Source organism: Elaeis guineensis, chromosome 6 (genome assembly GCF_000442705.2).
Source record: "Elaeis guineensis isolate ETL-2024a chromosome 6, EG11, whole genome shotgun sequence".
Lineage (NCBI taxonomy): Eukaryota > Viridiplantae > Streptophyta > Magnoliopsida > Arecales > Arecaceae > Elaeis > Elaeis guineensis.
The window spans coordinates 132045282-132099230 of NC_025998.2; the positions used below are offsets into that span (position 1 = coordinate 132045282).

Sequence of the window (53949 nt, forward strand, 5' to 3'; positions counted from 1 at the left end):
TTGACCAGATTAGGTGAGAGTGATAGTAGGCTTCTAGGAGCCCTATCTATATCATACTTGAAAGAGTACACTTTATATTTGAAACATTCATCTATAAATTACATCTAACAATTTTTTGGACAAAAATATACTTCACTAATTGATTGAATACCTACTACATCTTCATTATTCAAGCATCAAATATGAATCAAATACAACTAAAACTCTCCCATACTCATATATTTTAGCTGGCATCATTGTATGGGCAAATCAACTATTTGTTTAAAACAATCTGATCCTTATCCTAGTGTATTAAAGCCCTCTCAACTTAGAGAACCTGGAAAGGGAGCATCTTTGTGTCTCTATGGTACTGTAAGTCTAACCTTTTTCTTTAGAGAAAAAAAGCATAAACCTAACCTTTATTTCCTTTCTTTTTTTATGATTTCACTTTTTTTAGTAAACTTTTTTAATAAGAAAATTAATAGAATAAAAGTTGATATCTTGCTCTATTTAGAGGATGCTGATTTCTTTGGCTAGTAAAATTAGTGTCGATACATATGACTTGGGTTTGGTCCCAGTCTTCACCCAATTTAGGCTGAGCTTCCTCTCATCCTAGTTCTCCAAGAAAAAGAAGTTTAAAAACAAAAACTCTTCTTAGTATAAACCATCATCATAGATATGCTAGTTACTTACCATTCATCTCCACCATAGACTAATAATGTTTATTTACAATTTAATTGAGAGATATATCTAAATAAGAAAATAATTTGATCATATAATAATTAAATATTTATATATGATTCATGATCATGATATTTAGTTGATGTATATTTGGACATGCATTACACATGCTTGGTTTCTAGTTTTATGACATCTGTTTCCTAGACCACATCCCTTCAAGTCAAACCTTTCTCCTTCCAATGATATTGCAAAATTTTAAACCCCCCCCCCACAAAAAAAAATAATGATTGCAAAACATTCTAAAGAATCTTGTGATATAAGGATTATGACAAAAATGATAGACTTTAATTCTCCATAAAAAATAACTGATTTTTTTTTTCAGATTGATCACATCTGATTTTTTGTTTAGCCTTTTTTCTTGGATTAGATCAATCTCCTAAACCTTTTTAATGATCTCTTACAAAAGGTCTCAACTAAATTCTTTCCTCTTGCAGTAACATGATGTTGCTCCATGAATTGATTTTGATGATTACAAAATATTTGAGGGAGTTACTAATGATTTTGGTTTGAAAAAAGATTTATTGTATTTTAGGGACAAAATCATAATTTTATCAAGTTCTGATTCGAAAGTCTCAAGAGCAAGAACAGAAGATTTGTGATCTATTGAAGGTAATTTCATATTTTTTGGATATATATTTTGAGAGAAAATCAAGTTTAAAGAAAAGGATCGACCCCTATGGTCGATCCCTGTCAAAAAGGATTGAACGGTATACTATTTTTGGCTGGCACACCCGAAAGGGATGACTCTAAAGGTCGACTTCTATTGTCTGTACAAGTCAAAAATACAGAACAGTCACTTTCTGTTTTGCATCATAGAGGTCGACCCCTGGGGGCGATCCCTGTGCAGGGGACGACCCTATGAGTCCACCCCTGCGACGGAAAATCTATGTAACGACTAGTTTTTTAGCTCATTTTGATCATATTTAATACTCATTTAATGCTCTCCAACGGCTCCGAACTTGTTCAGATTTCTCTCTACCATCTATTGAAGATATAAAGGTACTTAAAGGAGGGAAAAAGAGAAGAGATTCAAGCATTCATTTCAGCCATAAGCAAAAAGCCCTCTTCAAGCAAAAGAAGCTTTAATTTCAAGTTCACCAACCCCTCAAGAGCTCATTCAAGTCTTCAACAATCTTGAAAAAAATTAGAAAAGTTTTTTCCTTGTTGTGTAAAGTGTACTTAAAGTTTTATTTGCTCATTAAAGGAGTTAAATTTGTATTTCTTTGTCATTAACTCTTATACTCTATTTTTATCTTGATCTTTAGTTTTAGAAGGGTTTCAAAACTTGGATAGGTTAATCCGAATCTTGAATCGGATTGCATTGGGTTGGCTTGTACCTGAAAAATAAGTGTTCTAGCTTGAAAAAGCTAGAGTCGGAGGTACCGACGTTGTATTCTTGTTGAATACGTTTTAGTGGATTTAACTTCTCAAGTAGGAGCTTGAAGAGTAGATGTAGGTGCAAGGTTAGCACCGAACCACTATAAATCTTGATTATTTGTGTTGTGCTTACTTGCTCTCTTTATAAATTTCTTTATCTTCTTGCATCTCATTTCTACACCTTGCTTAAATCACTTACTATATATAACTTATTTTTTATTACTTAATCCTTGTGGCTCTAAATTAACTTTAAAATTTTAAAAACCCAATTCACCCTCCCCTCTTGGGTTGCATAGCTGGACAACAAGTGGTATCAGAGCTCGATGCTCTAATTCTACTTTGATTTAACCATCAAAGAACCAAAGATCTATGGCAACTCAAGTTGGTACTTTACTAGCCGAAGGACAATCCACAAACCGACCTTCACTTTTTAATGGATTAAACTACATCGATTGGAAAGCTCGGATGAAAATTTTTATTCAAGCACTTGACTATGATATGTAGAGTATCATAGTTAATGGACTACACACACCCACTAACATAATTGATGGTGTAGAATTAACCAAATCCGAAATAGAATGGGATGAGGTTGACAAAAAAATGGCTTAACTCAATACTAAAGCCATAAATATTTTATATTATGCTTTAGATGCTGATGAATTTAATCGTATTTCAACATGCATGTTGGCTAAGAAAATATGGGATAGGTTAGAAGTAACAAATGAAGACACCAATCAAGTTAAAGAATCAAAAATTAACATGCTTGTGCACAAATATAAACTTTTTAAAATGGAGCATGATGAATCAATAACTAAAATATTTACTCATTTTATGGATATTATTAATGATCTAAAAAATCTTGGTAAGTCTTATTCTAACAGCGATCTTGTGAGAAAGATTCTTAGGTCTTTACTAAGGACTTGAGAGGCCAAAGTGACCGCAATCCAAGAAGCCAAAGATCTGAATGTTTTATCTTTGGAGGAGCTTCTTGGATCGCTAATAACACACAAGCTAAGCATGAAACAACATCAAGAATAAGATGTCAAGAAGAAGAGGATAATCGCTCTCAAATTTACTGCTCAACTCAATGAGGAATCCCATAAAACAAAAAATGAAGAGCAAAACGAAGAAATAGTTCTCATCACTAGAAACTTTAAAAGATTTTTGAAGAAAAGAAAGCAAGAGATGAGAAAGAGGCCACCTACAAAAGGAGAGCATAGCAAGGAGAAGGATAAGGAGCAGCCCCTTATTTGTTATGAATGTAAGAAGTTGGAGTACTTTAGGTCCGAATATCCATAACTTAAGAAGGATCCCAAGAAGTATAAGAAAAAGACTGTGGTGGCTACATGGAGTGATAGTGATGAGTCAAGCTCTGAAGAAGAAGATTCATATAAATAAGCTAACTTGTACCTTATGGCATATGAAAATGAGATAAACGCTGAAACTCCTAATGACTTTACTTTTGAAGAACTTCAAGAAGTATTTTATGATCTAGTTGATGGTCTAAAGAAGTTAGGGGTAAAGAACAAAGAATTGAAATCAAAGAATCAATCTTTACTAAAAGAAAATGAGATTATTTCAAATGAAAAATTGATCTTGATATAAGAAAATCTGAACTTGAAAAATGAAATTGCTAAGTTAAAACCTATGGTAGAAAAGTTCACTCTAAGTTCAAATAAACTTCAAATGATACTTGATAATCAAAAGGTTGTTTATGATAAAGCCGGTCTTAGCTACAACCCTTTAAAGAAATAAAAATTTTTGAAAAATATCTTTGTGAACTCATCAAGCAACAAGTTTTCAAATATTACTTACTTTAAATATAGTAAAGTAGGACACAAATTTTATATATATTTCTCTAGCAAATCTGAAAATTCTAATGTGAGAAAAATATGGGTTCCAAAAGGAACCATTGTGATTAACCAAAAAAGATCCAAAAAAACTTGGGTACCTAAAGTCAAAACTTGATTTCTGTATGTAGGTGTGTCTTACATCCCAAGGAACAAATCGAAAATGGTATCTTGATAGCGGATGCTCAAGACACATGACCGATGATGAATCTCAATTCATCACACTTGATGCAAAAGATGAAGGGATGATTATCTTTGGAGACAATAGCAAAGGAAAGATCATTAGTATAAGTAATATTGATATCACTCCCTCCAAGTATATTGAAAATATTTTATTAGTAGATTATTTGAAACATAATCTATTAAGCATTAGTCAATTTTGTGACAAAAGGTATAAAGTTATTTTTGAATCTTCATTATGCCTAGTAACTAGTCCCAATGATCAAGGCATTAAATTTGTTAGGCATAGATATGATAATATTTATATGGTAGATTTGAATGATCTTTTCAAGATAAACATGCAATACCTAGTAGCCTTGAATGCCAAAATTAATGAAACTAGTTGGCTTTGGCACCATAGGCTTGCACATATTAGCATGCATTTACTTTCAAAACTTATTAAAAAGAAATTGGTTACCGGTTTATCTAAATTAAATTTTAAAAAAGATTGAATTTATGATGCATGCCAACTAGGTAAACAAACAAAAGTCTCATTCAAATCTAAAAATATTATTTCAACTTCTAGGCCATTAGAATTATTGCACATAGATTTATTTAGATCCACTAGAACTACTAGTTTAGGTGGAAAATGATATGGATTTGTAATTATTGATGATTTCTCTCGTTTTACATGAGTTTTTTTTTGGCACATAAGGATGAAAATTTTAATGTGTTCTCAAAATTTTATCGAAGAGTTACTAATGAAAAAGAATTTTCAATTCAAAATATTCTATCATGGAACCAAATTTGAAAATCAAGATTTTGAAAAGTTTTATGATGAAAAAGGTATTGACCACAACTTTACAGCACCTAAGACACCGCAACAAAATGGGATAGTAGAAAGAAAAAATAGAACCCTTGAAGAAATGACCCGTACCATGCTATGTGAAAGCAACCTCCCAAGATACTTTTGGGCGGAAGCAATTAACATGGTATGTTACATTTTAAACCGTGCTTTAATTAGATCAATTCTAAAGAAAATACCCTATGAGCTTTGGAAAGGAAGAAATCAAACATTGCATTCTTTCATGTTTTTGGTTATCGATGTTTTATTTTGAACAATGGTAAAGAGAAATTAAAAAAATTTGATGCAAAATTCGATGAAGTTATTTTTCTTGGTTACTCTTCTTCTAGCAAAACTTTTAGAGTTTTCAACAAAAGAACTGTAGTAGTAGAGGAGTCAATACATATTATTTTTGACGAGACTAATGATCTTCCTTCAAGGAAGAGTGAAGGTATTGATGATGCAGATCCTCTTATAGAAGGGATGAAGGAGCTCACTCTAAAAGACTCAACAATTCAAAATGAAGAAGAACATGAAAACAAACAAGAAGATGAAGGTAAAGAACAATAAGAACAATCTCAAGATACAAATGATCTACCCAAAGAATGGAGGTATGATCACAATCACCCTAAAAAAATTAATCATTGGTGATCCTACACATGGAGTAAGAACTCGTTTTTCACTTACAGATGCATACAATCATTTTGTATTTGTTTCTCATTTTGAACCTAAAATCATAGATTAAGCTGAAAAAGATTATAATTGGATAAATGCAATGTAAGAGGAACTTAATCAATTCGAAAGAAACAATATATGATCTTTAGTATCAAGACCTAAAAATTATCCAGTAATTGACACAAAATGGGTATATAAGAATAAATTGAATGAATATGGAAATGTAATTAGGAATAAAGCAAGATTGGTTGCAAAGGGTTATAATCAAGAAGAGAGAATTGATTTTGATGAGATCTTTGCACCTGTTGCTAGATTAGAAGCAATTAGGCTTTTACTTGCATATGCATGCTTTATGAATTTTAAGTTATTCCAAATGGATGTCAAAAGTACTTTTCTAAATGGTTATATTGCTGAAGAAATATATGTAGAACAACTCTTCAATTTTGAAAATCATACTTTTTTTAATCATATTTTTAAATTAAATAAAGCATTATATGGTTTAAAACAAGCACCTAGGACTTGGTATGAAAGGTTAAGAAAATTCTTATTTAATAATAATTTTTCAAGTAAAAATGTAGATACAACCCTTTTCATTAAAAGAAATCATGATGACATCTTAGTTATACAAATATACGTTGATGACATTATATTTGGATCTATTAATGAAACTCTTTGTAAAGATTTTGCTAAGCTCATGTAGGGAGAGTTCGAGATGAGCATGATGAGAGAACTTACATTCTTTCTCAGACTTCAAATCAAACAAACAATGAAAGGGATCTCCATCATCCAAAGCAAGTACACAAGAGAACTACTCAAAAAATTTGGAATGGAGGGTTTCAAAGCAATTGGTACCCCATGAGCCCATCATGTAAGCTTGACAAAGATAAAGGAGGTAAAAATGTAGACTCAAAATTTTATAGAGGCATGATTGGTTCTTTATTGTATTTAACTGCTAGTAGACCAGATATTATGTTTAGTATTTGTCTATGTGTACGCTTTCAATCAAATCTAAAAGAATCACATTTAAATACAGTTAAAAAAATTCTTAAATATTTAAAAGATACACAAACTCTAGGATTATGATATTCTAAGGACTCATCAATTGACTTAATAGAATATTCAGATGTCGATTTTGCTGGATGTAGATTAGATAAAAAAAGTACTAATGAAACTTATCAATTTCTAGGAGTTAACTTAATCTCTTGGTTTAGCAAGAAGTAAATTTTGATGGTACTGTTTATGGCCGAGACCGAATACATTGCAGTCGAAAGTTGCTGTACTCAAATCTTGTGGATTAAGTAACAACTTGAGGACTTTGGCATCAAACTCAATAAAACTCCCATAAGATGTGATAACACTAGTGCTATTAATCTAACTAAAAATTTAATTCAGCATTCTAGATCAAAACATATTGAAATTAGATATCATTTCATAAGAGAACATATCCAAAATAATAATATAATTTTTGATTATATTTGTACTGAAAAATAATTGGCTGACATCTTTACCAAAGCCTTAAGTGAAGATAGATTTTAAAATTAGGAGAGAACTAGGAATACTTAATCCATCAGCTAAAGTATCTTTCTGATTCTAAGTTCTTTTACTAAAAATTTATTGAACCAAAATTTGAGCTTAGTTCTCATCTCTCCTTTCTTAAAAGCTCAAAACTATCCTTCATATGATCAATCTTTTAAATAGACACCCTTCCCTCAAGTTTTAAATTTTTTCAAAATTTTTTCATCATTTTTTTGAATTTTTCTAGCCATGAGTCGACCCCTAGGGTCGATCCTAGGATAAACTTGTAATTTTTATTAAAACCCATCGGGCACTCTGTTTTATTGAAAAATTACCGTTTGTAAAGGAGCCGACCCTTTGCCTTTCATCTTTCTCATCCCATCGAATAAAAATCTCCTCTCTCTCCACTCTTTCAACCGCAAAAAATTTCTTAAAATCTCTCTTCCCACCGTGCTTCCCCCTTCAAATCGCTCTTTTAGGAATTGAATCTCCTTTTTTTTTCTTCTTCGTTGGGGCAGATCAAGCTTACTCTAGCTTCAAACTCTCTTCTCCAAATCGACGGTCTATCTCCCCCAAATCTTTATTTTTTCCTCTAAAATCTTTTCCACTCTCCTCTCATTAGGTCTCCTAAGCTGTTTGCAAGTCTCTCTTATTCGAAATGGCTCCCAAATTGAAGCATCGCAGAGAAGAAAGTCTGTTCATGAGTTAGAGGAGGAAGTGCACAGAAAAAGAATGGCAACCGAGTCCTCTTTTGCTCCAACCCCAGTTTCAGGTCTTGCTCCAGCTTCTTCACAGTCCCCACTCAGTCCAAGCAAGGTATCATTCTTCAATCAAAAAGTAGAACCTGAGAAAAATATAGATTTTAAGTTTTTTGAAAAAGAAGGGTTCTCAATTGGATCAAAAATTAAAAGTCAAGGATGAAAGTTTTACTGTCTATTGAAAGAAAATACATATGTTGATTTGATCAGAGAATTTTATTTGAATTTAAGTTACTGCAATGGAACAGTAAAGTCTTTAGTGAAAGGTGTTAACATTGTTTTTGATCCATTGCATTTGGGATAAATCCTGCACTTGTCTTGTGAAGGTTATACTCATATGGAGCTCCCAATCAAAGAAGAGGGACTAAGTGTTATTTTAGGGAGAGTATTTACTGAAAATTTAAATAAATTAGAAGCAATGATACTTTCAGTAGAGATGAGACTTTTGCATCACATGGTGACCAAACTTTTTGTCCCTAGGAGTGGCAGGTATAACCTCTTATCTGGTAGGGATATATGCATCATGTACCATGTGATCATTGAGACCCCCTTGAATCTTCCTACTCTAATGTTTGAGGCCATAAGAGAGACCCTAAATAGGTCTAAGGCTCACCTGCCTTATGGTATGGCACTCACTCTGATTTTTAAGAGGTTCGAAGTTTATTTTGAGGAGAAGACAGTCGCCAGATTATCGCATTCTGACACCATCAACCACCACATACTGCATCGCATGGGTTTTTTCAAAGACTGATGGCAGTTGGTCGAAGGATGTTGAGGAGATAGCAGAGGAGAGAGCAGATGAGGAGGGACCGTCTTCACCTCTTCGTGATCACAGAGCATCTCCTGATATTCAGTTCGTGTCTGATCATGAGGCTGGTCCCTCAGAGTCAGTGAGGAGGGATGCTTCTGTACCACAGTCAGGGAGTAGAGTAGATCCTTCAGAGATCAGACTTGCAGACGATCAGATTGAGTTGATTTTTCAGCATGTTGCTTCCATTTTATTCCAGCAGTTTGCCACCTCAAGTTTTACTCAGAGGATGACATCTTAGGCTAATCCTGACCAGAGTATTATCCCTCATATCTCTACTGTCTTTCAGATGCTTACTGCTCAGTCCACATGCCTTGAGCAGCTTGAGGGATATATTCTGAGACTGACGAACAGAGTTTTATATTTGCAGAGGTAGGTATTAGCCTTAGCCCATCCCCAGCTACAAGAGGACATCACGGAGGTCTTCAACCTGTCTGCAGAGGTGGCTAGGCTTCGAGATATTTTAGAGAGTGACTTTGATTTTTTGAGGAGAGATATCAAGGACTCCAGTGAGGCTGTCTCTACTCAGATTGGTATCCTGATGCAGTCCATGTCGAGAGCTTTGGCACAGTTGGATACTATCAAACTTGCTCTCCTAGCACAGCCCATATCTTCCCAAGCTCCAGGATCTTCTCGTCCTTCTGCTCGTGCCGGTACTTCTACCCGTGGCCGAGGCAGACGTAGTCGAGGACGTGCCTGTAGCTTTGATTATGAGTCTCCTCATCATATCTTTGACTCTTCTGATTCTGATGCCTCTAGCCATGATATTTATTAGATTTAGCATAGTTAGTCTTTTATATCTAGGATCTAACTTATAGCCTTTGTAATTGTTGGCTGATTGACTCATGGATAATTGTATTTTTAGTCTTTTATTTCATAGCCATGACTTTTGTATGGCCTATGTATTTTGACTTGACTCTTATGTATTGTGACACTTATGTATCTGATAACTCTTCAGTTATATTTTGGATATATATATATATATATATATGTTTTTAACTTCTATGAATGTTATTTGGATTGATTTTTATGAATGACATCAATTGAAATGTCTTAATTATGTGATATGAAAAATGCCTCATATATGTGCTATGAAATATTATGAATGGCAATATCTTCTATATGAGCAAATTGAATGTCCTTTATGATTGCTATAGCGAGGGGGAGTCTTTTTTATTTTTCTTTAAAAATCTCTTGAGATCTTAATTGATGTTGTCAAAAAGAGGGAGTAGAGAAATAAAATCGAACAATAAGCAAATTTGTCAAAGAAAATAATTTTATAAATAATTTTCAAACTAATTTTCAAACTACTCATAATGTATTTTATTCAAATAATTGGCTATAATGTTTAAGTAATGCATCTTCATAAATTTGAAAATTCTTAATCAATGCTTTATATATGTTATATTTGCTTTTGCTCAAGTATTTTGTCATCATCAAAAAGGAGGAGATTGTTGCTCCATGAATTGATTTTGATGATTACAAAATATTTGAGGAGGTTATTAATGATTTTGGCTTGGAAAAAGATTTATTGTATTTCAGGGGCAAAATCGTAATTTTATCAAGTTTTGATTCGAAAGCCTTAATAGCAAGAACAGAAGATTTGTGATCTATTGGAGGTAATTTTATATTTTTTGGATATATATTTTGAGAGAAATCAAGTTTAAAGAAAAAGATCGACCCCTAGGGTCGATCCCTATCAAAAGGAGCTGAACAGCACGCTATTTTTGACTGGCACATTCAAAGAGGACGATCCTAGAGGTCGACCTCTATTATCTGTGCAAGTCAAAGATACAGAACAGTCACTTTCTGTTCTGTGCCACAGAGATCGACCCCTGTGCAGGAGACGATCCTATGAGTCGACCCCTGCGACAGAAAATCTCCGTAATGATTAATTTTTCAGCTCGTTTTGGCCGCATTTAATGCTCATTTAATGCTCTCCAATGGCTCCAAACTTGTCCAGATTTCTCTCCACCATCTATTGAAGATATAAAGGTACTTAAAGGAGGGAAAAAGAGAAGAGATTCAAACATTTATTTCAGTCCTAAGCAAAAAGTCCTCTTCAAGCAAAAGAAACTTTCATTTCAAGTTCACCAACCCTTCAAGAGCTCATTCAAGTCTTCAACAATCTTGAGAAAAATCAGAAAAGATTTTTCTTTATTGTGTAAAATGTACTTAAAATTTTATTTGCTTATTAAAGGAGCTAAACTTGTATTTTTTTGTCATTAACTCTTATACTTTGTTTTGTCTTGATCTTTAGTTTTGGAAGGATTCTAAAACTTGGATAGGTTGATCCGAACCTTGAATCGGATTGTATTGGATTAGCTTGTACCCAGAAAACAAGTGTTCTAGCTTGGAATAGGTAGAGTCGGAGGTACCGACATTGTATTCTTGTTGAATACATTTTAGTGGATTTAAATTCTCAAGTAGGAGCTTAAAGAGTGGATATAGGTGTAAAATTGGTACCGAACCACTATAAATTTTGATTGTTTGTGTTGTGTTTACTTACTCTTTCTAAATTTCTTTATCTTCTTGCATTCTTGCATCTCATTTCTACATCTTTTTTAAATCACTTACTACATATAACTTGCTTTTGATTACTTAATTCTTGTGGTTCTAAATTAATTTTAAAATTTCAAAAATCTAATTCACCCCCTCTCCCTTTTTTTTGGGTTGCATAGCTGGGCAACACATGATTTCCGTGCAAATCTTAGAAATTGCAGTGCATAGCATCCAACTTCCCCGGAACAAGAGTTTCTTTTAACCAGAGAGAGAGAGTTTCTTTTATGTGATTGACCAAACCCAAGAACTCCAATTCGAAAATAACAGCAATACTAGACTGCCAGTGAACCATTTCACTATCGTGAAGCATAAGATTCTACAGCAGAAATAGTCTCTTCGGATCATCTGGGAGTCTGGTATGTGCTAAGAGGCTAAGGTTGATTTACCTTGAAGATTCGAACAATATTTGACCATCATTTACTTGCATCAATATATATATATATATATATATATACACACACACACACACACATACATACATACATATATTTGACCATCATTTACAACCTGCTTCCATATTGTTCCCCAAATGCATTTCTTGTCATTGAAAGTATGCATCAAATATCATAAAGAATTCTACAAAAGAATATCATAAAGAATTACAAAACAAAGAAGATGGATGGATTTTCTAAGCCTCCAATACCACAACCTCATTCATGAAACCTTTGCTGCAGCCACATTAGTTGATTGTGAGCTTGCATTCTTCAGCAACAGATGTGGCGGGAAGAAAGATGGAATAATCAATGCCAGCACCAAACAGAGGAGACCCGCAATTCCTACCCACCAAGCATCACGCGGAATCCCCAGCATTAACTCATCACATACTGTGAAAAGAAGAGAATATTATAATAAGAATAAAAGCAAGAAAATACATGACGTATAAAAAAAAGATAGAGAACAATTCCGCACTCATTACAGAGTCATTAAGAGAGGTGATCTTATAAGTAAAAAACAGTTAACTTCATATTTCCTATATTTTGCATTCGGTCAGGAAATAATACACGAGTCAATATCCAGCACAGACTTAACACCCCACCTAAATTGGCATTGCATAACTGGCGGCTATGTTTATGGTGAGTTAGTGACTAATATTTTACACTAAAAAATATTTGGAAAGAGTTGTCTGCTGGAACTGTGTGTTTTCACCCCCAACTGTAGAAAGACCTGTTCCAATATCAAGAAAAGAAGACCACTCCACCAGATGATAGCAATAAAATACCTATTTTGCAGGACTTAGTGAATAAATGGTATAGAAACAAGTGATAGATTGTTGTACCGTTTTAACAACAGAAACAACTTATTGAGCCAGCTATATCATCTGATTGCATCGACAATCATCAGCATCTTATTTGTCCCATGCTTTCTGGAGATGCGCACACACTAGTGCACATTCTCCTTTCTTCCAAAAGCACATAATTTATAACCAGAATTTGATATGCATCCCGTTGGATTTTCTTGATTTCTCTTCATTGCTATCTGCTTTCTCCTTTGCTAATAAGTTAATGAAATCAATTAAGAACAATTTGTTTATGGAAAATTACATACACACCAAGCAATGTTATCTTTGCTGGAATAGCTGAAAAAAATGAAAGGCTATTTGAAATACCATACCCTTCTCGGCTAACTCATAAACTAATAGAATTTTGAAGTATTGCTGTTCCTTCCAATTATTATTGCAGCTTATTATCATTTACATGGATGGGTTACAAAAACATTTTCAAGTTCAGCTCCTCTTGATCATTGAATCAGTTCAACTTTACACATTGAATAAACTTCACAGGATTTAATTAGTCCAGTTACTTTGCCACTGAAGATTGCAAGAAATGTGGCCTTAGCAACATTACACCTCGAGGAGATTGATTACTAGTCTATACACTAGTCTCTTCATAAAAGTATCAGCAAAACTTTCAGACTCAATTAACCCTAAAGAACATTTGTGGTAGTTTTGTAATTATTTTAACCTTAGGCATTTGCCTTTAAGCTTTACATCATGTTATTCATTCATGAACTGAGATGTCGTAGCTCAGTTGTTTATAAACAGATATAGCTGATGTTGGCATGTCCAATAAATAATAGCTTATGATTACTGAGCAAATCAGGTGGCCCTCGAGCCACCTTCGAAGCACATAAGTTTTCCTGCATCACGTAGAGAGTAAGAAAGTTTTTCTTCAAACACATGCCTGCTGATTGCTTTGGTTTCATCACTATCTTGGATCAAATCTATACCACTTTACCCTTCAAGTTCGGTAAAGCATATCCAGCACTATCCTTTTTTTCTGAGTATTTCATTAAAGAATTCAGGTGACAACAGTCAGATCAATCAGTATAACTATTAAAATCCTCCAAATAAGATAGATATTTGGTAGATTGAATATTATAAAGTGCATCAAATGTTCAATAATTTGAGAGTCATGCAGTATTGCTGCATTGATTTTCACTATTTTGAATTTTTGATACTAGGATCTTACATGGTACGATCAAGTTAGAGATTTTTTTAATAGCCTTTTCTGTGCCACCCATTTTCTTGGATGTTATAGTATCACATATGCTATAATCAAATCTTTCATGTCAAAATGACTTGAGATTCCTTACTGGTATATTTCTCTGTGTTTGCCCCAGTTTTACAGGATTATATAAATATAAACAACGAACCATAGTTTCACAATTCAGAACCTAAATGTATATGAAGGATATATGGTTCATCCATCAGACATCCATGAGATAGTATTACCTGTTCAAATTTCTCATGCCACTTTTTGAGTGTTTGATCAAGTATGTGTAGGAATTTCATTAATCCATATACTTTATATTCCTTGCTGAGTATTTTATTAAAAAAAAAAAAAACTGTTGGCCAGTATAACGTTCTTCAACCAACTCTCACTAGGAAATGCAGTCCTTTCATCCATTTTATAGATCCTGAGGTGATAGATGGAGGCGAACAAAACATACTTAACACATAGATAGTGGTTCCCCTGATAACAGGATAATAAGTATCACAAAGGTTAATGCTTTCATACTCCATAAACCCCTAAGCTAGTAATGAAGCCATGCAATTTTCATCAGAACCAATGTTCTCATTATTTTACAATATCCATTTTCAGCCCTTAGTCATATACAGGAGGTAAATCAAATGAAACTTCTTTTAAAATATGGAACTCTTGTGGTAGCGATGTTCCAAAAGTTGGTGTCCTCACAGTACTCAAGGGTTCAGCATCCATACAAACTATGGGTATGTTTCCTATCTAACAGTTGGAAAAACCAGAAGAGTATTTTTCAATTTGATTTATTTCTTCCAGGCCTAGTCTCAAGCTTATGTTCACCTTCAGGCATACCAGTTATTTCGTTTGAAGTACTTTATCTATCTTAACCTTCATATCTTGTCAAAGAATACTGCATCTCTTGATAAAAATGTCATATTGACCTATCTTACATTTATAAGATGAGATATTTTAGGCAAAGCATTAAATACAAATACACGGTTGAGGACTTGATTCTTACTTTTGGTTGGTGGAACATCAATCAGGATCAGACTGCTCCTTAAGAATCTCAGATCGAGTTTCCTCCACATTTTTTTTTTTTTGATGAGACGGTTCATTCAAATAGTTCGTGTATGAATACAACCAAGAGAATCAGAAAATAAAATATCCTGGAGTTGCCTAGGAATAACCCCTATCCCATCCCAAAAAGTTTCACCAGTGTGCTCCACTACAAAGGCAGCCACACAGTCAGTTGCAGTGTTCGCCTCGCAGAATACATGCTGTATGGCTAATGCAGTGCATCCTTCAAATAAAATCAAGACGTCATGTAGAAGGGGGTGAGTGGCACTACCATGGCTGCAACTCTGAAGTCAGGATACTACCGTGGCCTAGTTTCCTCCACTTTCAGAATTTATTGTGTGACATGGTTTGTTCTGTGCTGAAAATCTGATTTTCCTCCCACCAACCACATTAGATTAGGGTGCATAAATAAGCAAGGTTTCACAGGTCATGCTAAAGTCCTTACAAAGGATGATGTTTATTGGCATGCATTCCTCTATTAGAATAAAATCTCATGATATTTCTACTTTGCTAGTCCATACTTGAGCCTTCCAGATTGGAAATTTTCTAAAGTTTTGTTCTTACTATGAATTAAATATATAGCAAATTTTATGGCAATTCTGTCCTAATAAAACGTCGCACTTCCTCTACTAATAGTGTTTTTCATGCGATAAATATCACTATGTTTCTTTTTCAACATTTTTTTTTTTAATTTTCTCTTATGATTAGTATAGAAGGAATTTGAGTTTTGATGTTTTGATTTATGAGTTCTTAATCTTCATTATGCATTTGTGTTCACACATTCTATAGGCTCATACCTAACTCACATTGTTTCTGCACTGAAGAGAAAAAATAAAGAAAACAATGACACTATCATCTGAAGACTCATAGACAATAACAGAGTTTAAGCTAACTGGCAACCTATATAATATATAATTCACCCTTCTTACCAGAAATAAACATATATATAAATATATTATCCTGGAAATAAGACTGTCTTGGTTACTAAAACTGTATTGGACAAACTAAGACTGTTCATATACTTGTTCGAGAACAAAATCAATTTTCACCATTTCATGATCAAAATGCCCCTTCTACAATATACTTCGTTTTATCTTTTCTCCTTCTTTTTTTTTTTGCCTATAATTCCTTTATTCAGTTGGTGGTACATTCTATGTCAAAAAGGTTCATCAGCTTTATGCTGAACATCTCGTAGCGACCAAGAAAAATTACATTTTACAAAATTTTCGTGTTGAGTCAACACTTTGAACTAGATTAATTTTTCTTTCTTTTTGAGGGGGATTCTGATAATTACACATAATCAATTGGAAGGGGTTAGCCAATAATGCAAGTCTTGCAACTAATTTTTAAAGACATCTCCATGAATTTCAAGGAAATTGCAAAGCCTTCATTTCCAAGGTAAATATTATACAGCTTTTGTAAGAATCAGAAACATATGAGACACAGAAAATGGGTTAAACAACTTTCTCCTCTGAATGCTCTGAGGATTACCTTCTTAGATTGTTGCATGAAAATTAATGTCTAGGCAATGCTATGTTACAGAAAAAGCAAGAAAAACAGTAATACCAAAAGCTGATGAAAGCATAGAAAGAAAAGTTGCATGTTTGCATTATCAGCTTTTCCAGTGACATCCTATTGGTGCTAGAGACATGGTGATCACTAGACATGGAAAAGCAAGTGACAACTTTGACATTTGACTCTCTAAAAGTTCTTTTATTCTGACAAAAAGAGGAGACAAGAAAGCCTACGAAACATATCAAGTAGATCCTAAAGGACGGTCCAACGTTCAAAAAACCAAAACATTCACTAGCATTCTCTAACAACGACAAGAACCCAATTTCACCTCTCCCTCAAAGAAGTTTAGGTAACTCTGATGAGACTGTACAAGATAACTGTCATTGACAAAATATCTTGCTAATCTCTCAAAAACTATAGGACAAGATTTACTTTTGAAACTCTCATCCCCTTTAAATTAGCCCAATCACTTTTATCTTTTATCGAAGTTAGAGAACACACGTAACGATATGAATAACAAGAATTGATCATTGCCTCGTCAGGTCTGAGATCATACACTCGCTCGTATTTTCGGAAATAAAGACAAAAGAAAGCGAGCAGGCAAGAACAAACACGTAGACGCACAAAAACAGAAGCAATCCATCACTTACCAATGTTAAATACCACCATTTCTCTCTCCTTCACATTTGGCTTCGCGACGACCACCTCAGCCTCCACAGTCACAACAACATACACCTAAACGGAAATCATAAATACTCCAATCATTCCACAACAAACCGGAGACATCAGTCACCCACAAAAAACCGAAAACCGACCGGCTTACGATTGTCGGGCTTGAAAATTAGCTTCTCGGTATTAAGCAATCTCCGATTCTTGCTCAGCCAAAGCCCCGGCGCACCCGTCTCCAATTGAATACAAAATATAGAAGGTATCTATCATCACCAGTTTTACCACAACGTCAATATCCTTCAAGACACTGAAAAAATGAGAACCAAGAAGTCGTTGGGGCAAAGGATCATACAGAAGCCGGGTAAGATATCTTGACTTCATACCAAGCGGACTTTTTTAGGCCCTGCAGCTCATAAATGCGCTGGCCCATGTTTAGACCCAGAGATTCCTCCTGGATCTCGTCTCCGACGGTCAATGCCTTAATTTATGTCTGCACTGAATTCGTCAAGGAACGGTGTCAGTGAGAGATAAATAGATGAGCGGTGGGTTCTGGTTAAGTATTAATGCGGTGGTGAGAAGCGAACCCGAGACACTGAGGGCGAGAGGTGGCGAAGAAGAGGCAGTGGAGGACGAGGAGAGTGGACCATGGCGGATAAGCCATGGAGAAAGGCGCCGAGGGGAAGAGAGCAGACAATGTGCCATATGAGAAATTATTGTCTACGCTGCGTGCACCACGTGGCCGTGCACACAGCCAATCACGGCCATCGGTTTCTCCAGAACTCATTCATCAACGCGAATCTCGACGCATCATCATACAAATCAGCGATTGGATGACAGTGCGTGGTTTTATATGATGGTTTCTCATTGGATGGTCTAAGATACACTGGACAGGTTCTTACCACAACTGTTCATCGACACGAATCTCGATGTATTATGACAGAAATCAGCGGTTCTGATTGGATGCGTTACGGCCACACTGTGCGCGCGGCGTAGGCAATTTTTTCTCGTGCTGATATAGAGACCGCGGCGCCGGACATGTAGCTCATAAACATGTTGCAAGAGGATATATAATAAAAAATATATATCATGGACCATCAAGTATAAAGAATATCATGGGATAAGAATGGGCCATAAGATATTAGGCAGTCAGAATAAATAACATTCCGTTTAAAGACTTTTATATTCAATAATGGTCTGTTTGTACCTGTTATTAGATATTGATTGAAATATTATGAATGATAGTGGTATCAAGATGTACAAGCTTTATTAAAGCAATTGTAGGGGATTGGCTACCAGAAAAGTAACCATGAAGGGATATTTTAAGGATACATGTCGAAATGTTAAAGCTTTTTGTGTTGGATGAATACATAGATTAAAATTTATAGCTCTTGATATCCTATTGTGCATTAATATAATTATTAGTTTGAGAAAGATAAAGGACTATCTATGGTTGAGTCATGTATTTACGTCTCAAGGTTGACCGTCTCAGTTTGTGATATTTAAAATTTGGTATAAACAAAAAAAATTATTAAAGAGCGTTGCATTATTTGTATTGTTTGAAACATGCAAAGGATATTTTAAAGATATCTCAAATATATACTTGTAAACATAAAAATTAAGTAGTGGTTATTACAAACATAGTTTTATAATAATGTAGATTTATATTTAAGTGTCATGAAACTTATCACTTATTATTATTTTAATTAAATTATTATGTAGACTAAGTTTTATAAATATTCAAGCACATAACCATTCAAAGGGTTATATATTTGGTTCATCATTGGATGGTTCATCTATTATTGTATACATATATAATCGTGATCACCTCATCTATGATTTTATTTATTATTTAAAAAAATTAAGATTAACATCATTAAATCAATTAATTATCATTTTTTAAACATTAATGCTATACCGCTAGATCAATGAAACAAGAAATAACTAAAATATGCATGATTTTTTTTTAAATAAAAGTTTTTTTTAAAAAATTGAAAAGACGCATAACACAACATCATTAACAACTATTATGAATTATCTATTTAGGAGTGTCTTATTAAAATGCAATGTTTTTAAATAAAGATATTTCTACTATGATGGATCAAGATCTCAATAGATTTTTAAAGATGCATAGATATATGAATTAAAAAAAGAAAGACATAAGATATCTGACGTGCGAGCTAATATTTTAGAAATTAAAATTACTAATTAAAATATTTTGATTTATATCAGTTAAATAGTATTAGCAAAAATATCAATTAATTGTATCAATAAATACTCAAGATAAATATTTTGTCCAAGGTGAAAATCTCGCTACGAAGTTACTTCTTCGATACGACAACACAAGGGTATAAACGACTTCTTGTCATCGCAAACTTGGTGGGTGCCGTCAACCACGGTGGCCACAAAGGGTTGACAGCCTTTGAAAAAGTTCAAACAGGCTTGATCCGCTGTTTCGGTGCCCACCTCCACCCACCACCGCCCCACCGTCATACGTGGGCCGCGCACAAACACGTGGAAGACAATCCCAGAAACTGCCGAGAAGGACGTCAATCCACATCAGCTTCTCGCATCAACACGCCGCACCCAGAAACCCCCACGTGGTACCTCCCAATCTCCTGCATGCCATTTGCTCCTCTTCCACTTAGTCAACTTATTATCTAGTCAAAATAACCGGTCCTCAATTCCCGTTTCTCTCAATCCCCTCCAAATATTTTTTACATCATTAACTAAATAAAAATTCCACCCATCACCTCACCCTCATTCTCCGTGATACATTCGAAACCATTTTAATATCAAATTTTATAATAATTAAATAATCACAGACTGGGCACGTATCATACGTTGCAAAGGCTTGATGGGAAAATACAATCCGGTGCTGGTCAGCAGATAGTGTGATCCAACGGTCGGTGTCGTTTCCGTTCATCTCTTCTTTGCGTCGGTCTACCAAGTGCCCCGGAAGGCTCTTCTTCCTTGCTTCGTTCGTCGCCGAATATATTCACTTAAAAATAATTATTATAAATAAGAAATAAACTTTTAAACGGCTGGGTTTCTTTTCCCCCGCTCCCCGCTGCTTCGTTCTTCGGAAATAAATCGAGAATTAGGGTTGGGGTTTGGAGATCTATCGTCTCGTCTCCCCTCGAATATAGCATTCGCTGGATTCGTTCGGAATCCGGTCAGGGTTTGGGATCGGCTGGGGGTTCCGATTTCTTTCCCCCCGATCCCCGATTGTTTGATCCGAGGGGGAAGGAGCGGGGAAGAGGACGATGAGGAGATCGAAGGTGGACGTGGTGCTCTCCCTCAGCCGGCAGCGATCGCTCCAAGCCCTCCTCGCCCTGGCGCTTATCTATGTTGCTGTCGTCGTCTTGTTTGAGTTCCCATTCCTCACCCGCCGGATCGCTGCCTCCGGCGGTGGTGGCGTCATTGGCGTTGGGGACGGTATGACGCGTGTTCTCCACCTCGATAGCGAGGAGGCGACGGAGGCGAGGTTCTCACCCGCAAGACCGTCCAAGGGCCCCTTCCGACTCCCGAAGTCCTCCTCCGTTCCGCACCCGCCCCACAATCTCCGGCGGCGGCGCCGGTCTCTCATCGTCTCAGGCCTCAACTTCGTGGAACACAACGCCACCGGTCGCGGCCCTATCTCGGAGCTGCACAAGTCCGCGAGGGACGCATGGGAGCTCGGGGCGAAGCTGTTGAATGAGCTAAAGTCGGCGCCTTTGTTAGCGCCGCCGGCTTCGCCGGAGGAGAATCGGACGGAAGAGAGCTGCCCGCACTCGATCATACTGACGGGGGCCGAGTTCCGGGAGAGGGGGAGCGTGATGCTTCTCCCCTGTGGGCTGACGCTGGGGTCCCAGATCACTCTGGTGGCGAAGCCGCGTCCGGCCCACCCGGATTACGACCCCAAGATAACGACGCTGAAGGAAGAAGATCAAGCGATCATGGTGTCGCAGTTCATGATGGAGCTGCAGGGCCTGAAAACGGTCGACGGCGAGGAACCGCCGAGGATCCTCCACTTCAACCCCCGGTTGAAGGGGGACTGGAGCGGGAAGCCGGTGATAGAGCAGAACACTTGCTACCGCATGCAGTGGGGTGCGTCTCAGCGGTGCGAGGGGTGGAAGTCCATGGCTGATGAGGAGACTGGTAGGTTAGCGAACCCTCATTTTTAGCTACTTTTAGAGTCCAATTGTTGAATGCTACGTCATTTCACACACTGAAGAATATAATTTTGGGAAAAAAATTCAAATCTTTATTAAATTTGAACTTTCATATTGGCTTTTGGAAGAAGAAAGCGATCGTTTTTCTTCAAGCAAAGTGGCAATTTTAAGTTTCAAAATTTTTTAAGATGGCTTAGAACTTTTTCCTAGCGAATTTCTGAAATGCCCTCTTCTATTTCCACCTTAATATATATTTTTGAGTTCAACGCGGGGACTGTCATTGCAAACAATATCAAGTTTCATGATCTTGTTGACTGATTTGCGAATAAAAATCTACTTGAGTGAAACCCTTATTTTGGTTTCTCGAAGGAAAACAAATCCCTTTCTCCTGGAGAATCGGGAGTTTTAATTCTGCAACCATCATGAGATGTCATATGCCTTTCTTATAGAAACATTGGAAACATCTAAGCTGCTGTCTTTGCAGTTGATGGGTTGGTGAAGTGTGAAAAGTGGATCCGTGACGATGATGACCGGTCAGAGGAGTCAAAGGGAACATGGTGGTTAAACCGTTTGATTGGTCGGACAAAGAAGGTTTCCATGGATTGGCCGTACCCATTTGTAGAAGATAAGTTGTTTGTTCTTACTCTTAGTGCTGGTTTAGAAGGTTATCATGTCAGTGTCGATGGGAGGCACGTAACTTCTTTCCCTTATCGCACTGTAAGTTGTGCTTTCAAAATCCACTGCGTTTGATGTTATTTTCCTTTGACAACGTGCAATAGATGTTATTTTGTCTTCTATGCTACCGGACACAGGGGTTCGTTCTTGAAGATGCAACTGGCCTGTCGTTGAATGGCGACCTCGCCATTGAATCTGTATTCGCTGGTTCATTGCCTACACTGCATCCTACTTATGCTCCACCAAGGCATTTGGAGTGGTTAACTGAATGGCGGGCCCTTCCACTTCCTGAGGGACCTGTTGAACTGTTTATTGGCATCCTTTCAGCAGGCAACCATTTTGCAGAGCGTATGGCTGTGAGGAAGTCATGGATGTCTGCCATTAGAAAATCATCAAACATGGTTGCTCGATTTTTTGTTGCTCTGGTAAATTGATAACCTGTCAGTTATGCAATATCTCTTCCTAATCTGTTTCTGTTTTAGAAACACAAATTAGTTGGAACTTTTTTCTGACAGAACGGAAGAAGGGAAGTGAATATGGAGTTGAAGAAAGAGGCACAGTTCTTTGGTGACATTGTTATAGTGCCTTATATGGATAGCTATGATCTTGTCGTTTTGAAGACTGTTGCCATATGCGATTATGGGGTATGTATTATATATTGAAACTTCGTTTCTTAAATAAGTGCTCAATTAGGTTCTTAGCTGATCTTTCCCCCCCAACTATGATGTCTTTTCCAACTTTTTTTTTTTTTTTTTTTTTGTTTTGGTCATGCAGGTTCATGCAGTTTCTGCAAAGTACATAATGAAGTGCGATGATGACACCTTCGTTGGAGTTGATGCAGTGATGAGTGAAGTCAAGAAAATCCCAAGTGGCAGAAGCCTGTATATGGGGAATATAAATTACCACCACAAGCCCTTGCGACAAGGGAAGTGGGCTGTGACATATGAGGTATATGTCCCCTACTACTATTATAAATACTTTGATCAGTCCACTTCAGAATCTCTTAGATATCCTGATAAGTATATGAAGGTTCTGCATAACTGCTAATGAATAAGCAGATATGATCTCATTCTTGTTTTTCCTGTATCCAGTAATTACTTGTCTTTGCTTGCTCTCAGTTTAGGTTTTTCAGCACTTTTCATACAAAACTATGCTGATTGAAATCTGCCTTTTTAAGTTTAATGTTTTTTCTGTTGTGGCATATATTGGATGTGGGATTTGTGAGTAGCCAATAGATCATGCATATTTCTTTCCATTATATGGTTCCTACAATGCTTCGATATTGGTGTAAATATCTCTGTATTGATGTCCCTTGCTGTCATGTACCTCTCTTGCTGAAAATGAACCTTTTAAATTGAAATTCATGAATATGCTTTTTAAGTTTTGAACTTATCCAAATATGCTTAGAAAACTCATTGACTTTGTACGTGGTGGATTAACATTGTTGATTCTTAACTAAAAAATTCTTATATTACTTTAAACAAAAATAAAAGCTGTCTGGTTTTAAGTATTCACTTCACCGAAAAGATGTTAGCCTGTCAATACTTGACCACTAGTTGATAATAGCAATAGGGTTGCTAATTTATTCCATCAGGTAGTCATGATGCACAACTTCATTTAACAAAGTGTGTTTACAACTTTGATTTGGTTTTTGTGTCTTCTTATGCATACTGACATATGAAGTTGCAAAAATATAGTTGCTAATTATTATGTTATGGTGGAGTTTTGCTTGTGTTTGCCTCCATGATAGGTCATGAAACAATAAAAACCCGCAAAAACAAATATGTTGACACAGGGAAGGGAGTATTTTTATATGTTATTTCTAGTGTACACGCATGCATGTTTGCTAATAATTATGTTAAGATGGAGATGGACCTTAACATCACCATCATGTTGTGTGTATAAACAATGCAAAACCCTGAAAACTGACAAGTTGAGATGGGCAAGGGTGTAATTCTATGTGCTACTGCATCTGTATGGGCAAACCTTTCTGTGGTAAGTATGTTAACTGCTCATGTAGGAGAGATTTGCAACATGAATTGGTAAGTTAGTAGGCTGTAAAATTCTTTATTTGAGCATGCAGCAAGATAAATGCCAGCATTCCCAACATTGTAAGATGCTTGATATGGATCCTGGCCATACCGCTCTGAGAAATATTTCTAGTTTCTGGCTATTGTGTGGGAATAGTTGTACAGCTGTACTTATGTATTTCAGGACTCATTATCACTTTTGACTTAAGCATTGCTTCATCACCTTTTAGAATATGGATATGGGTGTTTACCACATGTTTCAAACACTGTTAAATCTCAGATGCTACTAATTGGATTATTTTAACAATAAGGTCCCACACAATGGTTGAATCTGTGATTTAAGATTTTGGTGATATTTATGTGATTTGTGCTTCATCTATAGCCATAACCATCAACCTTTTACTACTATTTGAGGTTAACTTTATGGATCCTCATTCTATAGCTTATAAAACTAGAGCCAGTTACTTTGTTCTAGAAAGATGCTTATCATGCGTCCATAGCTTGACAAAGTTATAGGCTAGTAGGAGGCTTCAATGATTCACTAATAGTCATAGAATAGATATAGAAAATGAAACCAAGAAATCAAATCTCAAGGATTGTATGGAACTGATGGTTGGTTTGTATGGTAGAATCCTTGATGTAGCTCAGCATGCCTTGATACACCTTGATATGGCATGATCTGGCATGATGTGGGCTTGGTTTGCCTAACAAGTTTGCCTGCCCCTATTATACTGGCTCATGGCTGTTACACAGTTGGTATGCAGGATTATGACCTGTGGATGGAACTGGATTCAAGAAATGTCTCCAGATGTGTAGACAATTAGGCTCTTATGACCATTAACATGCTTGAACCAGGGATCGAAAAGAGCGAAGTCAAGTTTTATGTTGCCCCCTCATAGCATATGGGTTGTGACATCCATCCATGTGGTCTCTAGAACTTGTGTTCTATCTTTAACTTTCCATTATTTTTTGTTTGAAAATCTAAAAAATATATTGCAATTATATTTACTTATGTCAACACATGAACTGTCTGTGTGTACAAATAAGCTTGCATTCCTTTTTCTAACCGGACCATGATGCTGTAACTTTAGATGGAGGTTGTTAATACTTCTGAATCAGAAGAAAAGTCAAGTCTATTAAAATGCGACCCCTACATAGCATATATTTGTGAAATATCATTCATGGTTATATCTAGAACTTGGTTTATGTTTCCCATTACTTGTTCTTTTATTTTGAAAATAAAAAAATTATAACTATATTTACCAGCACATGCATTGTTGTCTGCTTTTGATGTAAAGTTACATCATTTATTTTATTTTATTTTTTCTCTTGGACCATGATGCTTAACTTTTAAATCCATGTTGCTAGTGTTCAGCTAATTGAGATGCATCCGATAAACTGCAATGCATCTTTTTCGAATAGCTTTGATTAAATTATTCATTCACATCCATTTGTAACTGAATTATGTTAATCTCTTTATCTCATACCAAGATTTTTCTTGCACATTTGTAGCCTTTTACAGCAACATCTTCTTCAGATGTCAATAGCTAAGAAGTTTTCCATGCATTTGTTGTTGATTTGTTTAGCAACACCCTCAGTTCGTTCTAAAATTGATTTGATACGGCTTGAAGAATTACTCTTTGTGTGTGATTTTCTATTAATTTTTATGTTTTTTCTTAGTAGCAGACATGCAAAGAAGGCATTCGACCAGCTTTTAGTTGTCAACTAACCTAATTGTATTTGTGCAACTTCTCGGTGTTCTTTATTTATATAACTTTGTCATTGATGCTCCTAGATAAATGCAATTGTCATCACCTCCTGAATGACTTCGGTGTCTCCCTTTTCAGGAATGGCCTGAAGAAGATTATCCACCATATGCAAATGGTCCAGGCTATGTTTTGTCTTCTGATATTTCAAGCTTTATCGTATCAGAATTTGAGAAACAAAAATTAAGGGTAAGCTTTTTTTTTTTAAAAAAAAAAAATCTTCTTATGCTCTGAACATTCTGGAACAGTCAATATCTTTAAACAGGCTTGGGATGATGTTTTCATCTTTGAAATGATTTTTGTGATGCCCATCTGAAATCAAAAGACAACATCTCTCTCATTTTTGTGGATTTCTTTACTATTTAATCTGTTAAACATGCATTCTTGCTTAGGATTGTGGGTTTGTGCACTCACTGCACTTTTTTTTTTTTAAGTTTTAAAACCTTTCTGGTTTCAGTAATTCGTTTACTTGGTATGCCTTTGAAAAGAAACAAAAGAAAATGGAATTGTGTCCATGAGGAGCAAAAAATCTTCCTACAGCATTGTTTTGGTTTCTTTTATCATGCATAAACTGACACCAAATTTAGTTCTCCCGAAATCTGTAAGAATGCCTTTGCAAATGTTACTATTATAGATGGTGGTGATGAGGTTTTTAACAAGAGTCTGGATATGATGCAGTTGTTTAAAATGGAAGATGTGAGCATGGGCATGTGGGTTGAGAAGTTCAACACGACAAGACCTGTGGAATATGTCCATGACCTTAAGTTTTGTCAGTTTGGCTGCATAGATAATTACTACACAGCACACTACCAGTCCCCGAGGCAGATGATTTGCATGTGGGACAAGTTGCAGACAGGGAAACCTCAGTGCTGCAACATGAGATGATACCATTGGAGATAGCAGAATAGAGGCAAAGATTGCAGTTTTAGCAGTTATACATTTGATGGATGATACTGGTAGACATGGGGTCAAGGATGCCCTTCCAAATTCATTTATTATTTCTTCTTTTTTTAATTCATTTTGGTGGAGAATGGTTGGTGGGTGATCGAAGAGCTGCTCAGCTGCTTCTATGTACATGCAAATAACAAATAATACAGCTCTTGTTACTTCTGATGCCTCTGGTGATTGCAAGTTTCTATGACTATGGACAACCCATAGCGTACAGGAGGGCAGTATGGCATCTCTTGTATCTCAATTTTTGCAATACAAATTCTCAACAACATAGGCTAATGTGCCATACTGTGTAACCACTCCTTGTTTTGGTCCTCAATTAATATGTTAGATAGGATACAGAACTGTCGAAATTTAGGGTCAAATCCACATTTTCTTGTAACCGAGTTAAGGTGGTGCCTCCCTTTGTATTTGGGAACATGCAGGTCAACTCATATCATTTGTAACTGGCCACTTATGGCATCATTTAGCTGCATTAGGATTGTTCTAAATGGTCTCCTAAGTGTCCATAGCAAATCAGAACACGTTTATCTGGATTCCTTTTTCAGGTGAAGACCTGATTGCAAATATTTCAGAGTTAAAGAGTCCTGTGACCATTCTCCATGGTCTTGAAAAAGACTAGTTTCTTGTCCAAGACATGTCAGGCAGGTGAGCTTAGTCTTATGCGCTCAGCTATGACCTTGTGACCAGGATTGGATGTTTTTGGTATTTCGTTGAGTTGAATACTGAGTTTGTATTCCTGTAACATGGATGTTTTCTTTCTTTTATGCTGTCTAAAGAATAACAGACTGTATGCTTATCTGAAAATTAATTTTTTTAAGAAAAAATACCGAAGATCAACTGCCAGATCACGGCTCTGTTCACTGGTCTGATATGGAAATCGGTGACTGGATGAGCTGTAGGTGGGTACCGCACCAATTTCTGACCATCACATTAGCCTAGTGAACTCAGCAGTGATCTGATGGATGATCGGTAGCAGAGTATTTAATCTTTTTGTATGGTTGATGGCCAGGCGATGTGGACCTCAGAATATTTGATATGTAAGAAACACCTTATTTGCTCAGGTTCTCCTTTCCAATTGTCTGATTTTAAGCACTACTTTCAGTCTATTTTCACAAATTGTTGTTCTACAAGCTATTCAACTTTTGGTTGAGTCTTGAGGTTTAGTCAATTAATTGGCTACCAAAGAAAAATTTAAGCTGCTGTGCAAGTCCGGTTCTGTTAGTTTATAACCAGTGATTAAGAGTGGTGGCCGTTCAAACCAAGATGTAGAAGGATATATGCTAGCCTTTGGCCCCACACGACCTACATTTGCCTTGTGATGACACCTTAGTCATTTTTGCAGTGATCGACAATTTTGTCACCGTTTGCATGTATTTTTAGCTTGTTTTCTTCATTTCCTTTGTCTTTTAATGTTCCTTTTTCTCCATTCATTATTTCTGAACTTAGATCTTCTTGTCATTTTTCTCTGAAATTTCCATGTATTTTACTCTCAAAGTCTCAATCTTCTAGGAGGCCTATATCTTCCTGTGTCTACAGTTGCTAGATCCAATTAGTCAAAAAAACAGGGTTGCCTTCAAGTTCAAATGTTCAATCAAGTATTCATGCATGGTATGAGGAATACAGGATATGATCATAACTTTAAAAAATATTGCGAGGCCTGGGGAAGTTGTGCACACAAAATTTGTCCGTTCTTTTCAGGTCTTTGATATCTTTGTCGGTCTAGGATCAGGCATGGAAGCGGCTGGATAACTTTGGGAAATTTTATTTTGCACGGCTAAAATGAACTGTCAAACAATCTAGTCTAACGATTATGAAGGCCCACAATCGGAACATTAGCACTTGTACATGGTGTAACGTATACCCGTCATTTTTACTAATATTATCAATACTATTTTGGAAATTTGTTCAGCAATCACAATGTTAATCTTGCGTCTTTCAATAGGCAGGTGTAAAGTGGTTCTGTGCAATCAGAGACCTTCGTCTTTTTGTCAAGGAAAACTAAAACTACTTACATACCCTCTCAACGAGTTTAAAAAAATTCGAAGTGGCCTAGGGATCAATGATGATGAGCTGATAGATTTTAATGGATTGTGGTGTTCTTCGGAGGAGCCTTGGTGGATTCTATGCAATGCAAGGACCTTTGGGAGCAAGATAAGTTGCTAGGAATCTTAAATAGCTTTTAATGCTTATTGATTATCTTTACCTTTGTCACTTTTAAGGAATTTTTGTGCTTGGTTGGGGTCACAAGAGGAAGAATGGATTAGCTTAGAGGGATGGATGGTCTTCATCCATCATTAGGTTTAAAAATTTTTAAGAATGATGGATAAAAAAGAGAGATTTGCTCATCCATCGTGATCTATCAATTTACATTCTTTCAAATTGAGAAGATGTAAGTAAGGATGGATGGAGCATGTAAGAGATGAAATTTTATATTGATAGAACTATTTACCATTAATTTTTTGATGGAAGATAAAAGATCTAGGTTCTATTTTTTTATTAAAAAATAATTTAGTAAAAATATCATATAAATATCATTATTCTCCTTTTATTCTTCCTATATCAGATACAGAATGAAATCATTCTTATCCATTCTTCCGTGGTTCATCAAAAATATACCGAATAGAGAGCTAAGTTTGGCCCCACATGGGCATAGACCATTTATTATGCCAGAAAACTAGATAATTGTAGGTGAAATGATAATTTTTTTAATTTTTTTTTGATATAATTCAGGCTGTGACATGCGCATTGGCTGACCAAGTGAAGCGAAGCTGGCTCCATTTAAAATCTTAAGCCGATTTCTGGTGCGCCCAGATAAGTTTCAGCTTTGAGGCCAGATCCGACAGTACGGAACCTGTGTTCCCGGTTATCCGATAAACAAAACAAAAAACTAGCAGTCTCGGTCTCTAAGAAAAGTATTTGGGACCATCTGTTACCAACCCATAATACCTTGGCCGGGTTGAAAGATAGTGACAACAAGGCCTTGAGCTCTGAGTGTGGAAACAACTCTTGTTCGGGTCTTTATTGCTTTAGACCTGGTCTTTGCACCTCGGTTCGTTCAAAATATTGCAAGAAAAGGAGCAACAAAGAGAGAAACAAAAGAAAAAGCACGTTAGAAGCCATACCCACTTTGGCCCTTCTCTTTTTGCTTTGCATTATTCCGTTGCTTGTTTATAAGACGATTACTACGAGACTACAAGTGTCCCCATGCTTGTTCTAAGCAAGTTTGAATGGACCTTAGACCGTCAGTCCTCCCACCTAGTGATCCAAAACAGTACTCTTTCTCAGAGATGGAGACAGTGAGAGAGATGAAAGCAAAAGATAAAGCGAGCTTATAGCAAATCAAAAGGCTCTTTAATAGGTGGGATTGCTTTACTTAGAGGGCGCCAGTCACAAAAGAAGCCAAGAACCATGGCAAGGATAGCCCAATTGATTACGCTTGTCGCAGGCCTAGTGAGTGTGTGGCTGGCTACTAGAACATTTCTTGGTCTTTGTTCCATCTACTTCTTCTATAGCAAACAAATCCATTTGTTTGGATGCTACATACAGAAGATCCTCATTTCCATCACCAGCCCCTTCCACCTTCCCTCTCTCTCTCTCTCTCTCACTCTCAAAATAAAGGATGGTGACTACTAAAGTGACTGAAAAAAGCTCTTCCCATCTTTGTCAAGAATCTTGAATGTGTATTTTGTGTGAGGGAAGCTTGGACTCTTGAGACCCCCCCCCCCCCCCAACCACCAACACCACCTCATAAAGTAGAGCACTTTGGCAAAGCAAGGATTTTATGGCTAATGCCTTAGGAGTGTTTAAAGATAGCCCAACTCATAGTTACATGCATCCAAGATGAGACCCACACCCCCCTCTAATCCATCTTCTGGGCAAACGAAGCTTCGATGCCTCGGTGCGCTACTATGCTCTGCCCGGCGGCCTCCCCGACTTCCCTGCTCTCCTGAGAAACACATCCATAGAATGGTGGTTAGACATGGAGCAACAACGACATGCAGGCTGCAACATAGTCTCACAAATTCTTAAGTTCAGGTGACCCTATATCAAACCATCAGACTTTTGATTAAGTAATAATTAGTAAGTGAGATCTTATGCACTCTGTTCATGGGACCCAAGTAGATTTTGTTATGATGTGTGCCGTTTTGCATGCATGAGTTTGATTCTGTCGTGATGTGTGACGTTCATAAGTGGCTTGCATAATTATATCTTAGTTCTTCACAATATCCAATTGCTTTTGTTGCAACGGTTTGTGAGGATGAGCATGATTGAGGAATGTGGGCATGATGAATAAAGTGCAGAGAGACCACCTTTTCTTTTCTCTTCTTTTTATTTTGAGCTCACAGGCCTAAAACAAAGCTAGGGACCCTGAAACTTATGACTGGGCCCATGAAGCCCTCCAAAGTAGGTCCTTGACAACTTGAATGGCACTCGTGCTCGGGCTCCTTGGAGAAACACCAACGACAAAAAAGAAGATATACCAAATCATTCAAAATAATGATTCATGAGATGAGATCCATGATATTCTCTAGCTAGTGGAAGCTTCTATACAAGAAGAACTCTTAAGCTAACATTTCCATTCCATAGGGGCAGGCATCGAGCATTGATGTCCAAGTGACACAAGTAGAAAGGTCAGCTAACAAGATGATAGCGTTCATTATAGGCATAGCTATTAAGTGCTATTCCATGGTCAAAGAAAAGGTTTCAAGCACTTAATTCCAAAACATCTAATTGTACTACTACTCCAAGACAGCATTCAAAGACCAAAAGCAGCAATGACAAATCTATTGACTGTCATGGAAGCTGAATACTTTCTTTTGCTTCATCAATATAAAGTTTTTGTAAATAGATTCATACATAGAGAATGGAAATTATGAAAATTAAAATATGATAAAAAAAAAAAAAAAAAGGTTACAGCTAGAAAGAAAAATAAAATACAAGGAACTAGAACTTCAGATATAGATAGAAGTACCTGTTGTGAATGGGATCTGGCCCATTCGGCACCCTTCGCTTGGTGGCAGAGAAAGGGTCAGAATTCATTTGATCAATGGGTCTATCTGTTGATGAGCTCTCCAAACTCACCAAACTCCCCACAGGAGCAGCAGCCAATGGTGGCATAGCTTTTGTTCTTCCTCCACTTTCTATAGTAACAGACACCAAAATCACCATACAAAACAAGCATGCTATCCCACTAACCACGGCCCTCAGGGACCTAGCAGACTCGACCATCCCTTAGTCTTTCTTCTGGCTTTTCCTTTCTTCTTCTTCTTTGTCCCTCCCTCTCTTCTCCCACCAGCCCTCTTTATCTCCGTCTCAGAGTCTGTCCACCCTCCTTTTCTTCTCAAAGCAAGAGGGTGGCTTCCATACTAGAAGAAGGATATAGGATAAAAAGGGGCATTGGTATATAATGAGATGAAGAAGGGGTCAGGCATTGGATGAGGAGAGGAGGAAGAGCAAAGCGAAGGAGGTGGTTGGGGGAAGGTGGGGTCTGAGGCAAAGACTGGCAATGTGGGGTGGTAGTTTTTGAGTATTTTTATATGTGGCCGCGACTGTTGTTGGATGGGTGGTATATTTCCTTCTTTTCTTTTTCTTTTGAATCTTTCTTTATCTTTGGAGTTGGAAGAGATTCTGCTGCGCTTTTGTAGGACCTCGAAGAGGAGGAGGGCAAAAGCAAGCCGGCTCCGAACGTGAAATGTTCATTTGGGGCACCCTCGCTTTGGAACCGGCCGGGCCCACGGGCTTAGGGGGCCTTCTCCCTTTCCTTCGCTTTGCTGGCTCCGGAGTTTGGGATTTTGAGCACGGCTGCCTCGCCCGATGAGGGGTCGCTAAGCGCCCCGCCCCTGGAAACCTGACGGGTTCATTAGTTTAGTACTTTGAGACGATCTTAGGCCTCTTTTTATCCTTAAAAGAAAAGGAGGATTTTGCATGCAACGTCCGGTACTTTTTTAAGTTATAAACTTGGGGCAGGCTGTCCTATGGGCTCCCAAAAAGAAGTTCCATTTTAGGCACCGGATCTACCATCGTTATGTTAATCACGTGGACCATATCTAATTAGTCCATGCATAAGGCTGCACGTGCGATGCCATTAATGGAGGATGATGCTTTCTTTGCATAGAAATTTATGTAGACTAAGGAATATACCATCATTCACTTTGCCCTCAAACAGATTCCATCTATGTATGATTGCTATCAAAACCAACAATCTCTTGAGGGTGGTGAGACAATAAGAGCTTATTCTATATATATATATATATAAAAAGAGATAAAGATTAGTATGAAAAATATGGATAGATTTTAGTAATTTATCTAGAAAATTATAATATAAAAAAATATGTATAAGAGATCCAGGGGTCACCTTCCAATGTATAAAAAAAATATGGAAAATTATTTTCCTATCTACTAATGATGCACCAATAGGTCCAACATATGCGTGCACACAAAAAGGGAAATAAAAATTTCTTCGAGCATTCAGTAGCTTTGTGTATATTTTTATTATATAATTTCAATCTTTATTAATTGTAGATATTTAAAGGTAACTGCAAATTCACCTCACTAATTTCCCAAGCCATTATCTTCTGCCATGTTTTCATGAGATAATCAGGAGCATAGTTCCTGGTTCCTCGTAACCATGCCACCTTTTATCGACCACGTTGCCCTTCTTCCCCATCTATTTGTGCTCTTTAACCCGGACAAAACTAGCTAGAAAGATGGACAGGCGTAGATACGGTTGGTTTCTATGTTTCTATGCTATGTCAGAAATTAAACATAGATCCAATTTCATGCAGCTCTTGAGCTACATGAGCTAGACCTGATCTTTTGAACAACAATCAGCAGATTATTTCTTTTGATTGAAATAGTTAATCAGGTTGTGATGAAGAGCTCTAATTCGTCATTCTCATACCGGCACCCCATCCAATTGGAGCCCAGGTCTTTTATTTATTATGGTTAGGGTAGGGTCGCACAACTTATGGGACAAACAAGGCCATGGGTTTTCTCAGGCTTAGTCCCACGCCTCATACTAGGCTCATTGCATTGGAATACACACACTTGGCCCAAAATCTAACATGGGCATTGCAAACAAGCAAAGAACAATCTAACGTGGACCAGCCTGGGTGTTTAAAAAATTAAGGGCCAATTCTTAACAAATATAATTACCGGATATGTACCATGTCAGCAGAATATTTAGAAGGCCAGGACCTAGGGAGGTTAAATCTAATTCCTTTGTGGGAGAAAACTTGAAGCATCCATAAGTCCTTTACGGGAAGGGGTGCAAGAACAAGGACGAACTCCCAGCGCTGCCCTCTAAACGGACCACATACAATAGCAGTTGAAGGACAAATCTCCTCCTCCAAGTCCATAGATAGAAACAAAAGAAGCAGGTACGTAGATAAAATGCAATGCACTATCCAATGCTGGTAACTTGGAGACAAGCTTTAGCAATTATGTCGCTACTTGTATTTCTTTGAAGACTAGTACTGGTATATATATACTAAAAGTATGACACGCCGAGTTGAAGCTGTTCATGGAACATTTTTGAATGGCAAGCTCAAGCTGTTAAAATTCCTTGTGCAAAACTGTATAATGTGACTGTGACGTTTCGAATTCGTGACTTTTTTTCTAAGTTGACAGGGATGCTAACTAGCTTAGGAAGGACTAATTGGCACACAGTGCTTGTTATATATATAATATATACATATTTATATGTATGCTTCCATAAACTAGTAATGGAACCTCTCCTAGACATTTTCAAGCGAGTCTCGTCCACCTTGCCACACACAATGATGACAAAGAAATCTGGTGAAAGATAAGAAAAAATGTCAAGAGCAGTGATTTAATGATTTTGCCAAAAAAAAAGTGGGTCTAATATAACAAAAATAGACAATCTATAGCAATTTACTGCATTTGCCAACAAAAGCAGGGGTACCAGGACAACTACACTTACAATGAAAATCTAGAGGTAGATTATGTAGTTCAGCATTATTTTTGCATTTGCACTCCCTTTACCTATGTATGCCACTCGTTCAAATCCTTGGGATTCTTCCTTGATCTCAAGCATTGTAGATGTTGATATGGAGTGCAGATGCCGTACACGTACGATGGGGCATGCGGCACAATAAAAACACATAATGATTCAAACTTGTGGAATTGGATTACTTGATCATAGTCCTTGTAGACCTCAAAACACCCAAAGAGAGGGTGTTATTTTGTATGACTAATAAAACCATTAATGAAAGACACTGCTTCATTTGATGCTTATTAGATCCAGAATTGATTCTCTTTTAGAAAAAGAAAACCAATGCTCATTGCTAATTACCTTAGAGCTATCTTGTACAGAGAAACAGCAACTTTTGTGGCATCAGCAGTGTTTCTTAGAGCTACAGTGTCCAATACCAACCCTACACAACTTATAGTTACTCAAAGTCTCGATGTTTTGCCAGGTCCAAACAAATGCATTTAAGGGGCCGGACCAGTTTGGTGTGCTGTGCTCACCAGTCTTGCTGTAGCCCAGTCCCATTGTCTCTTCTTGGGACTGGGAACCAAAAAGTAGTTGTTGTTTGCTTGTAACCTTTTTTTTTTTTTTTTGGGTACAAGCTCGTAACCTTCAGCAGAAACATCTAATACTGTATCGTCCGCCACAAAAGATTTGCTGTTAGGAAAAGTTGCTACATGCGGCACCTTGTAACGGTGTTAGCAGATCTGGGCCGTCCAATTAGTAAGATCTAGTCCGTTCGACGAAGGCTACCACCTTTTCAATTGGCACGTAGCTATCACGGTCTTCCCGCACGTCGACAATATGATAGCCTTTCTGTGCGGTTATTTTCGGTTGGAGTGAAAGATGTGGATCGAACCTCCAATTCTATCATTTTTGCCTGGTCGTACGTATATTTTCTTTTTACAATTTCTTTTTTTAAAAAAAAAATTATTTTGAAATAGTCTTAGAGAATCTGATTTCAAGGCTAGAGGATTTAGTTTGAATCAGTACTATATTATCTTCTTTTTTTTTTTTTTGATAAATCAAATTTATTAAACCAGTCTGGCTAGAATAAATAATGGAAAAATGATACATGTAAGCTGTAGATGGAGTCATGGAGAGCTATTGGGTATCAGATAAATATGATTATAAATATTATAAAAGGCCTTTTTCATATGCCTCTAGTTCAATGCTGAATTGGAAAGATCCAATTCATGATCATGGACATATGGAGCCCATGTGATATAAGAGATGACGTATGGCATGCAACAAGAATATTGGTGAGACCAACGAAGTTAGCATAATTTTTCAGTAAAACAAAATTAGTGTAATTTGCAAGATGTTTTCACGGGTAATTCATAAGGGTTTGATGGTGCAAAGCATGAACCCTCGTGTCACGTCGCACGCTAAAAGTACAGAGTGATTTTTTTTTTTTCTTTTTGATAATAGAAGTTAGTTCAGACATAAAAAAAAAATAAAAAAAAAATCAAAATTTAAAATACATTCGGTCCTGAGTCTAACTAAAAATGAATATAATTAAAGCCTGAAGCTCGTCTTCGACCAGCTCTGATGTGCACCTGATCCTGAGCTGTACAAGTTCAACCGTATGCCAGCAGCTCGTCTCCCAAACCCCAACAGCTCCCGTTCCAAAAGAAAAGCATAAAATCAAAGGCCCCAAAATGTAGGGCCCAAATCATAGGTCTGTAGTAGGCCCAGCACCTTGAAGAGCTAGCTACAGGGTCATTTCTGTATCTCCTGTGCCCCTCTGTTGGTGCTCATGGCTTTGAAAGCCATTACTCTCTCTAACTTATATATATATATATATTAAAAAAAATAAAAAAAGAAAGAAAAAAAAGGATCTTTGATAGCAATGAAAGGTTGGCCACTTTTTTTTTTATCACTTTTTTTTTTTTATCTTGAGAGGTGCAAGGGCTACGGGGGAGGAAGGGAGAGAGAAATGGCAAGGTGGTGTGTGGTGTTCGCAGTGCTGGGACTGGCGCTAGTTCTAGCTAACGCTAGGAATGTGCCGGGCCAAATCCCAGGAAACGCCGGCCGGGAATCCGGCCAGCAAGAATTCTGCTGGTGGTCTCGACGGCCAGAAGAACTTTGTCATCGGTGGAGTTGGTGGCTACGGCGGCGTAGGTGGCGCCGCTATCGATGGCCTGCCAGTCCTCGGTGGAGCGGCGGGAGGGGTTGGTGGTTTCGGTGGCGTGGCCGGACTTGGTGGCTTCGGACGTGCTGGAGGCGCAGGCGGCGTTGGTGGTGTACTTGGAGGTGGCGCCGGTGGTGGTGCTGGTGGTATCTATCCCTGAGGTAGTTGACCCATGTCTCGTCTTACTTCATGCGAGCGAGGCATTAGGTGTGAGATGGGGGAAAGCTCTCTCCTGTACGGGGAACCATTTGGTGTGATGGTCCTCACTAATTTGATGTTAAGGCGCCAGAGAGAAATGGCTTTGTTACGTTGCTTCCTATCTTTTGTGTTGATCAAATATATATATATATACATATATGCTTCTCCTCCTCCTTACTTTCCTCTTTCTTTGTGCATGCGTGTGTTGATCGTTCACATACATAGGAGCGGGCATTTGGGTCGATGGCAAGGTTTCGTTCGCACACTATGACCTATTTCTGAGTTGGGTGGATCAAGGGTTTTGGACTCAAAAAAGTATGCCCAATCTGCACATAACCTGCACACCAAGTAGATGTGATGGAGTTTGTCCAAAGATTGGGTGACAACAGCAAACTAAATTAGAAGTGTTTGGTTGGAGAGAGTGGGGATTGAAATCGAAATCGAAATGGATGACTCCATTCCAACCGTTTGGTTGGAAGGTGTCTTATTTCCATTCGATTTCGAGGTGGGATGGGAATGGGTCAATCTATATAGAACTCAATCCCTTTCTCCTCTATGGATTTAATTTTTCATTCCAATTTGATTTCGATTTCGATTCCGATCACAAACCAAATACTTCAGAGAATTTGACCATTCTGATTCTAATTTCAATCCATTTTTATTTTGATTTAGTTACGAACCAAACGCCTCCTCAAAGGAGTTGAATGAGCTCTTTTGACCAATGGGAAAGAGGATTTTTTTTTTTTTTTGAAAAAAAAAAGGGTGAGATTGCATATCGAGGGCTTTAGAGGAGCTAAGAAAAAAAATGCTACCTCAGAAACACACCGACGTTAAAATCAACCAACAAACTAATTAAAAAAAATTAAATCACATATACAATTGAATAAGTACACCATTCCAAAAAACCTCACTTGCATCCACAAATGCAAAGAGAAAACCCACTAAAACTATGACGATTTAGGGTTAACTTTAGTCATTTCTGTTGTTTGCGCTAAACTATGGCTCTATAATAGTGTTAGTCTTGGTTTTTCTTAATCAAATCAGACCTTCCTATATATTTTTCTATCAAATGTGTTCTTGAGAGGAACTTTCCTTTTTGTTTTAACTTCATCAAACTTGGGAAGTCGGCAACATTCGATTGTTTTGCATGTTGATGGTTTCCCATTTGAATTTTAAGTGGGAGATTTATAAGAATCCAAGCTTCACAAAGATTCATATTGTTCAAAGAAAGCTTTGCCCTCTACCATCAGATAACAAATGGTCAACATGAGACAATTATATGTAAGGTGGTAAATTTTTCATTGAGAGTCTATTTGGATGATTGGACTGAAAATTTATCTAATTTGTACATTGGATCAGTATAATTACAAAATTATAAGATTTCATATTGAATTAAATTTATATGTCAGGCGCATCTGTGGAAGATCCGAATCGGCTGTTGAGAGGAAGGAGAAGACAAGAAGATGGTATCAGAGCCTTCAAACGCTTCCAAATCCAATTGTGCCCATGTACAATTTTCGGGGATCCGGATGTTCCCATAAGTGATAGGTCTGGAGAGTTGTGAAGACTCTGCAATTTTTCCGATTAAAGATTCTTCGATTTCTTTCCAACCAAACGTTCCAACTCAGAGCCATGACAAGCTGATCCCAGGCTCTCCGGTTAGCTCCCTTGAATTTCTTTCTGCTCCAAGATGTCCAAATAGAGTGGAAATTTGGAAGGCCAACACCTGAGCTCGAGGCAAGTAAGAAAAGTTCTAACGCAAATAAGCACAGCTATTTGATATTTTCAGGGATTATTTAATCTCTGGAAAAAAAAAAAAAAACAAAACTCTGGGAATACACCAACTTCATAGAAAATACAAAGAAACTAATTTGGTTTCAGACATACTGCACTCGATCCTATTTATGCTAATTGGATGTAATTATTCAGTTAGACTTGGTTTGCTCGGTCCAGTCAGGTTGTGTTCGGGTCTATTTCTATTACATTGGGATGGGTTGGCATGTAATGATTTTGTTCGATATGGTTTGGTAAAAATATTCCTGGATATAGGTATAAATTTTAAGCCAAGGGTAATGGAAAAATCAGAAGCCACATTGTCGACACAACAACAAAAGCTACCACTAATGCTTCACAACAGACCATCTCTGCCTCAAAGGACTTTCCATGTTTCAAATCTTGGTGTGATTTATTATCTCCTCCTTCAGTACCATTTCTACCAATACAAATCCCTTTCTGCGCAAAAATCTCTATCAGCCTTTGGACTTTTGGCTTGAGCCAAGCTTACCTGATTACCGACCGGTCTAACCCTTGTTTTTCTTCCATGGAAATATTGATACCTAAGCACCATGATGCGTATTCATGTGAAAAAAAGGTCAGGGGAAAATGACCAATAATACTACTGCAATTTTACGCTAAAATCTTCATAACAAGCCTTCTCAAGTCGGGCAGGAATAGGCGCTAATAAGGTGGAACAGGTCGTACAGAAAAGCCCAAAAAGAAGACAAGATAATAAAAACTATTTTAAACAAGTGAATGAAATAGTTAATTGACAAATAAAAGTAATAATAATTTTAAGTTAATATCAATGTATTTCAGTGCAGCTGATAATGCTTGATCAAAGAATGCAAACATCACAAAACAAGAGAATGGGATTCCATAGCAGAGAATGTAAGACCGACTCCCAAGACTGAAATGTCCCAATCCTGCATCAATGCAAAGAAAGAGGCCACTCAAATGATGATCCAATATCCAAGGTCCCCAATCAGTAGTGCTTTTTTTTCTACAAAATGAAACAATTATGGTTAGTTGCTAGAAGTCCAAAGAAAAGAAATGCATACAAGAATCCTTGTCTCCATATGGGTTTCATATATGAGAATCCTCCTGCCTCGGCAACACAAACACCATACTCATGAATGACAAGTTCCCAACGATATTTTCACTTACAAATATACAAATCAGACAAGGAATCATTGGGAGGCCAGGAAAATTTTTGATGAGGTTAATTTCTGCATCGACGCTGTATGCCGAAGATCTGACAGCAAGCGACTTCCAGTTAAGCCTTTGCCGTAATTGATCCTCTTGTGGAAAGAGAGAATCCTTGCAACATTTGCAGCTTTGTTATATTTCCAGGAGCTTGACATAATCTTCAAGTCATGCCGCGCTTGTAGAGTCCACATGATAAAAGTTGTTTTTCAGTATGTATATGCTTAAAATTTTAATCATCAGGATCCATCTCTTCATCCTGTTCAGGTCTGTTTGCATCAATTCTGCTTCCATTTTCGGTGTCCCCATCCACATCGCTGTCATCCTCAGGCAACTCGCCCTCCTCAACTTCCTCATCTTTTCCACCAGTGGCCCTTGCAGAAACCATTGAAAGGCCATGAACCATCCAGTCTGGGCACCTGTCCTCGCCACCATATAACAGTTCACCATTTTGGCCCTTCACAAGGTTAGAATTGTCGGGCAATGTGGATGTTCTACAGGAACATTCTGGCAATGGATGAGAAAGGAATGATGCAGGTTTTGATAATTGGGCCTCTGCTATGAAGCCATCCGCACCTAAACTCTTGTTGAGGTGATCCCGCACAAGAACCGTCCAGTTGCGTTTTGGATGATATAGATTGTCACGGTTAGTTTCAAAAAGCTCAACAATAATTTTCCTGTACAAGGTAAGAAGTCAATTACTGCAGAATGTAGATATATATAATATTGAAATTGATAGGCATCTGAACTTCTAAAATGGAATGGATGTATGCTTCCAGCACCTATGATTTGCCAGACAGTTTAAGTTGCCCGATTTGCTATAAGCCCAGGAATCATACCAACTCATACAGCATATTCATATAGCAAAAAATTTACTCTTTGGCTTAGTGGTCAGTAAATATATAGATAAATTAAGACAGACTAATTTTTATAAAGATGCCTAATATAAAGTTCTCAATACCAGATATTATAGCAAGTTCATTTATGAAATTCTTCAAGATAAAGCAGGCAATCACTAACCAAACTGCTTCCAAAAACCTATCATGTTCTATACTCTGTAATCTACCAGTTTTCGATTATGTTTAAAGTCATATTTGGTCAAACTTGGATTTTATTAGGAAACTTTATGGTTATGGCTTTATGCTAAGAACTTTACAGAAACAAACATCAGCAATTACAATTAGGTCGAATATTGTTATAGTATATCAAGAATATAAGATATACGGGCTTAAGTAGCAGAGATTATTAGTTAAGCTGGACTTGCAGCTCCTTTTGACACTCTCAGAGCATTTTGCCTGCTTCTTGTTCTAGGAAAAGATGGGAAAAATAATTAACAGACACACTGGTAAATGTATTTTATATACACCGCAACAAGGACATGGTGAATTAACATCACGTATTAAATGCATCCAAAACCCACTCTGATACCTAACTAATGCAATTGATGCATGAATGATGAGTTATCTTGGATGATCAATAGCAAACCATAAGTCATTCTAGTCACTAGATCAACTGCATAGTTCAACAGCAACACAGTAGCACATAGGATTTTACCTGTCAGGGCGGTATGTTATGCCAGAAGCTGTTTGGTATTGTCGGTGCCCCATAATCAAGCTTGAAAAATCTGGCCACCCACTCCCATCATTGTTAAATCCAGGAAAGAATGCATCAGCTTCAATGGAAACATAATAATCAAGAGCATCCCAGAGCAACCTGTGAGCTTGCATCCTCAAATCCAAAGGTAAAGGGTCTGGCTCTTTATCAGTCTCGGCAACCCAACCATACCAACCTTCCTTCTCATGCTGATAAAAAGGCCTAGCAGGAGGTGGAGGAAGTGGTCGTGGCCGAGGCCCAGCTCTTTTCCACTCTTCAATAAGTTGTTTCTCACTTTTCACAGGAGGGGGTTGATGCAGATTTGAAGGAAGAGGGTATTCGGGTCCAAACAAACTGGACAGCTCTTTCTTACTGCACATAGAAGTACGATCCACTAAGTTTGTGTACATGGCTCGCAAAGGAATTAAAATCCTTTGCCCACCAAATGTTTCAGCACCAGCCACATATATTATTGTATTTGGAGGATATCCCATTGCCCTAAGGAGAAGCCCCACCTGCACAGTAACCTTTTTGTCAATCAAACTAGTGGTAAAAAACTATATAAATGATGCAACAGAAGGCTACAACAAACACCAGCTTATGGTTGAAAAAAAGATCAAGCTATTCAGACCTTCCAAAAAAGATGTCATGATAGAAGAGATAAAATGTTATAACATTCAGAGAAACATAAACTATGAAAACCGCCAAAGATTGATGTTGCAAAATAGATAGAATATTTGCCTTTTATTTATGTCACAGCAGATGAATAAAATTATCACTAAGTACCAGATCAAGAAAAATACTGGTTAGAAAGGGACATATCAATAGAAAGGAACGCTTTTAGAGGTTCTGCAGATAAGCAAGCATAAATATAAGGATGCACAAATACAATGGGAAAGAAAAAGAGCTTCTTCAGCTTTTTCTGTAGTTCACATACTAAAATTCCACAACTGCAAACAGGATAAGAAGATCCTCAAAAAATTCTAACAGGTATCACTTGCTCTGCTTTGTTATACGAAACCTTCTAAGGGGAAAATAATTACCTAAGATGTTTCTTCAGCAACAATTGGCTAAATGTTAACAAATTAACCAGCAAAATAAGAAAGGCACTTTTAGCATCATTTAATAGCAATAATTAGGCCAGACGCTGATGCAATTATACTGTCCATGGAAAACCTGAAATATGACATGATTAGAACTGCACAGCCACAATTCTGATCACCACTACACTGTACAACAGCTTCAATGATAACACTAACTTATGCTAACAATCACAGGGACTCTCAAGTTATATAAAACCACAAAATCACAGGGACTCTCAAGGTACATAAAACGACAAGTTTCAAAGAAACAAAGCATTATACATAATTTGAGCCACAATTCTCTCATGAAGTTGGCAATAAGTACACATCAAGAAGTATGTTTGGTTTCAGACTCAACATTGCTACATTGTATCACAAAAGCAAAGTTTTCAACATATAAGCCAATATTAGAACTTAGCTAATGATACAGTGAGAAACCAAAAACATAGTTTTATCCAACTTTTACATTATAGATTGGCATGACACAAATGACCAAGCAAAGTCACCTCTTCAGGCATGAGAGGGCATGAGCCATTTTTCTTTCGAGCCACTGAATCAACACTAAGTCCTTCATGAACCATTCCATGTTTGATCATCTGGTTCCTTCTGTATTGTATTAGTTCAGTGTGAACATCCTAGGCAGCATAAAGTAAAAAGCCCATCAAGAAAGGAATAAATGAGGCATGGGAATAAGATGTAACAATGTAATAGAACCATTGGAAGCGCAGCCAAACTATCTCAAATCATATAAATGTCCAATGGACTGTGTGTCACAAGAAAATTTACCAAAAAATGAAAAATGACCGAAGGAAAAGCAGCACAAAGACTAGTAGTACTATTCAAAATTCATCTACAAGGGATCATTTATCATATCAACCTGGAAAAGCTCAGCACAGCCATGAAATGCTAGGGTGTCTCTCACAAGACCAGGGTGATATGCTAGATATGGACGACCAAATGCTCGTAATCTGCAAAGAAACTTAAACTGAGATTAAACTGGAATTTACCCATTATAGCCGGAGACATGCATGAAAAAACAAAACTAACACACAATTCCAGAAAGTTAAGAAATGTGCAAAGAACTGAGGCAGAGGAAAGATTCTACAGTAAAACATAGAGATCATATAATTACATAAAAGAACTGAGAGAGCATTGATAAACTAAATAACTTGCATGTGCCAGAGAAGTTTCATATAATAGGGAAAGTGATTTATTTAATCATTATAATTGTTGATCATAGTAATGGAGCGATCAAGCTTAGCAGTCGTACCTCTCCACAATTTGGTTCCCAAGCACCTGAATTTCTGGGCGGAACTGAAGGGCATGGAAAGCAACACGGCACCTGAGTCTCTGATACTCTGCCATACTTTCTGGAAGGACAGACTATACAAATGATAAGAGTGTCATTAGATTATTTGAATAGAACTAAAAGATTCTCTTTGTAGGTGGAACATTACTTGAATGTATGCAATTTTAAATAAAGTCAAACATACCACAACAGAAAAAACTTCAAACAATTTATTTATTTAGAAAAGGATAATAGTTCTTGGTAAGGCAAAATTTCTACTTCCACTTATTGCATTCCCACATCTTACCTCCAAATGCATCCTTTGATATGTCAATGACTTTAGATTTTGAAATCTCATATAATCCTTTCTAACAGGAATCTAATGATGAACTAAAAGGATTGAACAGAGTCACGTATGTTATCATCCTTACTATTATCTTGTGGATTTTCAGATAAGCTCATGCCAATTCCAGCCTCATGGAAAGCATTAAGCTCCAAAGACAAATGGAGGATTTGAAAAGACATGGCAAGAACAAATGTTTCGACAAGAAAATGATTTGATTGTGTTTCATTTCAATAGTCTCAAAGATAATTGAAAGTGTCACATACCATTGAAGAGCCAGAACAGAGGATCATGGTTTTTGTAATTTCTTAGTCAACTGAAAAAACCTAACCCCTTTCCAATTGCACATAGATTTTGGGAAGTATTTTCAGCATATCGACTGGGATATTTGGAAGAAATATTGATCCTCAGGCTCTTCTTTCTCTCTTTCCTTTCCATTTAAGCTGTGCTTCATCGAGCCAGAAATAATTAATACAAAAGTAGTGGCCAAGAGAGTTTATGGAAGAAGGAAATGGTTCTTTTTTCTTCTAACTCGTTCAGCTTTTAGTTACTTGTATCAAAGTAGTGGCAACAGCGGAAACCAAAAACTGCAAAAATTAGACGAAGTATCCAGGGAGAATCAGGGCAATATAATAATAAATATTATGCAATGACTGTAATTGACTGATTTAATTGATGCATCATAAAATATTTAGTAAAAATTTCTAGTATTGTTTTGTTCTCACTCTTTGAAGTAATAGTGGGAACTTACAGCACCTTAAGTAAAAAAAAAGTTTGATTAATAAGCTTTAGTTAAGCATAAACAAGAACACAACTCCAACTATGGATCCCAATTTTGGAGGGCTTCTTCTAGGATTCCTTCTTGGCTTGTAACCTGGGTACACAAAATGACTACTCATTTCTTTTCCGAGGAGTTCACAGAAAAGGCTTTGTTTTAAGGGTAGATGGTTAGGCATTGATCGGAACCTTTAAGCCTTTTCACTTTGTAGGCTGTATGACTCCTAGTATATGTCAAAACACGGCCTATAGATGGTATGGCCATCCCTTCTAACATCTCTCTCCGAGGTTCTAGAAGCAACCAAAGTGTATGGGCAGCAGGGATATCTTGTAGCACTTACGCCTTATGTGGCCTCACAGGCAGTTTGTATTAAGAAAAACACAAAACAAATAAATTTCATAAAAATACATAAAAAGATAAATATGGAATTAAATAAGTGAAATATAATCAGAATAAGAAAAACTAAGAGAAAGCAAGAAGGGTTGAGGAGAAAAGGCATAGGAGGAGTACAAGCGAAGGCAAAGGAGATTACAAGAGAAAATGTACCAAATTGGCAGTCACCTCCCTTATCTGCCATCTCTACCTCTCTCAACCTCACAGGATGGTCAGGGTTTAAAACTTTTCTGCCCTTTAACCCTCAAAGTGATGTGTGGAACATTATACCTTAATCTGCACACAACCCACACCACCCAATGCAACCACCTAAGCCAAATAAGCAAGCGCTTAGGCTTACATGGTCCACTTAGGTACCTACTTTGCAGCCCATGTAACCATTGATATACAGGGCCTGCTTGACGCATATTTGGGACAGACAAGGGCATGCCACATATTCATATTTGACTACAAATACAGCTCTATAGAACAATATTTCTTTCTTTCCTCTGTTTGATTCCTTGCAAAGGACAATCACGTAGGAAATATATTATCAACCTTAAGTAGCAAAGTCTCATGGTTCAGCCACTATAGATCACAAATACAAGAGGTTGCCACCTGCCAATTGGATGAGTTGGTGAAGTCTCATCTTGATACAAGAGACCTGGCCTCGATTCCCACTCTCTAATGATAAAAAAAGGTGTGGTTTCCTCGCACATTAAAAAAGAAAAGAAAAGAAAAGGTGACCAAAATAAAGGATTCTTTCATGTTTCTTATTGTAATAAGAGTATTATATACTCCTTATTATGAATATTTTGTAGCAAAGGACCCAAATAAACATACAGTTGGACCAGCTATCATATGTACAAAATAATAGAAAAGTTTCTTCTACTTCTTTGACATGGTGTAGTACATCTACAAAGGAGTGAACTTTCAGCTAGCTATGTGCCGAGCATTCACAATAGTGTGAGCAGCTAGTTCCTTTAATCCTCTCAAGGTCCAATCAGCACTTACCTTTAACTTTGATACTCTCATGTTAAACAAAACTCTAGCTTTGCATTCCATCTTTCAATCTTTCAGTCCTATTATTTAATCACTAAGAACCCCTAAACCTTCCCAGAAAACTATATCACATTCAGTTTCTTTTTCCAGACAAGCATAATCATAATTTCAAGTTTACTGTTGAAATTAAGAAAGCCTACAATTTTTTTGATATTAGTCCGTAAAATCTTCAAAGCTTTCAAATTAAGTTCTAGATTCTCTACCCTTATGGACCAATACTTGCCTGTGACATTAAGATCCCCTTAAAATACTGGCTGTTGCAGTATTGCAGGTTTAAACAAGAATTCTAGTAAATCCAATTTTAGGCTTTAAAGAAACCCTATTCAATCAAAGATCCTTTACAACTCCTGCACCGGTATAGCTTTTAGTTCTAGCCATACACCATGCAAAAGTAAATCTGATGTGCACGAAGGTTAACAATGTTTTCTTTTCTTCCCATACTTATCTGTGTGCATCAAAAAAATAATATTTATGCATGTGATGTACTTGTTTTATTTATCAAAAAAAGAAAACAAAATCATAAGGTATTAAATAAAACAATGTTCATATCCAAATATCAGCTGGAAGCCTGAAACCAGTATACATTCAGTTCTTGAATATTTGAGGAAACAACAAAGTTGGATCCACATATATATTTCAAACAAGACCAACTTGCAAGCATGCATGCAAGAATGTGAAGGGCGCCTCCATAGTTTTGCATACATAGCAAAAGTTTTAGACATGTGAATGCCCATGCTCCATATCATAGCTGTCAAGAGCAAAGACTCACAAAAGCAGCCCTTTATTTTCCTGTTGCGCTCCCTATAACATCCTTGTTTCCTCGCAGGCTACTCAACAATCGATAATATGTATACAAGCATATCAAAAAAGTGGTATATTCATCGGTCAAGAACAGTAGAATGACTGTATTGCCCACAATGGTCAAGTTGGAGTTGCAGGAATCACAATCAGTTGTAGGCATGATTAGAGATAAGATACCATCAATTATAATGAATATACACGTCAACAACAATCTAAAAATCCATTTTTGAAGGAAAACACATTTATAGCTGGAAGCCATAAATAAAGAAAGTTGGATAAAAATCACACCTGAAGGCATCCACCATTATTGATTATTAATCCAACAACTTTTGATCGTTTAAGTTTAGGTAACACTTCTGTGAGATAGAAACTTGGTGGGGCTGAGTTTCGAGGTGAAACTGTAGGAAACTTGGTCTTTTTCCTAGCCTCCTTCAAATCATTTGGCAAGCTCTTTACAACAATGACATCATTAGAAAGTGCGGCAATAAACTGTTCCTCGTTGTAAAGATAAGAGAAACTCTTGAATTTGGTACTGGGGAATACAAGAACAAGCGAAACACATTAACTTCAGCTTCCAACAAAAAGTTAGACAACTAACATGTATTTTAAGAATCAATGGGAATTTTACCAAAAAAGAATCAATGGGAAAAAACCTGATGCCTTTTGAGCGAAGACTTTCTTGAATCTCTGGAATGACTAAGGTGGCATTCAAAAGCCTGGCGATGGCGACAAGATCACAGATCTAGCATATGAAGAACCACATTATATATTTATATTGGAGAACACACACACACACTCTCTTCCCAGATGAAAAGGACCTACCGAAGATCTTATCTTAGCAAAGCCACCATATATCTTAGCATATATGAAACCATTCTGCTCTTTCAGAACTGCAGAAAAAAGGCCCCATGATTGATATATCACAAAAGACCGAGCACTTATTTTAGAAGCAAAAAAAAAAAGCATTCAATTCAAGCAGATAGTAATCTTGGCAGCTAACTAATCTCAATAAAACCTCTGCTAATAGCAGTCAATTTTAAATTTATTTTCATTTTGCCTATTCAACAATAAAGGTAGTTTTTTTTTTTTGATATCTTTCAGTTTGAATCATCTGGAGGTAAAAAGAAAATTAAAGGGCCTAACACGCTCATAGACCTTGTCTGTAAGGAAGGTATTTGACATGCCATCTCACATGCAGAATACAGTCATTCCAAGTGTCAAGAGATCACATGTCTGGCGCGTAACTAGGCTTTGGTTGTGGGTTTTGTACATGGAATTCCTTTTGCTTTCAAGCTCACAGGAGCAGGGGCGAAATACAGTGCCCTCTGCCATGAAGGAGTTGACTTGAGGATGCTCAAGGTGTATATTGGTGCTCCTGTTTGACAGTGTGCTTGGGCAATAAGAAGTCCCCGCAGAAGCTAGGTTCATTTTCAAGCTAGGCACATAAATAGCAGTGGCACATAACTAGGCTTTATGTTGGGAATTGTACATAGAATTCCTATATGCCTTCAAGCTCACATGTGCAAGAGAAAAATAGAGTGATCTCTGCCATGCAGGAGTTGACCCAAGGATGCTCAACATGTATATTGGTGTTTCTCTTTGACAGTGTGCTCAGGCAAAATGAAGAAGTTCCTGCACAAGCTAGCTTCATTTTCCCAGAGGTACAATTATTAACAATCCTCAAAAATAAAGTTCCCATTCTCAGACAAATTTAACATGCTCCAGACCCAGTTTACAACTGGTTTAGGCTGATTTCTAATTGGTCATGAATGACTGTGGACATATTTAAATGAGAATAGAATGGTTCTAGGTTTCACAAGGTCTGAAGTAGTTTGGATGCAATCAGGCACTTCATATAGCTGCACAAATGTGGCAGCATAATGGTCGACCTATGGCTCCTTTAACTAAAATATATTCATGAGTGAAGGACAGGATAACTAGCTATATCATCCAAAAATGTAAAAAATGTTCATGTTGGTTCAGGTGTTTACCTTTTGGATGGACAAACTGTTTTAAGGAATCCATAAGATCATGTAAGTCACTGATAGTCTACTCATGGTTCCTTTAACTGGAACATATTTATGCACTATAACACAAGATAACTAGTTGTATCAAGGCAAAAGATCCATTTACAATGTAGTATAGAATTCACTATAGCCTGGGTTTTCCTCCTCTTTTTTTCTCACTTGTCATCCCAATACTCCCAACTCCAGCCACGAACTACAAGTTATATGGTTCTATTCTTATTTTGCATCTTTGGTTTTAATTTTTTTTGTGGCGAGGACTTATTGCTGTTCAACTTCTATTGAATGAATATATGATACAAAATTAGGTAATGTAAAAGAAATTAAAGCAATACATTCATCAAGGAGCTTGAATTAGTCGTACCAGGATAGAAGGTTCTAGGATTAGCATATGGCTGCAAGGTTTCCAAAGAGGTTACAGGACCCCATAGCTTTCGATACCTATACTTCTGTAACATCATTTTAACAGCAATCATCAAATAATTCTGACCCCAAAAAAAATGCATAAGGTGTTTGCTAATATAGCATTTAGGAAAAATAATGTCAGTGCATGTATAATCCTGCTATAAAAAACATTTGGGATTCAGCACAGCCACTACTTTAAAACTTGAACACAGTATTATAATGACTATGGCAATAAATATAGTGGTGATGAACATACTTGTCCAATTTGATAGAAATCATCCTCTCGTAACTTGTACTGTATAAAGTCCCCAGTTGAATAATTAGCAAGAAGAAGGTGCACCAGCAAAGACACCACGGATAAGGCAATACCCACAAGTGCAGCCAACTTGAACTTGCTCTTGTGAAACATTTTAAACTATTATTTGCATTTCAAACCCTAAATGGTATCCAGGTAATATATTAGAAAGAAATACACATAAATCTATAAACAATTTTTGATGCATAGGTCAATACAGCATAAACTAAGTCAATCCGAATGAATAAGAAAAACCCAAAACCACATATAGCAGATTAAAAAAAAAAAAGAATATCTTCAGTAGCTGGAAACTGAACTAAACTTTCTGATAGGAAGAGACAGCAAGACATGTCGCATCATATCAATAAACAAAACTGATTCAAAGAAAAGGGGAAGGAAGTAGGCATTGATTCACAAGCTGGATCATTGAAGAAGTTAATGTTATTAATGTAATCAATACTTGAATTTGTCATGGTAGATAGCTAAGGAACACAGAAGTTAACTGCCGAAGATCTACAGAGTCCTGCCCAGCAAAACTATTCTAAACATCAAAATTGAAACACTAGAGATGCTTTAGAAGCACCACAAGCAATCCGAGATCCAGGGGTCCAAAAATGTGAATGATCTGAAGCTACTGAATTTTACTCTACCATCGTTTACTTCTAAAAAACAATAACAGAAGCATCCAACTCTTTCTCCTCTTCCCTCTGGTGGTCTCCTACCGAGATTTCAACTAAACCGGTTTCTTTGAGTTCATAATCCGATCATAATCCCAAAATGTTCCCATCTTCATCACAGAAACACATCCTGTAAATCTCTACCTAAAAACCCGCCAAACGGATCAAGCAGAACACAGCAAGGAACAACAATACCCTTGTAAATAGAAGGCTTAAAAACGCAAAAAAAAAAAAAAAAGAAGGCTCTCTTTCTATTCGGGGAGTTGAGATCTCCGAGACGGACCAGAACCGATCGGGAAGCATCGAATGGTGGACAAAACGAGGGTTCGATCATTTCTCGCACGTTCCCTAGATCTCCATCGACGACCTCGAAGCCCGGAGAAGGGAACGAAGAAAAAACCCAGAAAATTTGGAAAGAAATTAAGAGAGAGAGGGTTGGATAGAGATTTTAGCAGCTCGGAATGGAAACTTTGAGGAAGACGAGGAGGCGAAGCGTGAAGTGGGGGTCTCTTCTTTATTTAATTTCTTTAATTAGCTTAGTTTCTTAGGTGAAAAAAAAAATGTTAATTTTCTTTTAGAATGGGAAAGACGCGGAAACGACCTAGACCGGTGAGCCGGACCGATTACCTCGACCAAGATCCATCCTAAGCATATGCAGTGCACGTGGTCTATCCAAATTACAAAATATTTTATTAGATGGCTACGATCGCTCCAGTTCGGATGAATTATATCAAAGTCACAAATATATTTTTACTTTTATTTTATATTTTTTATGGCTATTTTATTTACTAAAACAAGAATGTAACTATGATAGATATATGATGGTGAAAGTTTCGGTTTAAACGGTGATAGAATCTTTCACCAATTACATCTTGTAAGAGTATTGCTCATGTTGACCGCAAATTTTTACGAAACATCTAATTAAGAAAATAATTAATAAATATTTAAAAAAATTGCTTTACATGATAGTATAAAATAGCTAAAGTGATTAGCCATGATGCGATCGCTCTACGTAGACAAGCCAGTAGTTATTCTTAATCCATCGAACATGAATTTTATAATATATCTTATATTGCATCCTGCTGTACCAAAAGATGTACGGTATATCTCTCATGCATGACAAATCAAAGTTTTAACTAGTTAGTGTGCTTACCACTAATACATCAATTTTCATAGGCGATTGCTAACTAATATGCTATTAATAGCAATAAGATTTGTCTATAATGTACCTTATTGAATTAGTACATAATCTCATATTATTTTGATATTTAGTTTGTCTTATCATCTTGTACCATGGTTCGTACCAATATTTTAATAAGACCGTATTACCGAGATAACAAACCTTGGACAGCATATCTTGTGCAAGACCTTGGAACAGTTGAGAATTAACAAGGATGAGGAAACGGTTGTGCAAATCATTGATAAAGTGCGCAAAGGGATGCTTACAAATGCAAAGGATGGGTCCCCAACCAAAACATGCAAGCAACGGTGGACAGCCCTTTCGGAGGATTTGGAAGGAAGGAACCCAACATGGGAAAGCACCTGTTGATGGTACTTCCAATTGCCCAGCTGAAGATGCCAGTACGGTTACTTTAGGCATGGTCTGCAGCAATTGACTTGCAACTCCCAAAGTTATGATTTGACCATATAACTATTCATGCCTGTGCCATCCAACTAATTATGTTAGTAGTCATCAACGTGAGGGTGGGATTCAACCCACGTCTAAGAACTTTACCAACCACACTAGTTCACATCCTTTATATATGTATTATGATTCAATTGAGAAGACACTGAGGGACCAAGGTGTAGGACTATACCTGTGGTACGGCAGATCTATGAAATAACCTGCACTCTAAAGGAGAGGAGGGGCACGATAGGTGCTGGTTATGGAATATTAAGGTTCATATCCAACTTCTATACTTTGTAAACTCTACATTCTTTATGCAGAAGCAGCAGAAGCAAGAAGAACAAGATAATTTGATGCAAAATTGCAGGGTTTGTAGGGTCCAACAGGTGGTATGCGGTTGTTTTTAAGAAACAAGAATTGAGCACATCAAATGCTTGAACATTTGGAAAATTGTAGGTGGTTGCATTGGTTAGGGGCAAAATTCTGTAAAGAAGCTAAGATGTGAACTTGAATTGGCAATGTGATGCCAAGAATAAAGTTTTGGTGCAATAGATTCAGTGGCAAGCTGCAATCTAAGTCCACTAAATAACAGAATCAAAGAGAGACCGGTGTCTAGATCAGAATGATGCAAGGATCGATGTCTATATCAGAATGATGCAAATAGATCGTCCATGATCCATGTGGAAATGATGTGCATCAAATGTAGGTCCGAAAACTCATCATGCATTGGTTGTAGCGCCAGAGGCAACTGTGCATTTTTATTGTACAGCAAGCATAACAAGGTTGTGGGTACTTCAGTGGATGAGGCATCCAATATTGAGTACACCATTTTATCCGATTCATTCATGTAATTTTTATTTTTCAATATGTATTTAATGCATGCAACTTTATTTTTTATTTAAAATTTTGAATGACAGAGATGCATCTATTCTTCAAATAATTATGATATTCTATATCCATATTATGACATTCTGCATCTAAAAAATTATAATTTTTATCCACAGAATATCATATATAACGTAGGATGTCATAATATGCAGAGGATGTCATAATTTTTTTTAAAGAACAGGTATGTTCGTTATTCAAAATTTTCAAACGAAAAAGTAAAACTGCAGGCATAAATGCACATTGAAAAATGATTGGAAAAAAATGTCCCTTTCATATTATGATATCCTGGATTATATTATGACATCCTGTATACAATAAATTATAACTTGACGCAAGATGTCATAATATGTATAGAATGTCATAATTTTTTTGACCATATTATGACATTCTGCGTATAGGAATCATAATATACCACATGATGTCATAATTTTTTTCAAAAAATAAAAATATTTTCGTCACATAAATTTTTTAAATAAAAAAATAAAATTATAGATATTAAAGATGTATTGAAAAATGGTAGCTACGTGAACCAATCATATGAAGTAATGCATTTCACGTCAGATTTTCTACACCGCCCATGATGCATAATTTTTTTTTTTTTGGTAAACATGTCATCTTTTAGTTGACATTGCTACCTGGACCTAGTTTTATTATCCATATATTGTCCTTGTTTAGTGAGGTACATCCAAGGATACGAATTATCTATTTGATGTGATGAAACTTGTTAATTGAAACCTCATATATGATTCTCATGATAGCAAGAAGATTACCTGCAGTTTAAGATGCTTTTCTAACTTCCCAACATTATTTATACCTTCCATTTAA

The 53949-nt window shown here is 36.8% G+C and overlaps 3 protein-coding genes and 1 pseudogene across 4 annotated transcripts; 2 read left to right on the forward strand and 2 right to left on the reverse strand.

The window, feature by feature from the left end:
- Positions 1-11786: 11786 nt before the first annotated feature.
- On the reverse strand, positions 11787-17957 carry LOC105046441 (uncharacterized; annotated as a pseudogene).
- A 2068-nt stretch (positions 17958-20025) lies between these two features.
- On the forward strand, positions 20026-26868 carry LOC105046440 (hydroxyproline O-galactosyltransferase GALT6). Its single transcript, XM_010925027.4, has 7 exons — positions 20026-21146; positions 21645-21877; positions 21973-22260; positions 22351-22479; positions 22610-22783; positions 25713-25820; positions 26310-26868. Exons 1-7 carry the CDS (start codon positions 20273-20275, stop codon positions 26514-26516), a joined length of 2013 nt encoding a protein of 670 aa, XP_010923329.1. The 5' UTR covers positions 20026-20272; the 3' UTR covers positions 26517-26868.
- Positions 26869-36507: 9639 nt separating this feature from the next.
- Positions 36508-36924, forward strand: LOC140858383 (uncharacterized). The gene has a single exon (XM_073258768.1). The coding sequence runs from the start codon at positions 36579-36581 to the stop codon at positions 36867-36869; it is 291 nt and encodes a 96-aa protein (XP_073114869.1). The 5' UTR covers positions 36508-36578; the 3' UTR covers positions 36870-36924.
- Positions 36925-39630: 2706 nt separating this feature from the next.
- LOC105046438 (protein EMBRYO SAC DEVELOPMENT ARREST 30) lies at positions 39631-51078 on the reverse strand. 2 transcript variants are annotated; one of them, XM_010925025.4, is made up of 11 exons: positions 50893-51043; positions 49894-50073; positions 49597-49681; positions 48031-48098; positions 47862-47950; positions 47497-47740; positions 43835-43947; positions 43442-43532; positions 43071-43199; positions 41444-41997; positions 39851-40566 (listed from the first exon to the last, which is right to left on the reverse strand). In XM_010925025.4, exons 2-11 carry the CDS (start codon positions 50044-50046, stop codon positions 40122-40124), a joined length of 1971 nt encoding a protein of 656 aa, XP_010923327.1. In that variant the 5' UTR covers positions 50047-50073; positions 50893-51043; the 3' UTR covers positions 39851-40121. The 2 variants fall into 2 exon arrangements, with proteins under 2 accessions (XP_073116001.1, XP_010923327.1); XM_073259900.1 differs by having other exon boundaries at positions 39631-40566; positions 49894-51078.
- Between the last annotated feature and the right edge of the window lie 2871 nt (positions 51079-53949).

Excerpts from the sequence above, each read along its gene's own strand:
- LOC105046440 (XM_010925027.4), top strand. The coding sequence starts at position 20,273 with ATGAGGAGATCGAAGGTGGACGTGGTGCTCTCCCTCAGCCGGCAGCGA. Across the intron at positions 21,147-21,644 it reads CATGGCTGATGAGGAGACTG|TTGATGGGTTGGTGAAGTGT; the intron begins GTAGGTTAGCGA and ends CTGTCTTTGCAG. Across the intron at positions 22,480-22,609 it reads TTGCCATATGCGATTATGGG|GTTCATGCAGTTTCTGCAAA; the intron begins GTATGTATTATA and ends TTGGTCATGCAG.
- LOC140858383 (XM_073258768.1), top strand. The coding sequence starts at position 36,579 with ATGTGCCGGGCCAAATCCCAGGAAACGCCGGCCGGGAATCCGGCCAGC.
- LOC105046438 (XM_073259900.1), bottom strand. The coding sequence starts at position 50,046 with ATGTTTCACAAGAGCAAGTTCAAGTTGGCTGCACTTGTGGGTATTGCC. Across the intron at positions 43,200-43,441 it reads GCTGTGCTGAGCTTTTCCAG|GATGTTCACACTGAACTAAT; the intron begins GTTGATATGATA and ends TATGCTGCCTAG. Across the intron at positions 40,567-41,443 it reads ATAACATACCGCCCTGACAG|GAAAATTATTGTTGAGCTTT; the intron begins GTAAAATCCTAT and ends TACCTTGTACAG.